We start from the raw sequence: 72,089 nt of genomic DNA, 5'->3' as shown, positions 1-72,089 counted from the left end.
AAAATATTTTACACAGTCATATAATTATAATTATTTTTTTAGATAAAATTAATATAAAAATAATTATTTTTATTAATATAAAGTTATAAGATTAAATACATATGTAAAATAATTTTACACTACAGTATATTAAAATGAAATTTATTTTTTAAATAAAAAACATATAAAAATATTAAATAATAAAAATTATTATTTTATTAAATAAATAAAAAATAAGAGAATCCACCATGTTTATTAACACTTCACTTCCGGCCATTTTTTTAAAAAAATGGAAAATATTCAGATAAATATAATTGTGGTGATTATTTTACAAAGACAAAAATACCGTCTTGACTCTTGTCTGCTTCAGTTGAGTCCCCCCCCCCCCCTCCCCCGCAAAATCTCTCTCTCTCTCTCACTCATGGCTGCTTCTTTCGCGCCATTCTTGATTTCAGGTAAACTTTTCCTTCCTAACACATTCTAATTTTTCAAACATCGTGTAATGATCTTCACTCATTTAGTCCATTAATTTTAGGGTTTTTCTTATGGTTTTACTGCTTTCTGTTTCTTGCGCTTATGTCCGATTGATTTCCATCACCAAGTTGAAAGCTTCTTTGGAGTGTAATAATTAAGATATTTTAAGAGGTTTTAGATTTAATTTGGGAATAGGTGGATCTCATGTTAAGTCACCTGAGTTGTGGTCGACAAAGAAAAATTCTTATGGTGTTGGAGTCCACCTTGGACCTAAGCTTGTAGTTCAAAGAAAATCAAACCTTGTGAGCAGGAGGAACCGCACTTCATCAATTTGTGCTGAATACCGGTATGTTCATCAATTTGACTTTATTAGGAATTCAACATCACTTTGTCTTTCAACTGTGTTTTACTTAATTTAATGGAATTTACGTAGTGGTTAATTATTTTTGGCTGTATGCATTCAATTCTATGGTAATGTGCTTATTTCTCATATAAATATCACTTGCTTGGGGCAATTTTATAGGTCTATTAAAATAATACTGATGGAATCCTTTTTATTTGTGATATGTGCACAAATTGTTTTTGTTTCTTTTCAACCTTCTCTTTGACATTAAATAATCATGTAATAATATTCAAGACCGGTTGTTCTGGTTGAACTTGTCAAAGAAAAAGATCAGAGATGAAAAATGGATATTGATGTTGAAAGTTTCTTTCCACAGTTAACTGTTCTTTCTTGTATGATTGAATTTCATGGTTTTCTATGCTATGAATTTAAAAACAATATGAGTGGCCTTTTCTGGAGCTGCATTCTCTGATGAATTAGAAAAAATAAAATAAAAATAAGGACCGGTAACTTGTGGTGATTGGGTGCATGGTATCTGAGAATATTTTGGAGGATCACGTGTAGATTTTCTTTTCATGTTCAGTTTCCCTTTTGCAGTGACAGTAGTGGAGGTGGAGGTGGGGACTTTCTTGCTGGCTTTATTCTAGGTGGTGCGATTTTTGGAACTCTGGCATATGTCTTTGCTCCCCAGGTGATTTCTTGCTTCTTTAATTTTAAAGTTTGGCTAGTTTAACTGAAAAGATGTATGATGAATGTGTTTGAGCTTGAGCTTGAGCTTGAGCTGAGCCTGAGCCTGAGCCTGATATAAGGAAGAGAAAAGGTAGAGATAGATTAATCATGCAGTAGATGACCACTTTTCATTTTCCTTTTCTTCCTTTTTGCAATGAGATGCAACCACATCAGGATGAACTAAGCAATGGACTGTTAATTATTAACTAGCCTGTTGTTTCTTTTCCTAGTGAAACATTGTGCCATGCTTTAAGGGATAAATTTACTTTTCTAAGGACTGAAAAATTAATGTATGAATTTTCTCTGCTATTTGTAATATCATGAATGATTTAGATGTGATGACTTTGAGTTCTAAAACTATGCTGCAAACTTTTCCTTCTTAGTCTTGTTTTATTGTCATGACTTAAAGTAGGTGACTTAAAGTAGGTATATGTGCACTACTTTGAATGGCTTTGAAACGTGTTTATTCCATGTCTATACTGAAGCTTTTCCATCGGGGAAAGAGATTATTCTGCATTATCTATTTTGTTGTATTGCTATTATCTCAATTATTACTGTTTTCTTGCACATATCATTGTTGGCATTTTGCAGTCTTAGTGTTAAGCCCAGATGTTGACTTCATTTTGTGTGATGCAGATCAGAAGATCTCTGCTAAATGAAGATGAATATGGGTTTCGGAAGGCCAAAAGACCAATATATTACGACGAAGGGTTAGAGGTAATTAGGGTTCCCCTGTCCTTTTGATTTAACTCTTCTGTGTCATTGGAATGTGCTGAGTTTGTTATGATTATGTTCCTGAAAGCAGAGGACCCGTATGACCTTGAACGAAAAGATAAGCCAACTAAACTCTGCTATTGACAATGTATCTTCGCGTTTGAGAGGTGGCAATAATGTGCCTGCTGCAAAGATAGAAAGTGATCCTGAAGTGGAGGCTAACATCTGAGGCGCTTCCAGTTTTATACTCTTGTCCCTGATGCTTTGTAGTAGTGGAAATATTACAACCTGAAAATCACATTCCTCGTTATCCGTGATAATTTTTCCTTTCTTTTTTGATGATGGTTCGAAGGGAAAAGACTAGGTGATGAACTCACCGTTAAGCTATCACAATCTTACTCTTGTTTTGAGGATGATTTGGTTATTGGGGAACACTTATGTAACTTGTTGCATATAGAACTCCAGTTACTACTTGCCACTAAACCTTGTTGGATATTGAAATGAATTTAAATCATCCTTTTCATCAAGACCCAAAAAAAAAAGAAAAACGTCAACAATTTACAGTATATATCGTTTGTATGGTTAGGTAAAATTTATTCAACAGTGTAGGTAGTGTAGCTACTAGGGAAAAAACATTGAAACTTGTAAGATGAGCAGCCATAGCTAGTTTCTCAAAGAATTGAGTATAAATCACCAATAATCATATCAGGAACATTCCCCCTACTTTAAATGACGGAATGGCATAAATTTGTTCACCGAAAATTACAAGTGACACAGCAGAGCATACTTGAAAAACGCTGGTATTTATTAGTTGAATGAATTCACTAACACCTCTTTAATTGGTATTTTATAAATCTTTTTCTGAGTGTCAAATCTATCCTTTGGATAATATCCATTGATTATAGCGCTCAGGTCCGAGAAATCATATACAAACGAAAGATAATGAACTCAATTTATTTCGAGCAGATTGAACTATTGAAGACCATATATTTCAACTTCCACCCAACAATCCATCAAAATTGTGTTTTGCAACTGTACGTGTGACCCATATTTAATGGATGTAATGTTACTTCGCCTACCAGTTTATGCCGTTCACAGTCACAGATACACTAATAAAGCATTTGAAAAATCTTTCCACTATAATATTTCACTTTTACTTATTTCTGCTGAAAATAAATCTTTTTTTTACTTGTGACATATATGTCAATTATTTAACTGAAAAGAATGAATGTTGACTGAGCTTGAGCTTGATAGAAGAGTGAGAAAGGTAAACAAATGAATAATGCAGTACATCCATGTTGTTTCATTGCCTATTGAAACGTTTTATACCATGATTTAACGACTAAAGAAGAAAAAGTTCTGAACTTTCTCTTTTATCTGTAATACCATGAATGGTGTGAATTCGTTCCAATAGATACATTCTCTTAATCATGGTAAAACACCGTTTACAAATTTACATGATACATTGTTTGCTTGATCTTGATTGAGTAAAATTGTATTAAATATTGTAGGTAGCTCCTGCAACAAAAAAGAAATTCCTAAATCAAAGCTAGTTTCTCTTCAAGATTTGTGCAGAAATCACCAATAATCATGGCAAGAACATTCCCCAGCCTTTATATGATGGAACCTATTGGCATCTCTCACAATTAATTCACGATCAGTTACCATGGAGACCCTTTTTGCAAATTCATGGCAATCTCTGCATGATCGAGTATTCTTGAAGACCATAATTGGGGTGTCACCTTTGATGCATATGAGACCATAAGCTATAGCTAGTCTCTCACTATGATCAAGTAACTGCTCTTTCCTTTCACTGAAGTCACAGAGTGCGTCCTCTTCATTAAGAAGACACTCCTCACCCTTTTTGACAGCAAAATCAAGCTGTTTTAATTTTGAGTATATCTCCTCTGTTTGAGGGTGGTGTCTATCACCTACCACAAAACGATGGACTTTATGCTTCACAATAATCCAGCTGCAACTTACTTCTTTTCTCAAGTTCCTTTCAGCCATCATCTTTCTAAATTTAGCTGCTTCATCCCACTTCCCAAGCAAAGCATTTAAGTTGAACATGATCACATAAGTAGCAGTGTCTAATGGATCCAGCTGAAGCACCCTTTCGGCTGCAATCATCGCAATCTCGAGATTCCTATGGCTCCAACAACCTCCTAATAAGCTTTTCCAACTCAACACATCAGGTTCAAATGGCAGACTCTTTATCATCTCAAGAGCCTCCTGCAGTAATCCAGCACGAGAGTATATATCAATCATGCAGTTGTAATGATCAATTGTTGGATCCACATTGTACTTGTCACTCATTGAATCCAAAAACTTCTTTCCCTGTCTAACTAGACCTGAATGACTACAAGATGTTAACAAACCAATGAATGTGATAGCATTTGGCCTTACACCCGACTCCTGCATCTCGTTGAAAAGCCTCAGAGCTTCAGAAGCTCTGCCATGATAAGCATGTGCACAAATTATAGCAGTCCATGCAATGTTGTCAGGTTTATCAATAGCCAAAAATGTTTGATGGGCATAGTCTATTTTGCCGCATTTTGAGTACATAGTGATCATAGCACTCTCTCCAGAGAGGCATGCAACTAGCCCCTTTTTTATTGCATCTGCATGAACTTGCGAACCGAAAATCAAATCTGAGACAGAAGAGCATGCTTGAAAGATGCTGGTATACATGAATGAATTCAATAACACTCCCTTACTTCTGAGTGTTCTAAAAATCTCAAGTGCCTTGTCAAACTTACCATTTTGGCAATATCCAGTAATTAGAGCACTCCATGAAAAATCATTTGGTTCACGTATGCTCTCAAAAGCTTGATATGCAGCTTCAAACCTGGCGCATTTAAAATAAAAATCCAGTAGTGGAGTTCCAACCGAGACCTCAGACTCCAATCCAAGTTTCACACTGTAGCTATGAATTTGCCTTCCCATGTTTAAGTCTCCTAAAGCAGCACACGCCTTAAGCACTATTGAAAAGACAAACTCATCCAGTTCTACATCTTCACTTATCATTTTTGCAAACAATAAAACAGCATCTTTGTTCCTTGCAGCTTGAGTATAGCCCAACATCAACCCAGTGCAAGCCACAGCATTTTTTCTAGCCATCTTATTGGTAGCGATTTCAGCACCATCCAACCAGCCACACTTGATGTACATGTTGGAGATAGAGGTCTCGATCAAATCATTGGCAATAACTCCAATCTTTATCAGCTGAGAATGAATCTGCTTGCCAAGACCTAACGATGAAGGATATGTGAAGGACCCTATAAGAGTACTGATGATCGATGTGGGTGGCATAATTCCGAAATCTAGCATACGCAAGAGCAATTTAATAGCTTCATCTATGCGCCCTTCCTCAACATAAGCAGACATGAGGGTGTGCCAAGAAGACATATCTCGATGAATCATTTCATCAAAGAATCTCTCTGCAGCTGCAAAACTCCTGCAATCACAATACATTTGAAGGATGCAATTGTCAATGAACTTATTGGTATTACCCGTTCTCTGAAGTCTATTGTGAAATAATTTTCCATCTGATGAAGCATTCAGTGTTCCACACATTTTAAAGAGGTATTCATATGACCGGGGATTTATCGAGATGCCTGCTGCATCCATGCTTCTGACAAAGTCATGTACTTCTTGAAGCATCCCTTGTTTGGCTAAAGAAATCAAATGCAAGTTTTCAACTTGGCCCTGTTGAACTTTAGGGGTCCTCAAGGATGAATTATTGCATTTCAAAGAGATCCACGAAGGGATTTGAACGAAACTAGCAGGTCTCGGATCCTTACTTTTAGCATTAGCTACCACTACTGTTGAAGAATTGGACATTAGCCCAGAGCACCAGCAAGTTATTGAAGACATGTACTCTATTTGCAATGGTATACCCCTTGATTGGAGCAATCTATCCTTGTACAACTTTTGTGAGATAGAACAAGAGAATCCAATCTGAAAATTAACAAGTTGGATCCCACCCAGCAACAGTTATATATGAGCAATCTGCCAAATCTGCTCTGAAAACAGAAATATAGAGACAGACAGAGTCAAGGGCTGATAAAAAGCATAGGAAGGTTCCAGATTAGATGAAGCATTACATGTTCTCAAGATAGAGAGACAATCAATCAATCAATTCCAGCTCTAAAGCATCACCAACCCTTAATTCTATTTATTAACAACTCATGAATCAAAGAAACTAAAACAAACTGCACCAAAGTCTTAGCAAGACAAAACCAATTCATGTATAAAAATTGTAATGCAGGTGATCAAGCCGGTTTCTTCACAATATTCATTGTATTTTAACAGCATTGCCAATTTCAAAAATACTTAATTTATCTTATGTAGTTGCCACAAACAATTACTGAATTATCATTGAGACATTTTATCAAGCACATGGTGTGCGTCATTTGTATATGAAGTGTGCATGAACAGGCAAAATGAACTGAACTATCAAAAATCAATTCACTAACAATTCATTGAGACGAGTGGAACAAAAATTGTAGCAAGACATAGGCAGTTCATAAATGAAAATCATAATAAAATTTCTTTAAAAAAATGAAAAAGTTGAATGTACCCAAAACCAACACAAGCTTTAATTATTGGCTGCCCATGTTTATAGGATTTGTATGCATCTGATTCGCTTTATTCATTTTTTTCCCCCTACCAAATCCAAATATATTTCCTGCTAAACTTCCTATTTAATTTAATTTAATGACAGTAGTAATATCCATACTTCAACTACCACTTTGATATGTTGACTTTTATTAACACTATATTCTTTCATATTTAACTTAGACACTTAGATTACCATTTATCTATTTATAATATACAAAAGTTATTACGTATGGCACTGTACCACACTAGAATATCATATTCTTGGTACGATCCGGTTTGCAGTTTTTTTATTAAAAAAATTAAGATACAGTTAATTTTATATAAAATTAATAAATAAAAAATATTAAATAATTTAATAAATTTAATTAAATTATTATCTAATAATTTTAATTATCAATTTCACGTTTGCTGCACCTAAATGTTTAATAAATAAAACAGGAAATGACAAAGATAACACTATAAATACTCTTTGGAGAGTTGGTAGCCAAGCCAAGCCGAAAGGGGTAGTTAGACAGTAGTTATTTCTTGATTAGTTTTTGCTGCTGGCCATGTCAATTCCTTTTACTTTTAGTCTTTTATGGCTTCTTTCATTAATTATCTAAAATTTGTAAAAACAAAAGATTAATTTTATTATTCTAAAATATGATAATCTGTCAAAATTCTTTTGTTTAGAGATTAGTTTATCCAAAATAAAATTATTAAAGATTAATTTAGAATATATTACTAAAATAGTATTTATTTAAAAACATTCGAAATAGTTGCATTCCGAAATTCCAAATAATAAGATAATATTTAAAGATTACACGAGGAAATACCCGAAGAAAAGTTGTATTCTATTTAAGGTTTATTTGATAAAGAATAAACTATTAAATCGAAAGTTTATATCGTTAATAAAAATAATTAGATATTAAATATATATTCTTAAAAAAAATTTTAAAGATTAAATTTTGATATAATTTTATATTTTTGAAAAATATTATTAAAAAAATAAAATCTTTTAATTCTTAAAATTTGATAATTTTATGTCGAATTAATTTTTAAAAAAATATTGTGAATGATCAAATTTTTTAAAAAGTAAAAAATTTAGAGAACAAATTTAGTTTTAAATTTTTTTATACATTTTTTAAATAGTTATTTAAATGTCTTTAAAAGAATTCGAATCAAATGAATAAATTTTTGTTAAATATAAAAACATTTTATCATTTATAAAAAAATAATATTTATTAATTATTTTTATCTCATTTTCAAATTATCAATGAATTTATTTGTCATTCGTATATTTAAATTTTTGTAAATAGTATAAACTTTCGGATACTATTTTGACAGTTTATTCTTTGATAAAAGTATACTTTTCAAAAGTTATATATATTTTTTAACTATTTAAAAATTATTTTTAAAGGTTATAACAATTATATTTGGTATAAAAAAATAAAAGTGACTTACAATAAACATGAGTTAGTACAATAATTATTTTGAGAAATTAATTTTATTGTTAATACAATAAACATGACTTTTATTGATTCTTTCGAGTTTTAAGATGTGTTTTTTCATTTAACAAGTACAAAATAAAATTCTTATACTTTTAAAAAGAACACATTTCTATTTAATAAATTTTGCCAAATTCATCCTAAATCATATTGTAATATTCACTTGCCAATTACTATTACTTGGAACCCACATTTATATATATATATCTTCGTTTCTTTATTTATTTATTTTTTTTTTTTTGTCAATCGTCACCTAATCTAACTTAATCAGTTTAATTTGCTTATTTGTAAACACAAAAATGAAAGTTGAAAATAAAGGAAATTATTATGGTACTTTATAAATCACATAATATGATAATTTTTATCAGATCTACTATACATTTAAGATTTATTATTATTTAAGTCCAACCAAATAGATCTAATATTAACAAAAATCATTTTCGTTAAAAGAGCGTGTAACACGCGCCAAAATCTCAAACAAAAGTTACCTCTCGCTTCGCACTTTAATATGAAAAATTGTTCACATCTCCTATTCAAAACAGCAACAAAAAAATTTAAAATTTGTCTCAAAATCTCTCAAAAATCTTTTAAATTTTCTGCGAAAACTACAAGATCCGATCCTGCACGTGTTTAAGATTATCAACAAAAAATATAGAAAAAGAACAACAAAGATTCTTTAAGTTACTAACAAAACTATTTGTTCATCATGTTCAGTTTTCTCCTTCGCATTTCTCGCATTTCTTAGTTTATTTGAGATTCATTTAGATGTAGAAATGAATTCAATGTATTTTTGTTGATGATGAAGTCTTTTTGACTAGTTTATATCTGAACTAATTTTGGTTCATTTGTGAATTAACGGAGGTTCACTTGATGCTACTGTTAAATATTGACTAAATTTGTTATTCCTTAATTTTCTCTGGTGCCATCATTAAATAATTTTGATTCATTTTTTATTTTATTTTAGGTTCATTTGGATGCAGAAATGAATTCAATGTGCTTTTGTTGATGATTGAGTTTTTTGACTACTTGTTCAAATCTGAACTAATTTTGGTTCATTTGTGAATTAATTGAGGTTCACTTGATGCTACTGTTAAGTATTGACCAAATTTTTTATGTCTTAATCTTCTCTGTTGTCATCATTAAATAATTTCGGTTCATTTCGAGGTTTATTTGGATCCAAAAAAGAATTCAATGTGTTTTTATTGATGAGTGAGTCTTTTTTACTATTTGTTCAAATCTAAACTAATTTCAGTTCATTTGTGAATTAACTGAGATTCACTTGATGCTGCTGTTAAGTATTGACCAAATTTGTTATTCCTTACAAGTAAGTATCATTAAACATAATTGATCCTCTACTTCTAAATTAATACATATTAATAAATTTCTTTCAATTGTAGGAACAAGTTGATGTTTTCAAGCATGAATATGGTCTAACCATTCTCTTGAACAAGATAAATAAATTGAGAGATAAAGTCATTGAGAAATCCGAAGGCATAAGAATCTGAAAGCTATCCGCTGCCCTCTCAAGTTCTTTCTGTAGATTATCATTTGGAGATATAGAAAGTAAATAGGTTCAATTTCCTAAATTGTAATGAATTTCTATTGACATTCTTGAACACTATTTTGTAAGAAATTGTAAAGAGACAAACACTTCTTTAACTCTTTATAAATGTTAATATATATATATATTTGAAAAAAAAATTTCTTAAATTTTTTTTGATTTATTTGTTGAAAATGTCTGAGTTGTATTGAGATCTCATTAATTTGAATCATTGAATGAATCTAGGTTCATACTGAATAAGATTGAATGTATTTATTAAATCTCAACAGTGACAAAAATTACAAATGATCCGAAATTTAGATACAAATGAATCGAAATTTATTCTAATAAACACCTAAACTGTTTACCACAACACAGCTGCAGAAACTAAATTAAAAAAAATCAAAAAGTGACTATTCAATAAAACATAATATAAATTAGAAATTAACCCTCATTTTTCATCAAGTGTCTTTAATGTAACATCTTACCACACCGAGTCTTATGCTTATGTTATAAAATAGAGGTGGCGAGGCATTACAACCTCTAAAAATAAAATTTAGTATATGTAGTAGTATGAAAAATGTTTATAACTAGGAGCCTTCGAAGAAAAGGGGTAAAACAAGATCGTTAAATTGAAAAGCACAACACTCTGATCGATAAGGTAACAAAACAGATAAAGGATAAGCTAACGCGAATATATATACAAGAGAGTGTCAAAAATACGGATATCAAAACTCAAGACTCGGTTTGCGAAGATAACCGGTCCGAACATAGAAGTATACATACATATATAAAGCAAGGAACCCAAAAGAAACCTAAAAGACAAGTTACAGAACCTATTCTCCAAAATGACCTCTAAGAGGAGTCAATACAGTATATATATATATATATATATATAATGGAGATAATAAGTATCTAAGTAAGTACATAAAACTAAAATAGAGTCCCGAGAGCTAAGGATCTTCGCTAAAACAGAAGTCTCCAGCATGCCTCAACGAGGAGCCTCACGTCCTGCATCTGAAAAACACAAAATCTGCATGGGTGAGAACCGGAGGTTCTCAGCATGATAACAGTGCCCAAATATCTAATATATAATGTCCTGGAAAAGCCGAAGGCAATCTTAGAACTCCCAAATTCATAATTAAAGCGTATAAGCATAACTAAACTTTGAGAAACGAAAATAGGCAACTAACTAAGGATCTTCAGTCTAACTAAAACTTTCATTTCCAAATCTTTCGAACCTCCCAACCGCCATCAGTCATTTGATATCGCAAACACAATTATATCAAACAAGGAAATGCACAAATAGGAAGCAGATACGGTAGTTAGACAATTAGCAAGTAAATATGCAGTCAATTAAGCATTCCAAACAAATCACATATAATGCATATGATGTATGCCTGTCCTAGTGGCTGATGAGTCTCATCTGTCGGTTATAAAGCCAACCCGACAAGTCCTGGTAGCTAACCATTGGACTACCCCTCTGTCGTGCATCCCTAACTCGAGTTATTCTCAATCATAAGCATCAATACATTTACACAACACCCACACTGGTGTTTATCCACGGGGCGAGCTCATCTAGAACTTTCATAGTGATCGGCCACGCTTACGACATAGGGTCAGCAGAGTATCGAGTCTCCACCTGGAGCACGTAGTGGCTAGCCACTGCTTTCACCCAGGGAAACTCGTATCTCAGATAGTGGAAGTGCAACATTCACATTTCATTCAATAAGCATATATGCAATCATACTCAGCCATAATTCAATAATAACTCAACTATTTGGCTCATAATACAATCCATAACCAGCCACAATTTATTAACAATTACAGCCCTTCGCAGGGGCGGAGCTAGACTAACTATTTAGGGGGCGATGTTTAATAATTTACTAAAAATATTTTATATTACTATTTCTATTGATAAAATAAAAAAATTAAATATATAATCTCAATCAAAGTAAGACAATAATATATAAAAGTTACCACTTACAGTTTTGTATCATGAAAATGCTATTCGACGTTTTTTTCTATTTTCAAAATCATCTATAATTGAATTTGTGTCGAAAATAGCTGCTAATTCTTTTTCTATATAGATGACCAAATTGTCTGCAAGAAATTCATCAGCCAGAAGCATAGTAATAATAGAAGCATCTTCATTCTCTTGATCTTTTCTTTTAAAAAATGTATCAATGATTTTGAACTTACTCATAATTCAAATGGCCAAATAAGTTCCTATAATTAAAAATATATTTAGCAAAAAGTGTACATTACAATCTAGATCTTTATAAAATATAAAAATTATATTTCAATTCAAAATAAGATATTAAAATTCAGAACAATAATACTAATATTCTAGTATAAATAATATAACCTTGTAATTAAATAGTTAACTAATAAAAAAAACTAAATATACAAACTAACATATAATAACAAAAACTTAATTAACAAATAATAATAAATTAAGTAAATAACTAAATATATAAAAAAATATAAAAAAAATTAGACAAGACTAACAGAAAAATAATAATAGAAAAGTCAATAGTTCAATAATTTTCTTAAAATAAAAAAGAATAAAAATATAACCTTTTTTGAGAAACAGGAGTGAAGAATCACTTGTTGAATTACTATCTTTTTTCTTAATCTGCAAAAAAAAAGAGTCAAAGAGGTAAAAGATAAAAAAATTAAAGAGATAAAAAAAGAATAGAAAAAGTCAAAAGTTGTTACCTGCAAAGTGAAAGTGAAAAGTGTAGGAACAAAAAGAGGCATTGGAAAAATATGCGAACAAAGAGGAAGGGGGGCTGGGCGGCTGGCAAAGAAAGAAAGGGGTGGGAATTGAGAATTGGGAAATGGGCTATTAGGAAGGGGGCTGGGCGGCTGGCAAATAAAAAAAGGGGTGGAAATTGGGAAATGGGCTATTGGGCTATTTTTTTGTATGAATTAAGAAGGAGGGGCTAGACTTTTTTTTTAAATGAATTAAAATTTGGGGGGGGGGGGGGCATTGACCCCCTTTAATAGTATGTATCTCCGCCCCTGGCCCTTCGGCTCATGGCATATACAGCACTTCCACCATCATCCTCTGCATCTCATACAATTATCTTTAATCATCACTCATCATTAATTCTCCTCTTACTTCATCCACAAGCTACCACATTTCCTAGCCTATTCTTATCACTAGGCATACTATAAGGACATAGGACATAAAGGGTGAGAATGGAAGTTTAGAAGTCTGAAATCCGGCTTTAAAAACTCAAAAATCAGTTTTTGGAGAAAACGGGATCATGCGTGCGCATCGCCCATGCGCACACATGGAAAGCGGAGAAAGTAGAGTGACACGTTAGTGTCGCCCATGCGCACGCTTAGGAAGCAGAGAGATAGGGTGACGCGTGCGCGTCAACCACGCGTATGCGTGGATGCGTTTTGTGCTCCTCGCACAAAACCGGCACGATACCATCACAACTCTCTAGATTTTTTACTATGCAACTGCATCAATACAGAGACGCGTACGCGTCGGCCAGGCGCACGCGTGGAGGAGTAAAATTGTGAGTGACGCGTGCGCGTCGGCCACTCGTGCGCGTGGGAGTACGATTCACCAAAAATTTTACTTAGTTTAAAAAGCTGCAGAATTATATTTTCAAACCCCAAACTTTCGACGTGCATAACTTTTTTGTTTCAAATCGTTTTCCATATGTTCTTTGAACAGCATAAACATCTCGAATCCAATTTTATTTCTAAACAAGTTTGACACAAATCAGGGATCCGGAGACCAAGTTATGCTCCATCAAAATAGACCAAAAAACTATAATTTCATACAAACCCACAAAATTCCATTTTCAAAACAAACAAATTTCAACCCCTTTCAAAACCAACCAAAATTTACCAAAAATCAACCTCGAGCCTTCTCAACTCATACGTTAACATTTTTATTAAATTCACAATCCACCAATCCACCATTTCTAACCAATCTCAATCAAATAATTCAATTTCAAACAAAATATCATATCATATATCTTTTCTCATGCCAAGTTCCAATAATATCAATTCCATCAACCATCAATACATACAATCAATATCATCCTCACCACTAACATGGTTTCACCCACAATTCAATCTCAACCAATCATTAAGCATATATCAAAACATGCATGTCTCTCATACATCATACCATCAAAACATCCAAAATCCACTAATCACATACATAACAACACAATTCATCTCAACCAATCAACAACATCAATAGTTTAAATCCTATCTTAGGGTCTCTAGCCTAAGTTTTCACACTACATTACATTTTAGATACAAGAAATCGAAACCATACCTTGACCGATTCCCCGCTCAACCTGGAATACCTCCAAATCACTTTTTCACAAGCTCTCAAGGCTTTAACACCTCCAAGAACAGATTTTTAGCACACAAAAGCCCTTTTCCAAGCCTTCCAAGACTTCATTCAAGCCCCAACATACATATATACACTACCTAAACCACAATACCACATTCAAACATATCCACTCAATACCCAAACATCATAAACCAATAAATTTTACTAGGATTGAGAATCTTACCACATCCAAGGATCAAGGAGACAAGATTAACCCTCTCCTTCAAGCTAGTTGGATCCTATAACATCAAAAGCTCACAAATCTCAATATTTTTCACCCAATATTTCGAATTCAAGGGCTGGAAGAACATAGATGAAATCGTGGCTTACCTCTAAAATAAAGCTATGGACTTTGTAGAGTTCGACGTGGTGAATGCGTGGCCGTAAACGGTGCAGCAATCGGAGTTCCGAATCAAAAGTTATGTCACTTTGAATCACAAGTGAGGGTTTGTGATTTTTGGAAGAAGGTTCTCCCTCCTTAGCTGCCCAGCAGCGTGTTTGAGGTTTAAGAGAGGAGAGAGAGTACTGTGTAAGGGTTTTAGGTTGAGCTTGGTTGGACCCACGGGTCCGGTTTGGACTCGGTTCGGTCCGTTTGGACCAATCTTGAGCCAAATTCTTTAAAATTAATGTCGAAATTCTTGTTTTAATTTTCTCTACCATATTAAACCATAAAAATTACATTTCTAATTTTCTAGAATAAATTTTAATTTATGGGTTAATTAGTTATTAATTAACTGGGTTTTACATTCTACCCACCTAAATGGGAATTTTGCCCACAAAATTCAAATTCAGTTACCTGAGAATTGGTACGGGTAGTTCGTTCGCATCTCTGACTCAAGCTCCTAAGTGTGCTCCTCAATGCCGGCCCGACTCCATGCTACTTTGACTAATGAAACCTCTTTTCCGCGCAACCGTTTAATACTCGTGTCATCAATTCTGACCGGAGTCACCGGCAGAGTCAAATCCTCCTTTAACTGGACCAATTCAGGTTCTAACACATGGCTAACATGAGGAGTATACTTTCGAAGCTAAGACACGTGAAATACGTCGTGCAGGTTCAAAAGGTGAGGCGGTAGAGCCATCCGATATGCCACCGGTCCAATCCTCTCCAGAATCTGAAACAGACCGATGTACCGAAAATTCAGCTTCTTTGTTTTAATCGCCCTACCTACTCCTGTTGTTGGGGTAACTTTAACGAAAACATGGTCTCCTTCCTCAAATTCCAAGGGCTTCCGCCTCTGATCGGCGTAACTCTTCTGACAACTTTGCGCAGTATGTATCCTATCTCGGATTTTTTTTATTTGTTCAGTAGTTTTAGCTATCATCTCAAGCCCTAACAAGCTTTTCTCCCCAACTTCATACCAGCACAGTAGAGATTGACATTTTCTCCCATACAGAGCCTCATACGGAGCCATTTCGATGCTCGCATGGTAGCTATTATTATATGCAAACTCCACTAGCGGCATATACCGATCCCAGCTCGCCGGCTGGTCCAAAACACAAGTCCTCAACATGTCCTCTAGGGTTTGGATCATCCTCTTAGATTGACCATCTGTTTGAGGATGGTAAGCCGTGCTCAGGCTTAATCGGGTTTCGAAAGCTTTTTGAAATGCACCCCAGAATCTTGAAGTGAAACGGGGATCTCTGGCAGAAATTATAGTAGTAGGCACACCATGAAGTCTCACAACCTCCTTTATGTACAAGCGTGCTAACTCCTCGATAGTATAGTTCATCCGAATGGGTAGAAAGTGAGCCAACTTCGTCATCTAGTCCACAATTACCCAGACAGCATCAAAACCGGTCCTAGTCCTCGGCAATCCTGACACAAAATCCATCGCAATACTCTCCTACTTTCATTGAGGAATCTCCAAGGGTTGCAACATTCCGGAAGGTCTCTGGTGTTCAATCTCTACCTTTTGACAAGTTAAGCACTTTGAGACATATTCCGCCACATCATTCTTCGTACCAGGCCACCAGAACATAGCCTTTAGATCGTTGTACATCTTAGTACTCCTCGGGTGAATAGAGAATCCGCTTTTGTGTGCTTCCTTTAGGATATCCTGCCGCAAAGGCCCAACATCCGGCACAATGATCCTACCCTTGAATCTCCATAACCCGTCTTGATCCCATGACGCTCTCCACTGCTTCCCTTGCTCAATAGCTGGCAACACCTTCGGTAACACATCATCGTTTGGATGAGCCTTCAGGAGCTCGGATTTAAAATCACTTGAGATTTGTAATCGACTCAAACATAGAGTTCCAAACACTTCTTGAACACCGATCTTCAGACTCTCGAATGCCTTGAGCAACTCCTCTTCTTGAAGCATCATCCAGGAAGCATACAATGACTTTCGACCTAACGCATCTGCCACAACATTCGCTTTTCCCGGATGGTAATTCAACTCAAAGTCGTAGTCCTTCAGTAACTCCATCCACCTCCTCTGTCGCATATTAAACTCTTTCTGATCAAAGAGGTATTTCAAGCTCTTATGATCAGAGAAAACTCGGAACCTAACCCCATAGAGGTAATGCCTCCACGCCTTTAGCGCAAACACAACCACAGCAAGTTCCAGGTCGTGCGTCGGGTAATTGACTTCGTGAGGTCTCAACTGCTGTGAGGCATACGCCACCACATTACGATGTTGCATCAGTACGCACCCTAGACCCTTTAGTGAGGCATCACAGTACACCTCAAATGGTTCATTCGGCTCAGGTAACACCAACACAGGCGTGGTGGTCAACTTTTGCTTCAACGCTTGAAAGCTCTCCTCACACTCAGAACTCCAAACAAATGGTGTGTCCTTGCGGGTTAACCTTGTCAATGGCAAAGCTATTTGCGAAAAGCCTTTAATGAATCTCTGGTAGTAGCCAGCTAAGCTCAGAAAACTCCTTATCTCAGTTACTGAGGCCGGTCGCTCCCACTCCATCACTCCTTCCACCTTAGCAGGATCTACGGCTATCCCCTATTTACTCACTACATGGCCAAGAAACTTCACTTCGTCCTTCCAGAATTCACATTTGGACAATTTTGCATAGAGTTTCCTTTCCTTTAGTATCTGCAACATGATCCTCAGGTGTTTCACATGTTCTTCTTCAGTCTTAGAATAAATTAGTATATCGTTAATAAAGACGACAACAAACTTATCCAAAAACGGGCGGAAGATTCTGTTCATATAATCCATAAACACTGCAAGAGCGTTTGTCAACCCAAAAGACATTACAGTGTACTCGTAATGACCATAACGAGTCCTGAAAGCGGTCTTAGGGATATTCTCATCTCTCACCCTTATCTGGTGATAACCGGATCGTAAATCAATCTTGGAGAAAACCTCGGCTCCTTGTAATTGATCCATGAGATCGTCAATCCGCGGCAGTGGGTACTTATTCTTTGTTGTGACCTTATTCAGTTGCCTGTAATCTACACCGAGACGCATACTCCCATCCTTCTTCTTTACCAGTAATACCGGTGCTCCCCACGGAGAAACACTCGGTCGAATGAAGCGTTTACTCATTAAATCCTCCAGCTGAGGCTTGAGCTTGGCCATTTCTAAAGGCGACATCCTATAAGGGGCAATCGAGATTGGTCCCGCCCCCGGTACCAACTCAATCGCAAATTCAACCTCTCGGTTAGGAGGGAATTCCTCAATATCATCTGGAAACACCTCAGGAAATTTGTGAACAACTGGAATTTGCTCTAAACTCTGTTCTTCACCCGACACGCTCGCAGCTAGCAACATAACGCCCTGACATTCCTGCCCTGAACAGTTTACTACCACGTAGTTTAAATAACAACCATTCACTACAACCGGTCCTTCCGACCCTTCAGGCATAAATACAACGATTTTGCAAAATAGTTCAACAAGACATGATTCTTAGACAACCAGTCCAACCCCAAGATAAGATCAAGACTGGTCATTGGCAAGCAAATCAAATTATGAACAAAATCACGTTGTTTAACCCTAAATAAAACTTGCGGACATCCTAACCTAGTCACCATAGCTTCATGGGTGGCATTATACACCTTAAGATCATAGCCCAAAACCACAATCTTCAATCCTAACCCCCTAGCTTTTTCAAATGCAATGAATGAATATGTTGCTCCCGAATCAAATAAAGCATTTAAAATTTGATCAGCCATTTCACATTTACCTCGGATAAATATATTGGACCCCTCGGCACCTACAGCTGATGTGGTGAACACCCAACCAGCCTGCTGTGCTCTCCCAGTACCTTGCTTCTGCTTCTTCGAACAATTTGAGGCTTTATGCCCCCCTTACCACAAGAATAGCACAAGCCCCATCCAGCCTTGCACAGGACTCCCGGATGGTAACTCCCAGACCTAGCACAAGCTTGCTCGTTCTGAGGCTGCTTCCCAAATCTTCTCCCCTGGAAGTTGTTGTTGTTGGGCCTTCTGAAATTATTCTGACCCTGAGTCTACCGTGGTGTGCAAAGCCTCCACGCTTGAATGTCTGACCCCTAGGAGCAAAGTTCCCCCCCTAATTCTGTTGAAAAGGTCCCCTATGACTTTCTTTCTCTGCAGCCGCCTTTTTCACACACTCTTCAGCAACCCTGCTCTTATTCACCAACTCTGAGAAAGTTCTGATCTCCATTGGTCCCACTGAACTTAAGATATCGCTCCGAAGCCTCCATCATACTTAATGCACTTCCATTCCTCGAAGTCTCCCGGAGCTCCTTGACACATGTGGGAAAACCTGAATAACTCCTCAAATTTGTCGGTATACTCAGATACGGACATAGCACCCTGCTTCAGCTGTAGTAACTCAAGTTCCTTGGCCGTCCTGGCAGAATTCAGAATGTACTTTTTATAAAATTCTACCTGGAAGGCATCCCAGGTGATAGGGTTATCACCCTGCTACAGGAGACACTGGACTCCCTGCCACCAATGTGATGCTTCCCCAGTGAGCAGATAGGTAGCAAATTTAACACACTGCTCTTCAGGTACCAACTGCGCTTACAGTGCTCGCTCCAATGCCTAAAACCAGGTATCGGCTTCAGTCGGATTGGTGGTTTCCTTGAACTTAGGTGGATTAACCTTTAAGAAGGTTGCCAGTGTCATCGGGCCCTGAGCTCCACTTCTGCCATTGCCATTATTGTTTATCTGTTACCCAAGAGCCTCCGCAGTGGCTGCATAGTAGCAGCGATGTTCTACAATGCCGCCATAAAGTTTACCGGGTTATTCAGGTTGGTTTCTGGTCCCCGAGTACTAGTACGACCTCTCCCACGGCCTCGACCGCGTCCATGAGGCGCCATCTGGTTCCTATACACACCAAACAATCGATATCAAGTTGATCAGTCTCAATACCGAAAGTCTAGTGGTTCAAAGTCCCAAATGTATGCTCATGAACGTTTATGCCAGTTATATCAGTTAGATATCCTAATAGCACATAAACACACATACAGAAAATGCACATAAGCATAGTCAGTCTGTCCCTCAGGCTCTATAAGAACGAACTGCTCTAATACCATAATGTAACACCCTACCACACCGAGTCTTATGCTTAAGTCATAAAATAGAGGTGGCGAGGCATTACAACCTCTAAAAATAAAATTTAGTATATATAGTAGTGTGAAAAATATTTATAACTAGCAGTCTTTGAAGAAAAGGGGTAACACAAACTCGTTAAATTAAAAAGCGCAACACTCCGATCGATAACGTAACGAAACAGATAAAGGATAAGCTAACGCGAGTATATATACAAGAGAGTGCCAAAAATACGGATATCAAAACTCAAGACTCAGTTTATGAAGATAATCGGTCCGAGCATAGAAGTATACATACATATATAAAGCAAGGAACCCAAAAGAAATCCAAAAGACAAGTTACAGAACCTGTTCTCCAAAATAACCTCTAAGAGGAGTCAATACAGTATGTATATATATATATATATATATATATATATATATATATATATATATATATATATATATATAATGGAGATAATAGGTATCTAAGTAAGTAAATAAAACCAAAATAGAGTTCCGAGAGCTAAGGATCTTCGCTAAAACAGAAGTCTCCAACATTCCTCAGCGAGGAGCCTCATGTCCTGCATCTGAAACCCACAAAATCTGCATCGGTGAGAACCGGAGGTTCTCAGCATGGTAATAGTGCCCAAATATCTAACATATAATGTCTTGGGAAAGCCGAAGGTAATCCTAGAACTCCCAAATTCATAATAAAAGTGTATAAGCATAACTAAACCATGAGAAACGAAAATAGGCAACTAACTAAGGCTCTTCAGTCTAACTAAAACTCCCATTTCCAAATCTTTCGAACCTCCCAACCGTCATCAGTTATTTGATATCGCAAACACAATTATATCAAACAAGGAAATGCACAAATAGGAAGCAGATACGGCAGTTAGATAATTAGCAAGTAAATATGCAATCAATTAGGTATTCCAAACAAATCATATATAATGCATATGATGTATGCCTGTCCTAGTGGCTGATGAGTCTCATCTATCGGTTATAAAGCCAACCCGACAAGTTCTGGTAGCTAATCATTGGACTGCCCCTCTGTCGTGCAACCCCAAATCAATACATGTACACAACACCCACACTGGTGTTTATCCACGGGGTGAGCTCATCCGGAACTTTTGCAGTGACCGGCCACACTTACGACATAGGGTCAGCAGAGTATCGAGTCTCCACCTGGAGCACGTGGTGGCTAGCCATTGCTTTCACCCAGGAAAACTCGTATCTCAGATAGTGGAAGTGCAACATTCACATTTCATTCAATAAGCATATATGCAATCATACTCAGCCATAATTCAATAATAACTCAGTCATTCGGCTCATAATACAATCCATAACCAGCCACAATTTATTAACAATTACAGCCCTTTAGCTCATGGCATATACAACACTTCCACCATCATCCTCCGCCTCTCATACAATTATCTTTAATCATCACTCATCATTAATTCTCCCCTTACTTCATCCACAAGCTACCACATTTCCTAGCCTTTTATTATCACTAGGCATACTATAAGGACATAGGACATAAAGGGTGAGAATGGAAGCTTAGAAGTCTAAAATCCGGCTTTAAAAACTCAAAAATAAGTTTTTGGAGAAAACGGGATCATGCGTGCGCGTCTGATGAGCGGATAATTTATACGCTTTTTGGCATTGTTTTTAGTATGTTTTTAGTAGAATCTAGTTACTTTTAGGGATGTTTTCATTAGTTTTTATGTTAAATTCACATTTCTGGACTTTACTATGAGTTTGTGTGTTTTTCTGTGATTTCAGATATTTTCTGGCTGAAATTGAGGGACTTGAGCAAAAATCAAATTCAGAGGTTGAAGAAGGACTGCTGATGCTGTTGGATTCTAACCTCCCTGCACTCAAAGTGGATTTTCTGGAGCTACAGAACTCAAAATGGCGCGCTTCCAATTGCGTTGGAAAGTAGACATCCAGGGCTTTTCAGAAATATATAATAGTCCATACTTTGGCCGAGTTTAGACGACGTAAAAAGGCGTTGAACGCCAGTTCTACGCTGCTATCTGGAGTTAAACGCCAGAAACACGTCACAAACCAGAGTTGAACACCAGAAACACGTTACAACCTGGCGTTCAACTCCAAAAAGAGCCTCTACACGTGTAACATTCAAGCTCAGCCCAAGCACACACCAAGTGGGCCCCGAAAGTGGATTTATGCATCAATTACTTACTTCTGTAAATCCTAGTAGCTAGTTTATTATAAATAGGACTTTTTACTATTGTATTAGACATCTTTGGACGCCTAGTTCTTAGATCACGAGGGCTGGCCTCTCGGCCATGCCTGGACCTTCATCACTTATGTATTTTCAACGGTAGAGTTTCTACACTCCATAGATTAAGGTGTGGAGCTCTGCTGTTCCTCATGAATTAATGCAAAGTACTACTGTTTTTCTATTCAATTCAACTTATTCTGCTTCTAAGATATTCATTCGCACTTCAACCTGAATGTGATGAACGTGACAATCATCATCATTCTCCCATGAACGCGTGCTGACAACCACTTCCGTTCCACCTTAGATTGAATGAGTATCTCTTGGATCTCCTAATCAGAATCTTCGTGGTATAAACTAGATTGATGACGGCATTCATGAGAGTCCGGAAAGTCTAAACCTTGTCTGTGGTATTCCGAGTAGGACTCTGAGATTGAATGACTGTGACGAACTTCAAACTCGCGAGTGCTGGGCGTAGTGACAGACGCAAAAGGAGGGTGAATCCTATTCCAGTATGATCGAGAACCTCAGATGATTAGCCGTGCTGTGACAGAGCATTTGGACCATTTTCACAAGAGGATGGGATGCAGCCATTGACAAGGGTGATGCCTCCAGACGATTAGCCATGTAGTGACAGCGCATCGGACCATTTTCCAGAGAGGATAAAAAGTAGCCATTGACAACGGTGATGTCCTTACATAAAGCCAGCCATGGAAAGGAGTAGGATTAATTGGATGAAGACAGCAGGAAAGCAGAGGTTCAGAGGAACGAAAGCATCTCTATGCGCTTATCTGAAATTCTCACCAATGATTTACATAAGTATTTCTATCTTTCTTTTATTATATATTTTCGAAAACTCCATAACTATTTTATATCCTCCTGACTGAGATCTACAAGGTGACCATAGCTTGCTTCATACCAACAATCTCCGTGGGATCGACCCTTACTCACGTAAGGTTTATTACTTGGACGACCCAGTGCACTTGCTGGTTAATTGTATCGAAGTTGTGAATGAAAAATAATTTATTAAGACGTGCGTACAGAGTTTTTGGCGCCGTTGCCTGAGATCACAATTTTGTGCACCAAGTTTTTGGCGCCGTTGCCGGGGATTGTTCGAGTTTGGACAACTGACGGTTCATCTTGTTGCTCAGATTAGGTAATTTTCTTTTTGTTTTACTTTCAAAAAAATATAAAAATGTTTCCAAAAATATATTTTTCTTCAGAATTTTTAAGAATGAATTCTAGAGTTTCATGAAAAATGTTGGAGCCTGACTGGCTGTAAAGCCATGCCTAATTCTTTTAGGATAGGGGCTTCCAACCATCAGCATAGAGGCACGTTAATTGGAATGTCAGCCGTGGCATGTCTGAGTTACATACTAAAGCTTGGCTGGCTATTAAGCCATGCCTAACCCTCAGATTGGAGCTTTAGACTAAAGAGCACAAGATTCCTGGAATTCATATTAAAAATTTTGGAATCCTTATTTTTCTTTTTCAAATAATTTTCGAAAAATACAAAAAAATTAGAAAATCATAAAATTCAAAAAAAAATTTATATTTTGTGTTTCTTGTTTGAGTCTTGAGTCAGATTTTAAGTTTGGTGTCAATTGCATGCTCATCTTGCATTTTTCGAAAAAATTCATGCATTCATAGTGTTCTTCATGATCTTCAAGTTGTTCTTGGTAAATCTTCTTATTTGATCTTTGCATTTTCATGTTTTGTGTCTTTTCTTGTTTTTCATGTGTTTTTTTGCATTCATAGTGTCTCAACATGAAAGATTTCTAAGTTTGGTGTCTTGCATGTTTTCTTTGCATATAAAATTTTCAAAAATAAGTTCTTGATGTTCATCATGATCTTCAAAGTGTTCTTGGTGTTCATCTTGACATTCATAGTGTTCTTGCATGCATTCATTGTTTTGATCCATAACTTTCATGCATTGAGTCATTTTTCATGTTTTTCTCTCTCTCATCATTAAAAATTCAAAAATCAAAAAATTATCTTCCCCTTATTCTTCTCATAAATTCGAAAATTTGAGTTGACTTTTTCAAAACTTTTTAAAAATTTAGTTGTATCTTATGAGTCAAATCAAATTTTCAATTTAAAAATCTTATCTTTTTCAAAATCTTTTTCAAAAATCAAATCTTTCTCATTTTTCTTAGTTATTTTCGAAAATTTTAAAAATATTTTTCAAAAATCTTTTTCTTATCTTTATTACATAATTTTCGAAAATAACATCATCAATTAATGTTTTGATTCAAAAATTTCAAGTTTGTTACTTACTTGTTAAGAAAGATTCAAACTTTAAGTTCTAGAATCATATTTTATGATTTCTTGTGAATCAAGTCATTAATTGTGATTTTAAAAATCAAATCTTTTTCAAAACTAATTCCAATCATATCTTTTCAAAAATATCTTTTTATCTTATCTTTTTTTAAAACACATCTTTTTCAAAAATTTGATTTTTAAAATATCTTTTCTAACTTCCTATCTTCTTATCTTCTCAAAATTGATTTTCAAATTTGTTTCAACTAATTAACCAACTTTTTGTTTGTTTCTTATCTTTTTCAAAACTACCTAACTAACTCTCTCTCTCTCTCTCTCTCTAATTTTCGAGAATATCTTCCCTCTTTTTCAAAAATTCTTTTTAATTAACTAATTATTTTAATTTTTGAAAATTACTAACCTTTTTCAAAAACAATTTTCGAAAATCACTAACTCTTTTTCAAAAATAATTTTCAAAAATTTTCTCTCTCTCTCATCTCCTTCTATTTATTTATTTATTTACTAACATCTCTTCCTCACTCACCAAAAATCCGAACTCTCTCTCTCTCTCTCTCTGAGTTCAGATTTTCTCTTCTTCTTTTCTTCTACTCACATAAGGGAACCTCTATACTTGGGTAAAAAGGATCCCTATTATTATTATTTTTCTGTTCCCTCTTTTTCATATGAGCAGGAGCAAGGACAAGAACATTCTTGTTGAAGCAGATCCAGAACCTGAAAGGACTCTGAAGAGGAAACTAAAAGAAGCTAAATTACAACAAGCCAGCAAGCACCTTTCAGAAATTTTCGAACAAGAAGAGGACATAGCAGCCGAAAATAATAATAATGTAAGGAGGATGCTGGGTGACTTTACTGCACCTAATTCCAATTTATATGGAGGAAGCATCTCCATCCCTACCATTGGAGCAAACAATTTTGAGCTGAAACCTCAGCTAGTTTCTCTGATGCAGCAAAACTGCAAGTTTCATGGACTTCCATCTGAAGATCCTTTTCAGTTCTTAACTGAATTCTTGCAGATCTGTGATACTGTTAAGACTAATGGAGTAGATCCTGAAGTCTACAGGCTCGTGCTTTTCCCTTTTGCTGTAAGAGACAGAGCTAGAATATGTTTGGACTCTCAACCTAAGGATAGCCTGAACTCTTGGGATAAGCTGGTCAAGGCTTTCTTAGCCAAGTTCTTTCCTCCTCAAAAGCTGAGTAAGCTTAGAGTGGATGTTCAAACCTTCAAACAGAAAAGAAGGTGAATCCCTCTATGAAGCTTGGGAGAGATACAAAGAACTGACCAAAAAGTGTCCTTCTGACATGCTTTCAGAATGGATCATCCTGATATATTCTATGATGGTCTATCTGAATTGGCTAAGATGTCATTGGATACTTCTGCAGGTGGATCCATTCACCTAAAGAAAACGCCTGCAGAAGCTTAAGAACTCATTGACATGGTTGCCAACAACCAGTTCATGTACACTTCTGAGAGGAATCCTGTGAGTAATGGGACGCCTCAGAAGAAGGGAGTTCTTGAAATTGATACTCTGAATGCCATATTGGCTCAGAATAAAATATTGACTCAGCAAGTCAATATGATTTCTCAGAGTCTGAATGAAATGCAAGCTGCATCCAACAGTACTCAGGAGGCATCTTCTGAAGAAGAAGCTTATAATCCTGAAAACCCTACAATAGCAGAGGTGAATTACATGGGTGAACCTTATGGAAACACCTATAACCCCTCATGGAGAAACCACCCAAATCTCTCATGGAAGGATCAACAAAGGCCTCAACAAGGCTTTAATAATGGTGGAAGATATAGGTTTAACAATAGTAAACCTTTTCCATCATCCACTCAGCAACAGACAGAGAACTCTGAACAAAATACATCTAATTTAGCAAACTTAGTCTCTGATCTATCTAAGGCCACTATAAGTTTCATGAATGAAACAAGGTCCTCCATTAGAAATTTGGAGGCACAAGTGGGCCAGCTGAGTAAAAGAGTTACTGAAATCCCTTCTAGTACTCTCCCAAGCAATACAGAAGAAAATCCAAAAGGAGAGTGCAAGGCCATTGAAATAACCATCATGGCCGAAACCACAAAAGAGGATGAGGACGTGAATCCCAAGGAGGAAGACCTCCTAGGACGTCCAGTGATCAATAAGGAGTTTTCCTCTGAGGAACCAAAGGAATCTGAGGCTCATCTAGAGACCATAGAGATTCCATTAAACCTCCTTATGCCATTCATGAGCTCTGATGAGTATTCCTCTTTTGAAGAGAATGAGGATGTTACTGAGGAGCAAGTTGCCAAGTACCTTGGTGCAATCATGAAGCTGAATGCCAAATTATTTGGTATTGAGACTTGGAAAGATGAACCTCCCTTGTTCACCAATGAACTGAGTGATCTGGATCAACTGACATTGCCTCAGAAGAAACAGGATCCTGGAAAGTTCGTAATACCTTGTACCATAGGCAACATCATCTTTGAAAAGGCTCTGTGTGACCTTGGTTCAGGGATAAACCTCATGCCCCTCTCTGTAATAGAGAAACTGGGAATCTTTGGGGTGCAAGCTACTAAAATCTCATTAGAGATGGCAGACAATTCAAGAAAACAGGCTTATGGACAAGTAGAGGACGTGTTAGTAAAGGTTGAAGGCCTTTACATCCCTGCTGATTTCATAGTTCTAGATATTGGGAAGGATGAGGATGAATTCATCATCCTTGGAAGGCCCTTCCTAGCCACAGCAAGAGCTGTGATTGATGTTGACAGAGGTGAACTAGTCCTTCAATTGAATGAGGACTCCTTTGTGTTTAACACTCGAGGTCATCCTTCTGTAAACATGGAGAGGAAGCATAAAAAGCTTCTCTCAAAACAGAGTCAACCAGAGTCTCCACAGTCAAGCTCTAAGTTTGGTGTTGGGAGGCCACAACCAAACTCTAAGTTTGGTGTTGGGAAGTCTCAACAATGCTCTGAACATCTGTGAGGCTCCATGAGAGCCCACTGTCAAGCTATTGACATTAAAGAAGCGCTTGTTGGGAGGCAACCTAATTTTTATTTATCTAATTTTATTTTTCCTATTCTTTCATGTTTTATTAGGTTCATGATCATGTGGAGTCACAAAATAAATATAAAAATTGAAAATGGAATAAAAAACAGCAGAAGAAAAATCACACCCTGGAGGAGGATCTCACTGGCGTTTAAACGCCAGTAAGAAGCATCTGGCTGGCGTTCAACACCAGAACAGAGCATGGTTCTGGCGCTGAACGCCCAAAATGGGCAGCATCTGGGCGTTTGAACGCCAGAATTGCACCCTGGAGAAGAGCTGGCGCTGAACGCCCAGAACAAGCATGCGGTTCTGGCGTTCAACGCCAGAAATGGGCAACAAATGGGTGTTCAACGCCCAGAACAAGCACCAATCTGGCACTGAACGCCCAGAGTTATGTGCAAGGGCATTTTGCATGCCTAATTTGGTGCAAGGTTGTAAATCCTTGAACACCTCAGGATCTGTGGACCCCACAGGATCACCTCAGAATCTGTGGACCCCACAGGATCCCCACCTACCTCCACTCACTTCTTCTCACCCCTCTTTCACACAATCCCATAAACACTCTTCCCCAAAACTCTTCACCAATCACCTCAATCTCTCTTCCCTATCACCACTTCACCACTCACATCCATCCACTCTTCCCCATAAACTCCATCTACCTTCAAAATTCAAAATCAATTTCCCACCCAAAACCCACCCTTATGGCCGAACCTTACCCCCCCTCCCTTCCCTATATATAACCCTCCATTCTTCCTCATTTTCACACAACACAACCCTCTCTTCTCTTCTTGGCCGAATACACCCCTTCCCCCTCTCCTCCATATTTTCTTCTTCTTCTTCATCTATTCTTTCTTCTCTTGCTCGAGGGGGAGCAATATTCTAAGTTTGGTGTAGTAAAAGCATAAGCTTTTTGTTTTTCCATTACCATTGATGGCACCCAAGACCGGAGAATCCTCTAGAAAAGGGAAAGGGAAGACAAAAGCTTCCACCTCCGAGTCATGGGAGATGGAAAGATTCATCTCCAAAGCTCATCAAGACCACTTCTATGATGTTGTGGCCAAGAAGAAGGTGATCCCCGAGGTCCCTTTCAAGCTCAAGAAGAATGAGTATCCGGAGATCCGACATGAAATCCAAAGAAGAGGTTGGGAAGTTCTAACAAATCCCATCCAACAAGTCGGCATCCTAATGGTTCAAGAGTTCTATGCCAATGCATGGATCACTAGGAACCATGATCAAAGTAAGAACCCAAACCCAAAGAATTATATTACAATGGTTGGGGGGAAATACTTAGATTTTAGTCCGGAAAATGTGAGGTTGGCGTTCAACTTGCCTATGATGCAAGGAGATGCATGCCCCTACACTAGAAGGGTCAATTTTAATCAAAGGTTGGACCAAGTCCTCATGGACATATGTGTGGAAGGAGCTCAATAGAAGATTGACTCCAAAGGCAAGCCGGTTCAATTAAGAAGACTAGACCTCAAGCCTATGGCTAGAGGATGGTTGGAGTTCATCCAACGCTCCATCATCCCCACTAGCAACCGATCTGAAGTTACTGTGGATCGGGCCATCATGATTCATAGCATCATGATTGGAGAGGAAGTAGAAGTTCATGAAGTCATCTCCCTTGAATTCTACAAAATAGCCGAAAAGCCCTCTCCTGGGGCAAGGCTAGCTTTCCCTCATCTTATTTGCCATCTATGTTACTCAGCTGGAGCTTTCATAGAAAGAGACATTCCCATTGAGGAAGAGAAGCCCATCACTAAGAAAAGGATGGAGCAATCAAGAGAGCCCATTCATGGATCTCAAGAGACGCATGAAGCTCATCACCATGAGATCCCGGAGATGCCTCAAATGCATTTTCCTCCACAAAACTATTGGGAGAAAATCAACACCTCCCTAGGAGAATTAAGTTCCAACATGGGACAATTAAGGGTGGAACATCAAGAGCACTCCATCATCCTTCATGAAATAAGAGAAGATCAAAAAGCAATGAGGGAGGAGCAACAAAGACAAGGAAGAGACATAGAAGAGCTCAAGGACATCTTTGGTTCCTCAAGAAGGAAACGCCACCATCACTAAGGTGGACTCATTCCTTGTTCTTACATTCTCTGTTTTTTGTTTTCTATGTTAAGTGCTTATCTAAGTTTGTGTCTTATTACATGATCATTAGTAATTAGTAACTATGTCTTAAAGTTATGAATGTCCTATAAATCCATCACCTCTCTTAAATGAAAAAATGTTTTAATTCAAAAGAACAAGAAGTACATGAGTTTCGGATTTATCCTTGAACTTAGTTTAATTATATTGATGTGGTGACAATACTTTTTGTTTTCTGAATGAATGCTTGAACAGTGCATATGTCTTTTGAAGTTGTTGTTTAAGAATGTTAAATATGTTGGCTCTTGAAAGAATGATGACAAGGAGACATGTTATTTGATAATCTGAAAAATCATAAAAATGATTCTTGAAGCAAGAAAAAGCAGCAAAGAACAAAGCTTGCAGAAAAAAAATAACGAAAAAAAAAAAGAAGAGAAAAAGCAAGCAGAAAAAGCCAAAAGCTCTTAAAACCAAGAGGCAAGAGCAAAAAGCCAGTAACCCTTAAAACCAAAAGGCAAGGGTAATAAAAAGGATACCAAGGCTTTGAGCATCAGTGGATAGGAGGGCCTAAAGGAATAAAATCCTGGCCTAAGCGGCTAAACCAAGCTGTCCCTAACCATGTGCTTGTGGCGTGAAGGTGTCAAGTGAAAACTTGAGATTGAGCGGTTAAAGTTAAGGTCCAAAGCAAAAGAAGAGTGTGCTTAAGAACCCTGGACACCTCTAATTGGGGACTTTAGCAAAGCTGAGTCACAATCTGAAAAGGTTCACCCAGTTATGTGTCTGTGGCATTTATGTATCCGGTGGTAATACGGAAAAACAAAGTGCTTAGGGCCACGGCCAAGACTCATAAAATAGCTGTGTTCAAGAATCATCATACTGAACTAGGAGAATCAATAACACTATCTGAACTCTGAGTTCCTATAGATGCCAATCATTCTGAACTTCAATGGATAAAGTGAGATGCCAAAACTATTCAAGAGGCAAAAAGCTACAAGTCCCGCTCATTTAATTGGAGCTATGTTTCATTGATAGTTTGGAATTTATAGTATATTCTCTTCTTTTTATCCTATTTGATTTTCAGTTGCTTGGGGACAAGCAACAATTTAAGTTTGGTGTTGTGATGAGCGGATAATTTATACGCTTTTTGGCATTATTTTTAGTATGTTTTTAGTAGAATCTAGTTACTTTTAGGGATGTTTTCATTAGTTTTTATGTTAAATTCACATTTCTGGACTTTACTATGATTTTGTGTATTTTTCTATGATTTCAGGTATTTTCTGGCTGAAATTGAGGGACTTGAGCAAAAATCAGATTCAGAGGTTGAAGAAGGACTGCTGATGCTGTTGGATTCTGACCTCCCTGCACTCAAAGTGGATTTTCTGGAGCTACAGAACTCAAAATGGCGCGCTTCCAATTGCGTTGGAAAGTAGACATCCCGGGCTTTCTAGCAATATGTAATAGTCCATACTTTGGCCGAGTTAGACAATGTAAAAGGGCATTGAACGCCAGTTCTACGCTGCTGTCTGGAGTTAAACGCCAGAAACACGTCACAAACCAGAGTTGAACGCCAGAAACACGTTACAACCTGGCGTTCAACTCCAGAAAGAGCCTCTGCACGTGTAACATTCAAGCTCAGCCCAAGCACACACCAAGTGGGCCCCGAAAGTGGATTTATGCATCAATTACTTACTTTTGTAAACCCTAGTAGCTAGTAAATAGGACTTTTTACTATTGTATTAGACATCTTTGGACGCCTAGTTCTTAGATCATGGGGGCTGGCCTCTCGGCCATGCCTGGACCTTCATCACTTATGTATTTTCAACAGTAGAGTTTCTATACTCCATAGATTAAGGTGTGGAGCTCTGCTGTTCCTCATGAATTAATGCAAAGTACTACTGTTTTTCTATTCAATTCAACTTATTCCGCTTCTAAGATATTCATTCGCACTTCAACCTGAATATGATGAACGTGACAATCATCATCATTCTCCCACGAACGCGTGCCTGACAACCACTTCCGTTCTACCTTAGATTAAATGAGTATCTCTTGGATCTCCTAATCAGAATCTTCGTGGTATAAGCTAGATTGATGGCGGCATTCATGAGAGTCCGGAAAGTCTAAACCTTATCTGTGGTATTCCGAGTAGGACTCTGGGATTGAATGACTGTGACAAACTTCAAACTCGCGAGTGCTGGGCGTAGTGACAGACGCAAAAGGAGGGTGAATCCTATTCCAGTATGATCGAGAACCTCAGATGATTAGCCGTGCTGTGACAGAGCATTTGGACCATTTTCACAAGAGGATGGGATGCAGCCATTGACAAGGGTGATGCCTCCAGACGATTAGCTATGCAGTGACAGCGCATCGGACCACTTTCCAGAGAGGATAAAAAGTAGCCATTGACAATGGTGATGTCCTTACATAAAGCCAGCCATGGAAAGGAGTAGGATTGATTGGATGAAGACATCAGGAAAGCAGAAGTTCAGAGGAATGAAAGCATCTCTATGCGCTTATCTGAAATTCTCACCAATGATTTACATAAGTATTTCTATCTTTCTTTTATTATATATTTTCGAAAACTCCATAACTATTTTATATCCGCCTGACTGAGATCTACAAGGTGACCATAGTTTGCTTCATACCAACAATCTCCGTGGGATCGACCCTTACTCACATAAGGTTTATTACTTGGACAACCCAGTGCACTTGCTGGTTAGTTGTATCGAAGTTGTGAATGAAAAACAATTTATTAAGACGTGCGTACAGAGTTTTTGGTGCCGTTGCCTGAGATCACAATTTCGTGCACCAGCGTCGGCCATGCGCACACGTGGAAAGCGGAGAAAGTAGAGTGACGCATGAGCGTCGCCTATGCGCACGCGCGGGAAGCAGAGAGGCAGAGTGATGCGTGCGCGTCAGCCACGCGTACGCGTGGATGCGTTTTGTGCTCCTTGCACAAAATCGGCACGGTACCATCATAACTCTCTAGATCAATACAGTGACGCGTACGCGTCGGCCAGGCGCACGCGTTGGGGAGCAAAATTGTGAGTGATGCGTGCGCGTGGGAGTACGATTCACCAAAAATTTTACTAAGTTTGAAGAGATTTACATTTTCAAACCCCAAACTTCCGACGGGAATAACTTTTTCGTTTCAAATCGTTTTCCAACCGTTCTTTGAACAGCATAAACCTCTTGGACCCAACTTCATTTCTAAATAAGTTTGACAAAAATCGGGAATCCGGAGTCCAAGTTATGCTCCGTCAAAGTAGACTAAAAAACTACAATTTCATACAAACCCACAAAATTCCATTTTCAAAATAAACCAATTTCAACCCCTTTCAAAACCAACCAAAACTTACCAAAAATCAACCTCAAGCCTCTTCAACTCATATGTTAACATTTTTATTAAATTCACAATGCACCAATCCACCATTTTTAACCAATCTCAATCAAATAATTCAATTTCAAACAAAATATCATATCATATATCTTTCCTTGTTCCAAGTTCCAACAATACCAATTCCATCAACCATCAATACATACAATCAATATCATCCTTACCACCAATATAGTTTCACCCACAATTCAATCTCAACCAATCACTAAGCATATATCAAAACATGCATGTCTCTCATACATCATACCATCAAAACATCCAAAATCCACTAATCATATACATAACAACACAATTCATCTCAACCAATCAACAACATCAATAGTTCAAATCCTATCTTAGGGTCTCTAGCCTAAGTTTTCATACCACATTACATTTTAGATACAGAAAACCGAAACCATACCTTGACCGATTCCCCGCTCAACCCGGAACACCTCCAAATCACTTTTTCACAAGCTCTCAAGGCTTCAACACCTCCAAGAACAGATTTTTAGCACACAAAAGCCCCCTTTTTCAAGCCTTTCAAGACTTCATTCAAGCCCCAACATACATATATACACTACCTAAACCATAATACCACATTCAAACATACCCACTCAATACCCAAACATCATAAACCAATAAATTCTACTAGAGTTGAGAATCTTACCACATTCAAGGGTCAAGGAGACAAGATTAAGCCTCTCTTTCAAGCTAGTTGGATCCTATAACATCAAAAGCTCACAAATCTAAACATTTTTCACGCAATATTTCGAATTCAAGGGCTGGAAGAACAGAGATGAAATCGTGGTTTACCTCTAAAACAAAGTAATGAGTTTTATAGAGTTCGGCGCGGTGAATGCGTGGCCATAAACGGTGCGGCAATCGGAGTTTCGTATCAAAAGTTATGTCACTTTGAATCACAAGTGAGGCTTTGTGATTTTTGGAAGAAGGTTCTCCCTCCTTAGCTGCCCAGCAGCGTGTTTGAGGTTTAAGAGAGGAGAGAGAGTACTGTTTAAGGGTTTTAGGCTGAGCTTGGTTGGGCCTACGAGTCCGGTTTGGACCTAGTTCGGTCCGTTCGGCCCAATCTTGTGCCAAATTCTTTAAAATTAGTGTCGAAATTCTCGTTTTAATTTTCTCTACCATATTAAACCATAAAAATCACATTTCTAATTTTCTAGAATAAATTTTAATTTATGGGTTAATTAGTTATTAATTAACTGGATTTTACATTGAAAGTCATCCCAATCTTTAAGACAACTTATTCATCAACAACACACCTAGATTGCAAATGAATCAAAATATGATTATAATAATACTATTGTGTAATAACAAATAAACTGAAAATTATATATTGTATAAATTCAGAAATTCCTACATTTTATCCAAATTCAAATTCATAAACAACACAAATTTTAGAAAAGAAGAATAAAATTATTCATAAACGAAGTAAGGAGGAATTTCACTAATTCAAATCGATGTAATTTAATTACCTTGTCTTTTCTTATTTTTTTTTGCAATTGCTTTATGAAGGTAAGGCAATTATCTTATCCAAACAAAAAATGTTATAAATAAAAGAAATATGATTATTCTATCCATGAAAAATTGAAACAAAAATAAATATAATTATATAATTCAAAATATTATCTTTTATTTTTTTTTTCAAAGTTAGGAGTAAAACTCGAACCCAAGACCTTTAAGTAAGGATGGAGAGTGTAACACTCTAATTACCGTAAGTCTTACCTCATGCCATAAAGTAAAGGATAATTAAAGGTCACGATAATTCTAAGGCTTATACAATAATATGTATAGAAAGAAATAGTAATTCTAGAAGACCGATGAAGAAATAAACTCAAAAATAGAGTTACAAAAGCGCGAAATGTTCACCCGACGCTAAAAGCGATAAGGAACAAGATATATGTAGATATATAAGTATAATAGTCATAAAGTACTAGCCACAGCCTGCGGAGTTTAAGCCGACTAGTTACATACAGACATAACAGAGTTTTGAGTTAAAACAGCTTATACAACTTGTCTCTCATAGTCAAGCCTCTAAGGCAACAAAGTAATAAAGGTACAAAAGATAGAGAGAACTATAACAAAATATCCAAAATGGCTCCAAAATATGATAAAGATCCTCCGCTCTGTCACCATCACGTAACTCACCGAGGTGGGTTACAACCTGCATCTGAAAAACAACAATAGAATATGGTATGAGAACCAGAGGTTCTCAGTATGGTAACGGTACCCAGTAATGTACGATATAAGATTTCGGAACGCCAGAGGCAATCCTAGAACTTCACATCAAGCATAAGATTCAGAATTAAAGCATAACTAAAATTTAAAACCATAACTAAACAAAGGTAATCTAACTTAGGAAATTCTAAAGTATCATTCCACTGCTGTCCCATAGCCTTCACCAGCTTAACCGCCATGCAATCCCATCGCCACCGCCTACCAAGCCTCCTCAATCCCAGTAGAAAGCACAAATAATTGCATACAAGTAATACACAAGAAATAATCAAGTATAGCAAGTTAATCAAGAAGAAATTAGGCATGTTATACAATTAGGCATAGTATGCAAGTAGACAAAGCAAGCAACCACATAGAAAATGCAAATGATGAATGTCTGTCCTATTGGCTGTGATATCACATTATCGGTTCAACTGCCAACCCGACATATCCCCATGGGAATGTTGCCTTTCGGTCACGATTAAAATGGGTACCCCCAGGGATATCGTGCCCGGCACACGGTCCAAGGATATAATGTCTGCGCACACTCTTGTGATTCTGAAAGGATGCGAGCGGGATACTTAGCCACATACCTCACATCTCAACATAAGCGGGACTAACCACCGCCCTTACGTCGCCACTGCAACCTCGATAAGCGGGATTAACCACCATCCTTGCCAGGCGCATAGCATCTCAATAATTCAGTATAACACAATATATATCAATATTCCATCAGTGATCACTTTCAACATTCAATAATTCACCATTTCTCTTCGATTCCCAGACTCGTCATAACCATCATCAGTCTGTAATTCCATAACTCATCACGTTAAGCATCGTTACAGTACTCCGCCATCTCACTCAACTAATCCATCCTCAGTACTCCAGAAATTTAAGTCTCCATCTTCTAAACTTTTTACCAGAAAATGTCTAGTTAGACTCACTTAGGGGATTCTCTATGTTTCAAGCCTAAAAACAAGTTAAGACACCTAAGATAAACGTTACAAAAATTTACAAGCTTGTCGGGAAGGTAAAATGGTTAAAAACAAGGTTTTCATTGAAAAATAGGGCAGCGTGCATACGCATAGGATTGTGCCTACGCACTCCCAGAAGAGTTTTCTCAAAGTGTGCGTACGCATAGAGGTATGCGTACGCACACAAAGCAAATTTTTCTATTTTGTGTGCACGCATGGATACGTGCGAATGCCCTCGACAGAAGGCACTTTCCAACGTGTGCGTATGCACGATGTTCTGCGTACGCACAACTTGCAAATTTTGCAAGGTGTGTGCGCACCAGAAGGTGCGTACGCACGTTTTCAAAATTTTACAGGGTGTGCGTGCGCACAAAGGTGTGCATATGCACAAGTCAAAATATGGCCCCTGCTCAGAGCAAGCACACAACGGTGTGCGTGCGCACACAAACCAGAACTCACAATTTCTGCAACATCACAGAAATCAGATTTTTGACACTAACTTCCAACGATTATATCTTTTTCTACAAAATTTCGATTTCTACGAAATCTATACCATTTTAAAACTCTTTAAATTATCTTTAATTTGATATAAAATTTATTCAATTTCAAAAACTGAAACTCAAGATATAATCCGCCACAGTTCATCAAAAATTCATTTTCACCAAAAATCTCTAAACCTCAATTTTACTAACTCTCAATCCAAAATCACTTATTCCACATTCAAAATAGACCTAATGTACTTAATTCATATTCATATACCTTTTCATCATTCCATAACCTAGAAACACATAAAATCATCCATTCCATACTCCAAATTATACTTCTAAACTCAAATATCAACAATTTACATCACAAAATATCATTTCACCATCCTCTATCAACATCAACAAACCTCATCATTCATTAACATTCACAAGCATCCAAACCTAGTATCACTACTCAATAGTATCATTATTCAACTTCAATCTCAATAATCAACAACAATATCACAATTCATTAAAATCATCACAAGCACCAATAATCAAAATCCAATATCAACAATTCAAACCTATCATATGGTCCACTAGCCTAAGTGTCCAGAAATATTACATATTACATAGAGGAAACCGAAACCATACCTTGACCGATTTCCAATATGCACAATATCCAAATTTGAGTCCAAACAAGCTTTCAACCAAAATCAAGCCACTAATTTCAATCCAAATGCTTCCAAATATCCAAGGCAACTCTAACAAGAACCAATGCTCAAACTAACATCATATATTTCATAAAATCAAAACCTAATGCTTACAATATACCAAACTACAAGGGTTCTTGAAAAACCTTACCTTATACATAGAAAATGAACCCAACAATTCCCCACTAATGATTAGCAACTAAACAATCAAAATACAAAATTTCACTCAAAACCAAAACTTAAATTTGAATTTCACAAGGAAAGAAAAAATGAGTAGGGATTTCGAGATTCTTACCACTTTGGTTAGATAAAACTAACGGGCTCGGCGAGAGCTTTGCGTAGCCGCAAATGGCACGCGAATCGGAGCTCCGTAACTCAAGTTATGGCCAATTAAAGTTGAATGTGAATAGTATTTTCTCTCTTCCCTCACCCTTCTCTTTTCAGCTGCTAGGTCTTTATATTGTGATGTTACGAGGCTGAAATGAGTTCATTAATAAACTTATATATGTTGGGTTTGGGCTCAACTTGGGCCCAGTCCAACTTGTTAGTGTTTTTTGCCTATTTGGCCCAATTTGGGGCCAAACCTTTAAAATTTGCTCATGGTTTTCAACTTTATTTATTTTTCTAAATTTTTCTACAGTTTTTACTACTCTCACACAGTACCGGACAAATTTAAGGCGGTACTGTCGACTAATTTACCGTTACGCATTTTTACTCAATTTTTTGCAAAAAATTACATTTTGCAACTCAGAAAAATCTCCATCTCCTTTTTATTTGGTATAATATTTAGAGTCATAGTTGTAAAACTATAAAGAACTATAACTTCTTTTAGTTTATCTTTTAATGTATGCATTTTTTATTTTGTATTCCTTAATTATTAGTAAAATAAATGAGTGATTTTAAACATAATAAATATATAACTAGCTATAAATATTATGTATATATAAAATTATAAATATTAAATTAAATAAAATAATTTTATATTATTATCTCTTTAATATTTTATTCACCTTTACCACTTTTATATTTAATAAGTGATCACTATTCGGATTTTGGAGCATAAACTATACGAAAACATAAAAGGAAATTTCATTTCATATATATATATATATATATATATATATATATATATCAAATAAAATATAGTTTTTTATTTATTTTAGTAATTTTTAATATAAAAAATACATAAAAACAACGCAAATATCAGGTGTTAAAATATAGAAATTATTTTTCATATAAAAAATTTGTTCGTATTTTGGCTGAATATTGAGAAATGGGATGTTTTGTCGGTCTATGAAGGTCACGGTCAACATGTAGAGAGCATGATACCACTGCTCGTCAGAAGCGTGTCAGCTCCCCAACAACACGCCGGGGGCGTGGTGACGCGGCGTGCATGCAGCTCCCTGACAACACGCAGGAGGCATGGTGGAGCAGGCTTTGCAGATTCTCAATGTGCTCAACAACACGGGGTGGGCGTGTTGGAAGCTGTCTGCATACAAGGGATAGCTCCTCCACCCCGGTAAACAACAAACATTGCTCATGACTCTATAAAAAGAGAGCCTCCCACCCCAGTATATACATTAGTTAGAGTGTATTAGTGAGAGAAGGGTTGCTGTTGGGTTTTGTTAGAGAAAAGAAGAGGAATTCAAAGAAACAAAGAAGAAGAATGAGAAAAAATAGGAAAAAAATATTACTTTGTATTTATGTTTAAAAATAGTTCGTAAATATACCGTTCGGGAGGAACATATTATAAATTATTTGGATCATTTAATTTATCTAAGTTGCTTAATTATATTTTTATTATGTATTTAAATATTTTTAATTTTTGTTATTTAACATGTTAGAATATAACTTTTTTGTTATTTTTGGATTAATTTTCTGTTATAAAAATACTATAATCGAATATATATTTTATAATTTTTGTTATGAATATACTAATGAATAAATAAATATTCAGAGTTTTTAAAAATAAATATGCATGTCGATCATGTATGTTCAAAATTTTAATATATAAATATTAAAATAATAAATATATAAATATTTAAAAAATATTGTTATTAAATATTAAAAAAAATATTTTGACGTTCGGAAAAAAAATCAGTCTTTTATATTTATTTAAAAAAAGTGTATATAATATTTGTTAGGGTCGACCCTATTCGCGGATAAGTCGACCGTATACGCCCACGCGAAGTATTTATCGTTACTTCGCAATTTCGAGCGGATCCATACTTATAGTTGGGGGTCAGCATGTCTCGCACATCTTTACAGAGCACTATACCGTGCATCACGATATGATACAAAGGAGATGGATGGCCCTTTTAATCTGTTGTTTGCTTGGGCATGGGAGCGAATACTGTGTATTGCGCCCGTAGCGAGACATACTCTTCCATCGGCTGAGATACCAGTTGCCATGAGGTAATAATTCTTAGTTTAGTCATCTGTTATATTCACTATGCATGTTTCATTTATGGTTACTTATGTAAATTTTTTCGATGTATCATGTTTCAGGTGGAGTCATTCGGAACGGACCACAGCGTGGTTATCGAAGACCGTAGCGAGATTTAGGCATGATATAGACTACATGGAGGAGGTAAATATTTATGGTTCTTGTGATTCCTAGTTCCAAACGTTAATGTTAGGGTTCTAATATACTAATAATATATGGTAGTTTGAGTGGCGGCCGTACGAATGATTGATCATACCCAACGAGTTACATGGACATCTTGAGGTGTGTGACACCGTTGCTCTGTTGTTGTCGTTCGAGTGTACGAATGGCACCTTGTGGACCGAGTGATGCGTCAGTTTGGGTATGCACAACCTCCCCCGCGAGAAGCAAGGGAAATTCCAGTGGACCAACATTGCATCGCTCTTCGCGGAGTGTAGCTTCATGACTGAGCAGTTTTACATGGCATGGATAGCGGAGTGGGACAACAGGCGAAACACTCGGTTGCAGGATCTGCACCCCTTCCGACCTGGGACTTTATACTGACGGTGGATTACCGAGATTGGTACGTGGGCTCGTACGGACATATGTTGAGGTTGTCGGAGTATGTTCCTCAGCATCCGCAGTAACCTGCACCACAGCCACCTGCACTACAGCCACCTGCACCTTAGGGTCCACCTCAGCAAGCAGTATTTGAGCCGTTTTCTTATTATATACCACAACCACCGGACCACAGTCATGGTAGCCATCAGAATCACCACAGTGAATTCAGCCACCACAGACATCGCAGTCAGCATAGTGGACACAGTCAGCAAAGTAGGCACAGTCGGCAGGGTCAGCACAGCCAACACTCAGCACAACCAGCACTCTCGGCAGAGCCAACACTCTCATCAGCCCATACTTACCATTCCTACCAGTCATGAATGGTTTGACTTTTTGTCACAGACTCCCGGAGATCAGCAACAACAAGATTGGGCCAACGTTGGTTTGGGTGGTTGGTCAGATTTTAGTGTTATGCCTTCACTGTCAGGGTCGGCTGATCCACATGGGCCATCAGTACATATGGACCATGGTATGTGGGGTCCTGCTTCCGACCACACGTCCGGGGTGCGTCGTGTGATAGTGGTTTCATCCAGCCGCAGCGAGCATTCGTGGTTGTTGACGAGTACAACCCCGGTGCATCTGCTCCGCAGAGGCAAGTGGGTCGGCCGCTCCGGCAGAGGCAGGTGGGTTGGCAGCTCTGGGTGTCGATGACTCAGTTCGAGAATACCCTTAGGAAGTTGATGTTGTACTCCTCCATCGTTCTTGAATACCCTATATTGACAACAAGTTTTTGCAAGTGAGGGACTTTGAATGCCCTTAGGAAGTTACTACTGATGTGCCTTATACAAAACATCCACCATGCTCTTGGAGGTTGCCAGTCACCTCCAGAACGATTTACTGCTGCCTGGATTGACTCATGTCGGTCTGAGATCATACCCACACCATCCTTTCTAACAACATGCATCCACAGATTCCTGAGAAAGAAGTGCCACGCATCAGCTGTCTCCCCTTCCACCAAGGAAAAAGCGATAGGAACAATGTTCTGATTCCCATCTTGTACAACAGCAACCAGAAGTGTACCTTTGTATTTTCTGTATAGGTGTATGCCGTCAACCTGAACTAGGGGCTTGCAATGTCTGAACGCTCTAATGCATGGATTGAAAGTCCAAAATACGCGATGAAGTATTTTTGCATCATGTGCCTCCTCATTCCCGTTGTATAGTGGTCGTGTTTCTATTTGGACAATTGAACCAGGCATCTTCTGAACCATGACCGAGAGCTACCATGGCAAAGTTAGGTAAGAATCCTCCCAACCACCGAAAACCTTGGCTATGGACTTCTGCTTTGCCAACCAAGCCTTTCGATAACTAATGGTATAGTTAAACCTTGACTGGACTTCCGCTATTATAGATTTCACCTTGATAGACGGGTCAGTCTCGACCAATGGCCTTATAGCCTCAGCAACTATATCCAGGTCCAACTTGGAATGATCCTATGAAATCGTTCCCATTGTGCATGTGTGCCTACCATTATATCTGCGTATCTCCCAATAACTTTTTTTCCGTATCAAGTTGGCTCGGATAAGCCAGTCGCACCCACGCCCATACATCTTGTATTTTCCATAGAATGTCTGTGGTTCAGACTCATACACATTGTAGTCAACTCCTCTAGAGATAGTGTAACTTCTAATTGCTACGACGACCGTCTTTCTAGAAATGTATTCCATTCCAATCCGGAACTCTCCGTCCTCAGGATCACCAACACCTACAAAAAGCAAAAATCATCGTTCATTAATCAATCCAAAGTATAAATTAACAAAAACGTATTATTCAGTTATCACGTACCTATGTTTGCATATTCGGAAAATTCGGGTGCATGCATGGCGTCGAGATCCAAGTCACACATGAACGGTGGAACATTCATCGGTTGACTGCTCGAGGGATGAATCACTACATTCTCCGCTACTGCCTCAACTCCCACATCACCATCCTCGTCTTCGTCGCCGGCTTCATAAGTGGCTTCGAAGTCCTCTTCGCTGTCACTATTCATTCCTTCGTATACTGCAGCTCTATCATCCTCTACATCTAAATCATTTTGAATCCCTTCTGTCTCTACATTTTCAAACTCAACATACAGCTCAATCTGTGGCTGTCGCATCTGATTCTACCAGTGAATTTGGAACATATTCTGCATACTCGCTTCGTCACTGATCGGCATGATATCAAACTGTATTAGACCACCAAAAACTACAACAGGATTTCGGTACAGAATTCTGCTCACTCTCGTTAACATACCATTCTCCATGCTTTGACAGAGACCATTATGAAGCTCCATTAACGTCATGGTGCATGGAACCACAAACGAAAATAGATTCTGGCACACAAACCTCACTCTCTCATGAGTATTCCGTATTATCTCACCGTTGCAATATACTACCAAATTTGCGGTACCCTCCATTACACTACCAACACTCAAATACCACTCAAAGCACACTCTTATTCGAAATAAAAATGGTACCAAGCTTTGCCTTATATAGAGGTGAGCATTCAACACGCGCCCCACGTGCTGCCAGCTTCAACCAACCAGGTGTCGCCACGTGTCAGAACCCCCCCCCCCCCGCGTGGTGACTCAGCATGCCCCCCACGTGCTACCAGTTTCGGCCAACCAGCTCTCGCCACGTGTGCTCCACGCCCTTGCGTGATGAATGTAACACGTCCCTTGCGTGGTGCACCTCTCATCTGACACGTCCACCAAAGTATAAATACACTCCCTTCACCCATTTCTAACCAAAACATCGTCCTTTACTTCATAACAAAATTCTTGAGCCGTTAAAATACAGAAAAGTTTTCAAATAGTATAATAACATCGGGGTAAAAAACCTAAACAAGCCAAAGGGATATCAAATTTACACAAATAAGCCAAAGTAAAATCTGATTCATCAATCAACCAAAGGACATTTCTATATAGTTCGAACCAAATAGGTTCGAACTCACTTTCCAAGTAATTCGAACCAAATAGGTTCGAATTACACATGTAGAACAAAGCAACATAATTCGAACCAAATTGGTTCGAACCCTAACTTGATAATTCGAACCAGTTTGGTTCGAATTACACAGACCATATTTCGTACTAGCCTGGTTCGAATTAGTGAGGAGGAGAGCTGTATATATATGGTGTGAAGGTGAGTTGCTATCATTAGAGTGGGGTTACATGGCTAGTGAGGAGAGTTTCGCTGTGTTGGTTCACCACAGAGGATCCATTAAGAAGAAAACTCGTTCCGGTGTGAAGTTCACTGATAAGGATCCTCTCTGTATTATCGTCACGCCTACGACGAGGTATGAGGACCTTGTTAGCTCTGTACTGCTGAAACTCGGTCTGGAAGGTGTGAAACGGGTTAAGAAGTTTTTTTATCGATTTCCAATCACGGTGCTCCAGAACACCGTAAAGTACGATTGTTTCACGATCGCGAGTGATGAGGACTTGCAGGTCATGTTTCATTGTTGCCGGCAGTTTCCAGAGGTTCGGACACCAGAACTGTTGGCAAAGTTGGTTGACGCGGTGTCCAGCTCGGGGGGTTCGAACCGGAATACTACCACTTTAGCCACGGTATCCGGTTCTAGCTCCATACCTGCCGTTGCATCTTCCTCCGTCCCTGCGTACGAGCCACCCGTCCAACCTGTCGCCTCCCCTTCGTTCGCTGTTGATCTCATCGGCAGTGTAGGCGACGAAGTCGGTGAAAGCGGGTATCTGCCGACATCTTTACAGTGTGCTACACCAGCTGGGGTTGGAGATGGATTCTTGGATGATCCAGAGGACGATGATGTCGAGTCGGATCTGATTGCCGATGACAGTGGCGATGATGTTGGAGCAAGTGTGCCTACTGGGCCAGGCGGTGGTTCTAGCTCTGGCACGCAGCAGTACCCTCCACATTTTTACTCTTTGGACTTGGATGCCATGAGGCAGGAGGGGGTTGCTGGGCAGCCGGCTAGATTTGGCGCTAGAGATGCTGAAGGGTCTGCAGGTCTGACAGAGTTTCAGGTTGGTCAGCAATTTCCGGATAAAGAAGAGGCCCTGTTAAGTGTCAAGACTTACAGCATCCGGCGAGGGGTACAGTACAAGGTCGTAGAGTCTGACTATCGCCGGTATGTGGGCAAGTGTTATGAGTTCGGCAATGGGTGCACATGGTTGATTCGGCTCAGTCTCCGACAGCGCAAGGGAATTTGGGAGGTCAAACGTTACAACAGACCGCATACTTGTCTCGCCACCTCCATTTCCAGCGACCACAGGAGTTTGGATTACCATGTCATATCGGCATCCATTATGCCAATGGTGAGGGCTGATGCATTCGTCAGCATCAAAGTGCTCATAAATGCCACCGCCACACACTTTGGGTTTAGGCCGACTTACAGGAGGGTCTGGTTGGCGAAGCAGAAGGCTGTTGCCCTCATCTATGGTGACTGGGATGAGTCGTACAACGAGCTCCCAAGGTGGGTGTTAGGAGTGCAGTTGACGATGCCTGGTACTATTGTAGTTAGGGGTGGAAACAGACCAGGCCAGGCCAGGCTTTGCTTTTAACAGGCCTGGCTTGTTATACAGTTGATTGGCCTGAGCCTGGCCTGCAGCCTGTTATAGGCTCTTTATAAAGTACTAGGCCTGGCCTGTTATTCAGCCTGGCCTGGCCTGAAGCCTGTTAAAAGGTCTGCTAATTTTTTTTTTACAAAAATAAAAATATTATTTAAAAAAATTATTTTTTAATAAAAATAGTTATATGTAATATGTCAGATATTTAATATTTGTAAAAAATTTTAAAATTTTAACATATTTAAAATATACAAAAATATTTATAATAAAATATAATAAATTTAAAATATCTCATAATTTTATTAATAATAAATAATTATTTATATATTTAATTATTATATTTTAACAGGCCCAGGCAGGTCTGACAGGCCTATAAGGCTAATTAGTGAGCCTGAGCCTGGCCTATTAATGTATTAAGGCTTTTAAAAGAGCCTGGGCCTGTACCTATTTTATAACAGGCCAGGCCAGGCCAGGCCAAACACAGGCCAGGCTGCAGGCCCCTGGCAGGCCGCCTGGCCTTTTTCCACCCCTAATTGCAGTGCTAAGGACGAGCCCTGTTCGTGTCGGTGGACAGTTGGACGAGTCTCGAGCTTATTTTCACAGACTATTCTGGACCTTCCCACCATGTATCGAGGCATTCCGTCATTGCAAGCCCCTAGTTAGTATTGACGGCACCCATCTGTATGGCAAGTATGGGGGAACGTTGCTTGTCGCGATTGCACAGGACGGGAACTCCAACATACTCCCTGTTGCATTCGCATTAGTCGAGGGTGAGAATGCTGAGTCGTGGTCCTTCTTTCTCTCCCACCTGCGTGAGCATGTGACACCGCAGCCGGGTCTGCTGGTTATCTCGGACAGGCATAATGGCATCAAGGCCGCCCTTGAGGCTCCTGACGGAGGCTGGTTACCTCCGTCTTCATACCGGGCATTCTGCATTCGACATGTTGCGGCAAATTTCGCCCTCACCTTCAAGGGCAAAGACGCCAGGAGGCTACTTGTGAATGCGGCGTACGCTAAGACCGAGGTCGAGTTCCAGTACTGGTTTGATATTCTTAGGACCGAAGACCCGGCGATGTGTGACTGGGCTAACCGGATTGAGTATTCCTTGTGGACACAACATTGTGATGAGGGGCGTAGATTCGAACACATGACGACGAATATATCTGAGTGTGTGAACTCGATGCTCAAGGGTGTCAGAAACCTCCCTATGTGCTCGCTAGTCAAGGCAACATGCGGAAGGTTGGCCGAATTATTTGTTCGCAAAGGGAGGGAGGCTGAGGCGCAGATGGGTACCGGACAACAATTTAGTCAGCACTTGGTAAAGTGTATAGAGGTCAACTTGAAGACGGCTAGGTGCTTCACGGTAACTGTGTACGACAAGGATAACTCCGAGTTCACCGTCGCAGAGACAACTCCGACTGGTTCTTTCTCATTGGGTACCTACAGAGTCTCGCTTGCATCTCACACACGTGACTGCGGATACTTCCAGGCACTTCATTTCCCGTGTCCCCACGCACTGGCATGCTGTTCCTACTCACGGCTTACATGGGAGCCTTACGTCTACCAGGTGTATCGTCTTAGTTCGGTCTTCAGTGTGTATCAGATGGGTTTCACACCTCCCATTCCGGAGGGTTTCTGGCCACCATATGACAGGCCGACTGTCATCCCTGACCCCAATAAGAGGCGTGCGAGAGAGGGTCGTCCCAGGTCCACTCGGATACGGACCAATATGGACGAGGCAGATCTGAACCGGCCAAAGAGATGTGGGCTTTGTCGACAGCCCGGCCACACACGTCGGAGTTGCCCACAGCTCGGAGGAGCAGAGCACACACGGGGACATGATTAGGTGTATTGGTGGCTTTGGTACTTTTGTTATTTCAATTTCGCGTTTAGATTCCACTATTATCGGTTTTCTTACTTGTAGTTGGTGACTGATAGAATTTGTTAACGTTAGTGTGATGTACTTTGAATGGGATTTTAGTTAATGAATATTTTCTGTCACCGCAGTTTTAAACGAAATGTATGTCTAATGCACACCAGCAAAAATAACTTTACGATTTTTATTAAGACATGATGCGGAAACTATGTTCGTAACTTAAATTGCTTGCTGGAACGAATTCTGAGTAATTCGAACCAGGCTGGTTCGAATTACTTTGTAAATATTTATTCAGTGTAAATCGAACCTATTAGGTTTGAATTATCAAGTTAGGGTTCGAACCAATTTGGTTCGAATTATGTTGCTTTGTTCTACATGTGTAATTCGAACCTATTTGGTTCGAATTGCTTGGAAAGTGAGTTCGAACCTATTTGGTTCGAACTATATAAAAATGTCCTTTGATTGATTGATGAATCAGATTTTGTTTTGGCTTATCTGTGTAAAATTGATCTCCCTTTGATTTGTTTAGATTTTTTACCCATAACATCGTGCACGTTAATTTTTATTATAAAATATATAATTAAAATTGATGGCTAAAATTACTGAAACATCAATATTTTTATAACAGTTAATATTTCTAAAATATGAAAATTGGTAAGGAGTATTTTTTGGCTCCCGTGTTCTGAAAGGGACAACAACTCATGAAACAAAATAAAGTAAGGATTGCAACTACATTGGAGTCACTTGAAACAGTTGTTGCCGTAATATAATTCAGAACTAACCTGCCACACCCATCATATTCATCATATCCATAGATAAGATTTCAGAGGCAATGGTTTTCAGGAAAGCATGCATCACCACCAATATAAAATGCTATGTTTCCATGTATGAATAGTTTAGTCAATGCATTTGCCAATGTAAAATGTTCCCTTACCAGTCACCATGGAACTAATAATAAGTCACAATCTTATATATTAAATTATATGTTATGGGAATACTCTTTGGAAGAATCCACACCCACCATTAATAATAGGACTTCAACCCCCCAACAGGGGATAGCAACTCTTTTAGACATTTACATTGTAATATGAATCATCAATTCCATCACCCACATTTGACCAACTCATACAATCAACTCTTTGCTTTGAAATTTGAATAGTTCACACAAGAACATTCTCTTCTATTAATTTTACAAAGGATTATATTCGAAATATTTAGTAAACAAAAAATAAAAAAATAATTAAAATTTATTTTATTTAATATTACGAGAATTATATATTTAATAGTCTCCTCAAAATTGTATAAATGTAAGTAATCACTGAATGATTTGTTAAGTATATTAATTAAAAATAAGAATAAAATAACTTTTATTTCATAATGGATCAAGCTTGAGTTAAACTAATTAATTACTGCATTTGGGCTAATTAACCTTTCCAGCACATAACGATGCAATGGTTGTTGGAAGATAAAAATATACCATTACTAAATGCAGCTAATTAACCTAGATTCAGCTCATACATTATTGGAATTTTAAAACAAATGAAAAAGATATCATGGTAGAAGCAGACATTTTTGTAAATTCCGAAAGAAAATATTCCTAGAAATTATTGTAGCAGACAGAGGCTTCTACTAGTTATCTGATATTTATATATTTATATTTATATTTATATTTGCAATGGAAATCAGAAGCTCCACTTGCCCTACCATCAATCCAACACATGGCCATCTATTTTTCTATTTATTTATTTAATTATTTATAACTAAATGCTGACTAATGTTTTGATTCCTCCACATGTCTACATCTCAACCTTCCAAGTGTCAATATGAACAACAGACACTGTACCCAATCTTAACCTGCCATGTCCTAACTCGTTTCTTTTTTTCTTTTTCTTTTTTTCTCCTCTCTGCCATAAGAACATAATTATCCATAATTAAAAAGCATAATTATATCCGAATTTCATAATGAGATTACCAAAACACTAAAAATTCACTTAAAAACTGCAAAAACTTTATAATAATAATAATAATAATAATAATAATAATAATAATAATAATGTGGCCATACACCAGGTCAATTCTTTGTTCCTTGTGAAAAACGTCTCTCTTTCCCTTTTGGTTTGGGTTCGGAGTAAGGTTTGGTTGTGGACTTTGAAGAAAGAAAAGATAATAAAAAATATTTGTGTAATTCAATTTTATTATATACTTTTAAAATTCATTATTCTATTATTATAAAATAAATAAATATATTTTAAATAAAATTTATACTGTATTTCATAATAATTAAAAAGAGTTTTAAATGAACACAAAAAATGAATTCATATGTATATATATATATATATATATATATATATATATATATATATATATATATATTAATTTCTATATTTCTTAATTAAATCATTAAATTTATAATATATAAGATAAATAGATAATTAAACTTGTGTATCATAATATATTAAGAAAATAACAAGATACAAAATATATATTGTTATACACAATAATGGATTAGTCACATATATGATTTTATTACACTTGTAATCTTTTATTTTGTTTTGTTATTTTATTATATCTTCCTTTTCTTGCTTAATGATCCATCAGCCACCCACCACTACAAAACTGAATTGCCCCACTTGCTAGTTGCTACTACTAAAATTCCTACCTTTTCTTCTTTTCTTTTCTTTCTCTCTTTGTTTCTCTCCAAAACATAGCATCATATTCACATAAAGTTGTTCTTTCTCTTCTCCTTCCAAACCACTACTTCTTCCTTCCTTCCTTTTCATCACTCGTCATTCATATCATACCCCAAAACCAAAAGGATCAATATTTCAGTAACCATGCCAACAAAAATCATGGTTTGTACTAACAACCAATGCAACCTTTCTCACAAGAAGAAGGAAAAAAAAAATCCCCTTTTCTATTTTTCTTTCTCTGTTGTTTTGCTAAGTTTTTTTTTTTCTTTTTTGCAGGGGGATGAAGAAGGTGGTGATTGTTTTGGAGAGAATAATAATAATAAGAGTAATGAAGAGAATAACAAGTGGCCACCATGGCTGAAACCGCTTCTGAAAACAAGCTTCTTTGTTCAATGCAAAGTCCATGGTGATTCCCACAAAAGTGAATGCAACATGTATTGCTTGGATTGTATGAATGGAGCACTTTGTTCTGCTTGTTTGGCTTCTCACAAAGACCACAGAGCCATTCAGGTAACACAATTTTGAATTTAATTACAACAATTGATGTTGGGTATGATCCAATTCTGTGGGGGGGATGCTTGTAATTGTTGATTGCATAGATTCTCTTGCATTGTTTTCATCGTGTCACACGCGTCACTGAATGCCCAAGAAGTCAACTTTGGATGGCAAATTAAAAATAATTCTGATGTTTGAAATTTCAATGTTTGAAAGATAAGGAGGTCTTCATACCATGATGTGATAAGGGTGTCTGAGATTCAGAAATTCATGGAGATAACAGGAGTTCAGACATACATAATAAACAGTGCAAAGATTGTGTTCCTGAATGAGAGGCCTCAACCAAGGCCCGGCAAAGGTGTCACCAACACTTGCCAGGTCTGTGATCGCAGCCTCCTTGATTCCTTCACCTTCTGCTCTCTTGGTTGTAAGGTATATCTATCTATCTATCTATCTTTCACACATGTCAAAAGTTGCTTACTAGCTCCTACATTATTCACTTTTATGTTCCTCTATAAACTAGGATAAAACATTTCAAGTATTCCAGAAATACAGGAATTTCAGTACTGCTAAATATTGAGACTAATCACTATAATCACTTAAACACAGATATTTTTCAAATACTTGAAAATTTTCTTAAACTATGTACAACATTATAATTGTATTTGTATTACTTAGGTTAGACTAAGGGTTGGGAATTCGAATTTAAATGAGATTCTGATTCGTGATACTACTTGGGTTAATCTATCAGTTTGGGAATTTGAATTTCATCTTGTGCATTTAACATCTCATTGACTAGTGGCAAAGTCTTAAATAGAGTTTCAATTCACGACGAATTAGTCTTTTACTCTGTTAGATTGAAGGATACTATCAGAAAACAAAAAAAGTTACACGTTGTTTTGTTTCCCTTAGAGAAAGTAGGGAGCATGACATGATTGATATGAACTTAGAACTTGTTCCTAATTTGAATCCATCTTCGCAGATAGCTGGAACCTCCAAGAAGTACCAGAAGAAGAAAAAGTTAGATGATGATGATGATTCTGATGGTGAAGAGTCAATGAATGGCAGTGGCAGAAACAGAATCCAGAGCTTCACACCGTCAACACCACCACCAACGGCGGTTACTTACAGGACTGCTAAGAGGAGAAAGGGTATCCCCCATAGAGCTCCAATGGGGGGAGGACTAATAATAGAATACTAATGTTAATGATACAGCAGGTAATGATATTGTCACTTTTATTTTTTGCATGAACTTTAAGAAGAGAGTGACATTATCAAAATAGAAGTGACAATATATTGCCACTTCCTAAAGTTAAAGTGGCAATGGCGAATGAGGCATATGCTTGATATATATTCTTTACTAAGTTACCATACCTGAGCCCTGTCCATGGAGGCCGGTATTGGTTGTATAGGTGGAAAATCCATAGAGAAAGAGAGAATAAAGTAAAAATGTATGATGAAAAATCAAATAATAGTTATAGAATATCCTTGGTGGTGTTAGTATAAGAAGAAATTAATTAAGAGTGGTATGGTATCAGATGCTAAAATGTATTTAAAGAAAAAGTTGTAATTTTTAGACAATAGAAGTGTTGATCAACATAAATAAAAATATATATTCCATATGGTTTGGTATATATGCAATGTCCTATTGTGTATCTCCTTTGAAAAACATGAAAGTGCGATGTTGGCTTGGCTTCACCATGATGAGTGGTTTATTTCAATGGCACAATGTAATTATAATCAAATGCTTATCTTAACTCTTCTTTTTAGCTTTTTAGCGTTTGACTTCTTGTGGTTTATTAATTGCTACTAATAAATTAATGGCTACTTGGTGTAATTGTGTAAATATGCAATGTACGAAGGCCCAAGACATATGATGTTCGCACAATTAATGTGCTTAATTTTTTAACTACCATCTTTTTTGTTTTGATTTTTTTATTTTTTGATTTTTTTATGGTATTATTAGTCCGACAGACCAAGAGTTAATTCGCTGCAGTTAAACAAGTTGTTGGACATACAAGGCAAAATCCGAATTCTCGATACTTATTTAAGTGGATTAGTAAGTTAATTATTAGACTTGGTTTATTTGAGTTAATTTTGTGGATATATATATATAAAGGTCTACTCATTGGCTTCAGTAGTCAATTTCTTTTTTAAAAAATCAACTTTGAATCACCTATGGTAATTGGTAAGGTCAATAAATAATTTACTTATTAATTGTATCGGTATTTTATATAAATAATCAATATGATAATTAATTTTTAATGAATATGTAATGTGATTTTTTGTTAGTTGTGGAAACCCCTTTGCCGGTAATACCGGTAACTTTCCTTGTGAGTTTCTAATGCTGTCGCCACCCAATCACCTTTCAACACGTGTTCCATACTACCCCAATTATTTCCCACTTATCTGCGTTTTCGTCAACATTTTTCAATGAACCAAAAACACTCCTCGTGCCTACTTTACTAAAAAAACCCAAACTACCACCATGATCTTATCACTTACTACTATTATTGGCATTTTAAAATTGTATCATATTTTAATATAAATTTGGTTTAAATCTTCCACATCCGTACAAGAAACCTTAAATTTTCTAGAATTTGGAAATAAAATTTATATATGCAGATAATATAATAATATATAATATGATGTATAATATATAATATAATAATAATATTGTATACATTTTGCTGTCGTTATCTAAAAGGACATAATAATAAATTAGTCATGGTGGTGGGGTGAGGGAGACGCTGAAGAAATAATATTTTTTAATTTTATTTGTAGGAGGATAGATTAAAAACTTTATAAAGGAAGAAGAAAAAGAAAAAATTGCGAAGACAAAACCAAAACCTTTGGAGTTTTGCAAATTTGCAATTATGCTCATGAAATGAAAGAAAAGAGTTAACATTCGACGAATAAAAAATTTAAAATATTCAAATACATTGTTGTGGTTATTGCTTCTTTAATTTGGTGTCCTACAGTATTGTAACTTGTAATTATGCATGCACTTTATGTGAGAACAATCAAATATTCAAATGGTATTAAGTCTTGTCTAAAATTAAAAGTCTATAATTTTTATAAGCGTAAGATAATTTTTATTTCTTGAGCTAGTTTCAGAGATAAATTAGGCCTGCTTAATTTCTTATAAATAACTTATTAGAGTCAAGTTTAATTATTTTTTATTTTAATATTTTGGGTGGATACATTTGCACACGAGTCTTGACATTGATTTAATTTTATTAAATTACTCAATTACTACAAGAAAATTAGCAACATACACAACTTAAACGTGCTAAATGATGTGTGTAAACTATGCTATCTAACACCTACAAGCCTACCTAAACACTAATGATGGAAGGATGAACAGGAGCTATGTAACAACATACAATTCAATCAATGATTATATTCAGCTTATCAAACAGAACGGTAATTATTCAGTACCAAGTAAACTGCGAGGTTCAAAATCTTGTCTTATCCACCAATCATGATGAAGGTACTGATCTTATTAAATAAATTAAAATTTATATGAAGGGAAAGTCACCTTTATCTACTAAATTTCTTCTGTTTTCGTGAGGTTAAGAGATAGTAATCATCTATATTTTGGAATCAACTCTAGCCGGAGCAAGTGGTTTGTTTGTCCAGAATCCTTGGGTGATTTGTTTTGATTTGTTTTGGATTATCAGGAAGAAATTATAAATCTTGTAACATAACTCATTTTCTATTAGTAATTAAAAAGCAACCATGAATCTCGTGATTTAGATGAATATAAGATATGATGTATTTACTTAACCAATTACTCGATAGACATTGTGTCCCTAACAATTATAAAAATACAAATTGGCCCTCATTCACCTTTATATTTGTTCTGTCCAGTTCCTATAACTGGTTGGTAGCAGGTCACACGCTGACATATCAGGTAATTGTTGAAATAAATTAATTTTAAAATTTCAGATCATCCATATTTAATCATAAAAAATATAATATAATGCGAAAACGTACCTTTACTCATAAGAATTAGAAATTGATGGAAGAATTTGGATCTTGTAGTTCTTTCGATCTTCCTCAATCAAAGCCTTCTGTATTCCTAGGCGGCTGAACTGTAACTCTTTTGATTGGGAAAGAGCAACAAAGGCAGCTTTGGTATATTGGGGACCGAAACCCTGAAGGCCTATTTATATTTGAGCATGGCACCCATTAAACCCTAAACCCCAAATAAAAATAGTATCTAAAGTCCAAAAGATAATATATCTAAAATCCAAAAGATAATTATCTAAGGAACAAAATATAATATATGGTTTTATTCTCATTTAATTCCAAATCAAAAGTAATAATGACTTATTCAATTACCATTTATAACAATAAATGAGATCATCATTATATAAGTCATTTAATTTGAAATAGTATAATTTATTATTATAATTAATATATGTATTGCCCACAAATAAGTTAGGAAATTAAATAATTTCCTAACAATCTCCCACTTGGGCTATACATATATTCTTTCTTGACATAATCACATCTTATAAACTTTATGCACACATCTGAATGCTATTTCTCTCATTACTTTAACAATCTGGTCCGTCTCATACATTAGATATGGAACTACCGCAACTTTTATCACATTAAATGCCGTGACTAAACCACGCCAATCACCATCCTAATATACTTAATGACATAGATCAAATTTGGATGAGTAATATGGAAATTACATGCCAAGTGATCTCATGCATGTCTATTTCCAGCTGGTCCAACTTTATTGAGATCAAACACAATAAATATTACAAAATGAACATTTCACATAATACGAAATAAACCATCAACTTAATTCTGTAGAAAAATAATTCAATTATCTGTCATAGGACATATAGTATAAAATAAACTCCCACTAAACCAAGGCATCACAAACATTGACACCCATTCGAGCAGTGTGCTCATGAAAGACTTTAGGGATCAATCCCTTGGTTAATGGGTCTACTAGTATATATTCTATTCTTATATGTTCTATGGAAATTTGTTTTTCTTTAATTTTCTCCTTGACAACTAAGAACTTGATGTCTATATGCTTCAATTTTGTCAAGCTCTTATTGTTGTTGGAGTATAAAACTACTGACTTGTTATCACAGAATATCTTTAATGGCTTTTCAATGTCATCTACTATATGAAGCTCAGTGACAAAATTTCGCAACCATATGCCATGTTTGGATGCCTCAAAGCAAGCAACATATTCTCCCTCTATTATTGAGGAAGATACAAGAGTCTGTTTGTTAGACTTCCATGCAATAGCTCCTCCAGCCAAAATGAAGATACAGCCTGAAGTAGAGCGTCTACTGTCTTGGCATCCCGCAAAATCGGAATTAGAATACCCAATGATCTCCAAATTTTCTGATCTCCGATAAGTAAGCATGTAATCCTTTGTTCTCTTCAGATAACGCATTACGCGTTTAACAGCTATCCAATGATCCATGCCCGGATTGCTCAAGTATCTACCCAATACTTTCACTATAAACGATATATCGGGACGTGTGCAGACTTGAGTATACATTAAGCTCCCTAGTGCTGATGCATAAGGTTTATCATGCATTGCTGTCCTCTCAAGATCATTTTTAGGGCATTGCTTGAGACTGAACTTGTCTCCTTTAGCTACGGGTGTGTCCATCGGTCTACAACATTCCATGCCATATCTACTTAAATCTTTTCGATATAGTTCTTTTGTGATAATCTAAGAATATCTTGAGAATGATCTCTTAGTATCTCGATTCCTAATACAAAAGAGGCATCACCAAGATCTTTCATTTCGAATTTATTCGATAGAAATTTCTTAGTTTCATGCAACAAGCCTATATCATTACTGGCAAGTAGAATGTCATCAACATATAAGACCAAAAAGGATGTATTTACTCCCACTGAACTTGCGGTATACACACTCATCTATAATATTTACCTCAAAATCATGAGGTAATGACTTGATGAACTTGTGATACCATTGACGGGAAGCTTGTTTGAGACCATAGATGGATTTTTTTAACTTACAAACCATAGATTTTGAATCACCTGATGCAAAATTTTCTGGTTGTACCATATACATCGTTTTATCAATGTCACCATTGAGAAACGCTGTCTTTACATCCATCTGATATAGCTCCAAGTCAAAATGAGCTACTAGTTCCATTATGGTTCTAAAAGAGTCTTTCGATGATACTGGAGAGAAAGTCTCTTTGTAGTCTATGCCTTCCTTTTGAGTGAAGCCTTTAGCGACTAGACGAGCTTTATATCTCTCGACATTACCCTTAGAATCTCTTTTGGTTTTAAATATCCATTTACAACCAATTGGTTTCACACCTTCAGGTAATTCTACGAGATCCCAAACGTCATTATCTTTCATAGACTTCATCTCTTCTTTCGTGGCATCGATCCACTTTTCAGAGTTAGAACTTTGCATGACTTGAAGAAAATTGATTGGGTCATTTTCTGTCAAACCAATGCCATCCTCATGTTCTTGGAGATAGACTACATATTCATCCGAAATTGCACTTCTCCTTTCTCTTTATGGATCTCCTTAATGGCACTTCTTGAGATTGTTGAGCTTGCGGTATGGGTTGGAGTTGAGGAGGATTCTCATTATTTTCCTGTACTGTAGCAGTATCTTGAGCAACAACAATATTCTCATTGTTCTCTTGTACTGTAACTGGATCTACAGTAGGATTCTCATTGTGCTCTTGTACTGTAACTGTATCTTGAACAGTAATAGGCACAAGGACCTGATCATTGTCAGTTACAGAATCTTCATCAAAAGCAACATTTCTAATATTTTCTTCCCCCCAAACTCAACATCCTCAAGAAATCTCGCATTTTCCGTCTCAAAAATAGACCTTGATGCAGGATTGTAAAACTTGTACCCCCGTGAACGCTCAGCGTAACCAACAAAGTAGCAACTAATTGTCCTTGAGTCCAATTTTCTTTCATGCGGCCTATAAGATCGCGCCTCAGCTGGACATCCCCAAATATGTAAATACTTTATACTGGGCCTTTTCCCAGTCCAAATTTCATATGGGGTTTTGTTAACTGCTTTGCTTGGCACCCTATTAAGGATGTACACTGCGGTCTTTAAGGCTTCTCCCCAGAGTGATTCAGGCAAGGAAGAATGACTAATCATACTTCTCACCATGTCTTTAAGAGTTCGGTTCCTTCGCTCTGCAACACCATTCATGCTAGGTTTGCCTGGCATGGTGTATTGCGGAACAATACCACACTCCTCTAGGAAAAGAGTAAAAGGCCCGGGACGTTGCTCACCTGAACCGTCATATCTTCCGTAGTATTTACCACCACGATCAGATTTGACAGCTTTAATTTTCTTTCCAAGTTGAAGTTCAACTTCAGCTTTGAAAGACTTGAAAACATCCAAGGCTTGGGACTTTTCATGAATTAAATATAGATACCCGTAACGAGAGTAATCATCTATGAACGTAATAAAGTACCGTTGTCCATTCTAAGAGACAGTAGGGAATGGGCCACATATATCGGTATGTATCAGTTCTAAAACATCTTTAGCTCTATCGGCACCTAATTTTCTTTCGTTTGTCTTTTTTCCCTTTATGCACTCAATGCAAACTTCAAAGTCCGCCAAATTTAGGGGTCCAAGAATTCCATCCGACACGAGCCTCTGAATTCTCTATTTAGAGATATGACCTAGGCGTTTGTGCCATAATGATGCCGAATTCTCATTTAGTTTTTGTTTTGTACCCGTTTGCAGTATTTCATTATTATAGGAATTTAAGTCTAGCCTATATAGATTATCCACCAAATGACCAGAGCAAATATTATTCGAATTATAGAAGAGACTGACTTTATTGTCTCCGAACGAACAAAAATAACCTGATTTGTCCAAACGAGAAACAGAAACCAAATTCCGTCTAAATGATGGTACATAAAATGTCTCTAATAAATCCAAGTAAAATCTACTCGTGGAACATAATCTAAAGGTTCCTATAGCTTCGACTGCAACTATATTGCCATCTGCCACATAGATGTATCTTTCAGCATCACTTGGCGATCGGCTCCACAGGCAACCCTGCATAGTAACACTTACATGAGTAGTAGCAGCAGAATCTACCCACCAAGTATCAACAGGTGCATAACTTAAACTAGCCTCAGAACAAACAAAAGTAAGAATTATACCCTTCTTTACATGCCAGGTGGGATATTTGGTACAATCCTTCTTCATGTGTCCCACCTTCTTACAGAAAAAACAGGTTGAAACTTGATCCTGTTTCTTAGCCTTTTTCTGCTGAGAAGGCACATCCGCAGTGGTATTACGCTTTCTTTTATACTGAGAAGATGAAGCCATGTGAGTACTTTCAGTTTTATCTTGCTGTAGCCTCTCTTCTTCCTGCACACAGTGAGATATAAGCTCATTTAAGGACCAAGTGTCCTTCAGAGTGTTATAACTCATTTTGAATTGCCCAAAGTGTGCAGGAAGGGAAATCAAAATGAAATGCACGAGTAAATCTTGAGACAACTCTAACTTTAGTGCTTTCAATTTTGAAGCAAGATGAGATATTTCCATAATGTACTCCCTTATGTTCCCTTTACCTTTATACCTCATGGAGACAAGTTTGCTCAAAAGGCTACTTGTCTTCGCCTTTTCATTCTTAGTAAAGAATTTTTCAACATCCTTTAGGAACTGTTTGACCTCTTTATCCTCAGTAATTGAGCCCTGAAACGCCTCAGGAATTGAGCGTTTCATGATCATAATGCTCATTCGATTGGATCTCTCTCACTTCTCTATTTTAACCTCATTGAAGTTTTCTGAAGTGGAAGTGGGTTTCTCCTCTCGAAGAGCTATATCTAGATTCATACAACCGAGAAGAATCTCCACGGTATCCTTCCAAACTTTAAAGTTTGAACCATTCAACATAGGAATACTGCTAATTTGTGCAGAAATATTGGTAGTTAAAGCCAGAGTTTCTGGTTTAGAATAAATAAACATGCAGTAAACATTAGTCAAATAATGGGAAAAAATCCATATTGAGATATCTAGAACAACATTAATTTTCAATCTTTGGATAGAAAAATTAACTGTAAGTGATACTCTCATTGCAGTAATCAAATATTGTCAAAATTTCTGTCACACATTAAGCCTTTCTTTGGACCGACTCAATGCGCACATGGAAACTTAAACTTCGCAACCTATTTATTACCGCATATATTTTCTATTAATTGGCCAAACAATGCAATAACCTTCCTTTGGGCCGATTATTGACCGCATAATTAATAGAAAATAAACAAAAGTGTGCAATGCTTATTATTTGGCCAAACAATAAACTTCCTTTGGGCCGATTATTGTTCGCATAAATAATAAGTATTACTTTATTCTTAATCAGTTACCCAAATATTTATTTACCATCAATATGTGTATGTAATTCGGCCAAATACAGACATTCTTTTGGGCTGACCAATATTCGCATGAATTACATATCACCATATTCCTAATGTTTTGAATAAATCAATTTTCACAAAAGAGGCTACTTTGGCAGCATAATATTCGATTAATTTATTTCAAAACCAAATTTTTATAAAATAGATGGGTATAATAATCCTTATATTCCAAAAAGATAATCTATTAATTTGTATTAAATTAATAGCACATATAGAATTAGATCCGAAAAGATTAAAGTGTAACAATACTTTATCAATATTTTAAAATAAATCAAGTTACTGCTTATTATATAAAAAAAAAATTCTGCCAAACTAAATAAAAAAAAAAGACCGTCTCATATAAAATATATATATGTGTCTATGACGAAATAGTATATGTATACCAAAAGGCAGCTGAAACAACGACACATTATATATATATGGAACAATGCTTAAAGGCATATATACAAACGGACACGTATATGATATATTATATATAGAGTAAATAGCCAAATTGGTCCCCGAAAGATAGCCTATTCTTCAAACGAGTCCCCGTAAGAAAAAGATAATAAAATTTGTCCCCGAAAAATTTAAAATTGGTAACGTTAGTCCTTCCGTTAGTTGGATGATGACGTGTCACGTTAAGTGCCACGTGGCATATGATGACGTGGAGGGCTAATGCCACGTGTCAGGTCAGTGACACGTGGCATGCCACGTGGCACTTGACATGTAAAAAAGTTATTTATAATCAAAATAGTCCTTGAAAGTTCAGACGTAAGTCATTTTCATCCCTAAAATTTTAAAAATTAATCAAATTAGTCCTTATATAATTTTTTTTTATTTTTTCTTGATAATATTAAATTTAAAATATTTTTTGATATTACTAATTTTAATAGAAATGTAATTGACAATAAAAAAATTAGTAATTGTATCTTTTCTTCTTAAAAATTTGTTCAATAAAATTATCTCTCTCCTCTAATTCTTGTCAAAATCTCTCTTATTCTTTTCTATTCTAAAACCTTTTTCTTACATTATTACATTTTGCTGGAATATATATATATATATATACTCAAAATTAAAATGTATGTATTTGTTACCCTAAATAAAGTTATATGCTCAAAATAAAAATTTATGTATGTTAACCTAAACAAATTTAATAAAAATTTATACATCTTTTTTGCATTACGTTATTACTTTCATTTAGATTAACATACATAAATTTTGATTTTGAGCATATAACTTTGTTTAGGTTATATATATTCCAACAAAATGTAATAATGTAAGAAAAAAGTTTTATAATAGAAAAGAATTGAGAGATTTTGACAATAATTAAATGAGAGATATAATTTTATTGAACAAATTTTTAAGAAGAAAAGATACAATTACTAATTTTTTTATTGTCAATTACATTTCTATTAAAATTAGTAGTATCAAAAAATATTTTAAATTTAATATTATCAAGAAAAAATAAAAAAATTTATATAAGGACTAATTTGATTAATTTTTAAAATTTTAGGGATGAAAATGACTTACGTCTGAACTTTCAAGAACTATTTTGATTATAAATAACTTTTTTACATGTCAAGTGCCACGTGGCATGCCACGTGTCACTGATCTGACATGTCAACTAATCATATTGTGACACGTGGTATTAGCCCTCCACGTCATCATATGCCACGTGGCACTTAACGTGACACGTCATCATCCAACTGACGGAAGGACTAACTTTACCAATTTTAAATTTTTCGGGGACAAATTTTATTATCTTTTTCTTACGGGGACTCGTTTGAAGAATGGGCTATCTTTCGGGGACTAATTTGGCTATTTACTCTACATATATATGTATATTCCTTTACTCAATATCATAATGTAACAGGAACGTGCATATAGATATTAATCCATCAAAAGAAAAATAAAACTGAATATTTTCGATGACTAAATTATGGATGGCTCTGATACTATTTGTTGGAATAAATTAATTTCAAAATTTTAGATCATTCGTATTGAATCATCAAAAATATAATATAATGTAGAAGCATACCTTTACTCATAAGAGTCAAAAATTGATGGAAGAATTTAGATCTTGTGGTTCTTTCGATCTTTCTCAACCAAAGCCTTCTGTATTCCTAGGCGGCTGAACTGTAACTCTTTTAATTGGGAAAGAGCAACAAAGGTGGTTTTGGTATATTAGGGATCGAAATCCTGAATGCCTATTTATATTTGAGTATGGCACCCATTAAACCCTAAAACCCAAATAAAAATAGTATCTAAAGTCCAAAAGATAATATATCTAAAATCCAAAAGATAATTATCTAAGGAACAAAAGATAATATCTGGTTTTATTCTCATTTAATTCCAAATCAAAAGTAATAATGACTTATTCAATTACCATTTATAACAATAAATGAGATCATCATTATATAAGTCATTTAATTTGAAATAGCATAATTTATTATTATAATTAATATATGTATTGCCTACAAATAAGTTAGGAAATTAAATAATTTCCTAACAGTAATGTGTCTACATGGCTGTCTCCTTTGTAATAGGGACAAATCACTCCGAACCCCTTAATTTCTCAATCGTCCAGCGTGATCCCTCCACCACTTCTTCCGCTCCCTCTCTGTTGCCGCCTCCTCCCTCTCCCTCCACCTAAATCCCTCGCTAAGCTCAAGATCTGCAAGAAGTTCAAATCCGTTGCCGACCACGCCAACTCCCTCCACCACCACCGTAATCCCTCCGCCTTCCCTTTCACGTGGTCATGGCGCGACGTCTCCATCAAGGTCCAGAACATATGCCACTAGTTCCTCAGATTTTCGAATTCTGATAATGATATTATTGATGACGATGATGATTGTGATGAGGATGAGGAGGAGTGTGAGTACATTGTTGATGATTTTGATGATAATTTTAAGGAGGAGGTAAAACAAAATAGGGGAGTTGGGTTTAGCGTTTTGGAACTGAGGGAGGCGGTGGCGAAAAGGGAGGAGAGGAGGAGGGAGAGGGAGGAGGTGGCGGCAGAGAAGGAGCGGGAAAAGCGGATGAGGGATCAGGTTAGACGGTTGAGAAATTAAGAGGCCCAGGGGGCCATTTGTCCTTATTATGAAAGAGACAGCCACGTAAAGACATTCCTGACACGTCAGCGTGTGATCTGCTGCCAATCAGTTGCAAGGACCGGATTAAATATATACCTGTAGGTGAGAACCGATTTGTATTTTTATAATTGTTAAGGGACACAATGTCCATCAAATAAATAGCCATGGATTGGAAAGGATTTTTACTCTTAAAATTATTTTAGTTTTTTTTAGTTTAAATAATCTTAAAATATTTAAGATTTTTTTCTTACGGTATCTATCAACTTAATAGGTAAAAAAAATAGTGAATCAAAATTCTATTTACGATTGTTATACAAAGAATATGATTTAAACTCTTAACACTTATTTAAGTGATAAGTGAGTTGAGTGTTCGACCAATTTAAGTTAATTAAAATTTAAGGCTTTGTTAGTGTCATTAAAAACTTATTTTCAGTGATACCTCAAATTAATTCTTAAGAAATTTTTGGTCAAACATTTTAATTTTCAATAAATTTTAATTTCTAAATTAATTTTTAAATTTTTATTTTATTAGACAAATTAATTATTTCATCATATTGTTTATCTTTATAAAAAGACTAATTTAAAAAATTTTAAAATTTCAAAACCTGTTATATTTTTTATTAAATAATGACATCAACTGATTTGTTTAAACTTTTAATCAAAATTTAACTTGAGGATTGTTGTGTTTCAAAAATAAAAAATATTAAGGATTAAATTGACAATTAAAATTTGTTGATGAATAAATTGTTTGACTAAAAATTTGTTAAAGACTGACCCAGTTTGGATAAACAACATAATTAAGTTACTTTTGAAAAAATAGCTTAAATAATAAATGCTTATATTAAAAGTAGTTTATAAATAAGTTATTTTGTGTTTGGTTTTTTAGTTCTAAAAGTACTTATTTTAAGAAAAAAGTGATAAAAAATTTTTTATTATGAGAGAAATCATTTTTTTTAACTTCTCCTTAAACACCAAAATAGTTTTTTAAAAAGTTATAATTTTATTTTAAAAATTATATCAGACATTAATACTATACTTTTTCATAAATTAAAAGTAAAAAAAAGTCACTTATAAACCTATCCAAATGGGCTCTAAGTTTGGCAACAATTAATTTTGATATGGAATTAATATTGGTATATCTCAAATACATGGAATAAGAAGGTGTTTTGTCATTGTATGAAAAATCTGTTTCTCGCATAATGTGAGAAGTCGACATCATATCTCATAAAGTATGAGAAGATGCATTATATCAGTCATGCCTTATCACACAAACGTGTTCGAACTCATTCTCTTATCTAATCTCATCTCTTTCTTTCATTTCCAAATATAAAAATTTCACATTTCATTTGATTATATTCATTAGCTGTTTTTATTTCTCATTTTTTATCTAAATCTGAATCCTCCTCTTTTTTTTTTTAACTCTTTTATTTTCATAGCTCATAAATGAAAAACTCCAATATTATCACTTTAATTATTATAGAGTGGTTGAGTAAAATCTAAAATAGAAGAAAAAGAAAAATTTAAGAGAAAGAGTTGAGATGAGAAAGAGGTTTAGAGCATTTGAAAAGTGATTTGGATTTTTTTGAATTTTTTGAAAAAGATTTAGAATGTTTGAAAGGTTTTTGAGGTCCTTAACCCTCCTTCTTAATTCTTCATCTCTTTCTAAAAGGTTACAAAAGATTTGCATGTATTACTAAATTATTTGATAACTTTTTTTTTTCAAAACAATTATGTACAAGATTTATGAATTTTTCTTTTTATACATTTTTATATTTGAGTTTTTTTTTTTATTTTATGTTATTGGTAGCAGCTGAATAGTTAGACCCTTCCATTCTTATTTGTTGATAAGGTTTTTTCAAACAAATTTTTGAGTAAAATGTAAAAAATTTTAGTCTATGATCCTGTTATAAACTTTTTTTGTTTAATAAATATATTTAAAATTTTGAGTTTTTTGTTGTTGTTTATTTGTTTAGGAGAAAATTATCAAGCCATTTTGATGAAAAATCAAAGGAGAGGCGGAGAGATTGATGGATTGGTTAACAATGTTATGGTTTTAAGATTGTGTTTTAAATTTAGTACCACATGAGACATTCTAATAAAAATAAAAGTTTTGAATTGATTTATGACTGTTGCTAATCTTCTTAAAAATATGACCTTTAATTTACTAATTAAAAAGAAAAGCATTAAATTAAATTATTGCTAATGAAAAAGAAAATCATTGAATTATTTCATAATAGTTGCATGAAACGAATTAAATAAAAGAAGTATCAAATACAATAATATATATATATATATATACCCCAAAATATTTTTAATTTTTTTTAATCTGCAACTCTCTCTTAATAACATTAAGTCTTTTCAAATATTAGCAAGAATTACTTGCAAAATATTTTTCAATCAAGAAGAAGAATGATGTTATGCTGTTCCAAGTGTTTCAAGAATATTGGTGTGGACTGTATTTTTGATGATCTAACGTCTAATCTTAGAGAATTTTTATTGAAGTCATTCCACCTACGGATATGGTGGTAATAAATCCTTAAGAATAGTGCCTAACACGATTCGTGGAAAACTCGTTCTAATATTTTTTAAATTTATTTGCCTACAAAATTTTATTTATATTTAAAGTAGCTAAAATATTATTTTGGAAGTTTAATTTCCAACAAACTTAAGGATTTATTATTACAAATATTCTATTATGGATTATAATATTTTAGCTGCTACAAAAAATTATTCCCATGCTTCAAAGATTGATCGTTTTGATGGAAATAGTTTTAAACGATGACAAAATAAGATTATGGAAATACTAAATTTTTCTGGAAACAATTCCATCTTATTTGATTCTAAGTCGGATGAAAGATACCGAAAATTATGATCAAGCTTTGAAAGATTGAAAAATGAAAGATAAATTATGTAAACATACAATTTTAAGAGCATTAAATAATAATTTATATGATATTTATTATCATTATGTTTATACTAAAATTATTTGGAAAGCATTGGTACAAAAATATATTTACGAAGAAAAAGGTAGTAAAAAGTTTTTTAGTTCATAATTTCAATGCATTTCAAATGGTAGAAGATAAAAGTATTTCTTCTCAACTTAATGAGTTTACTAAACTTGTAGATGAACTTGCTAAGAAAGGAGATATTTTATCCGAAAGGTTCATATCTCAAACTCTTGTTGATAAATTCGGATTCATAAAAAAATTATAAATTGAGTTTTATGCAAAAAAGAGAAAAATCATGAATTTGCAAGAGACCATAGTCCATATTAAAATTGAGGATAAAAATAGAACTATGGCTAATGAGCAATATAATAAAGAAGTGTATGCTAAAACTAATATTGCTAACATTGTACACAAAAATTATTTGAATCATGAAAACAAATTTCATAATAAGGTGATTAAGCCTCATTTTAAGAAACAAGAATTTAACTTCCAAAAGAAGAAAGGTGCTTGTTTTATTTGTGGCAAAATTTGACACTTTGTATCAACTTGTAGAATGAAAAAGAATAACAATTAAGGAGCCAGAAACAATAGTAGAAGCAGAGGAAGAAAGGCAGTCACAAACAAAGCAAATCACAAAGATGATGAAGTTATAGTGGCAATGATTTTCGAATGCTATCTAGTGAAGGACTCCAAGAGTTCGGTTGTGGACTCTGATGCCACAAAGCACATTTGTGCTAAAAAGAAACTATTTTTCAAGTTTACTCCTATAAATAATGGGAATGAAGTTGTTTACCTAGAAAATTCTATAAAGGTTCCCATTTTAGGTAAAGGTAAGGTGTCAATAAAAATGACATCTAAAAAAATTTTTGTGTTGTCTGATGTACTATATGTTCCGGCCATTAATCATTGTCTTGTGTCAGTCCACCTTCTCAACAATGCCAATGTCAAGGTAATCTTTGATAATAATATTGTCATGTTGTCTAAGAATGATGTCTATGTGAAAAAAAGATTATCAAAATGATGGTCTGTTTATTTTAAACGTTATTGATAATAATAAAAGAGGAAATTTAGCTTATATTTATTTAGTTAATTCTCTTGATGTTTGGTATATTAGACTTGGACATGTTAATGTATCGTATATTTTGAAATTAAAAGAATTAAGTTTAATCAATAAATTAGATAATTCTTATTTAGATATATGTGATGTATGTGTGGTGCACGAAATTGTGATGTCACATTCATAATTTGTCACAACTTCGATACAACTAACCAGCAAGTGCACTGGGTCGTCCAAGTAATACCTTACGTGAGTAAGGGTCGAATCCCACGGAGATTGTTGGTATGAAGCAAGCTATGGTCACCTTGTAAATCTCAGTCAGGCAGATATAAATTGATAATGATGTTTTCGAATAATAAATAATAGAATAGGGATAAAGGTACTTATGTAAATCATAGGTAGGAATTTCAGATAAGCGAATGGAGATGCTTTTCGTTCCTCTGAACCTCTGCTTTCCTGCTATCTTCATCCAATCAGTCTTACTCCTTTCCATGGCTGGCTTTATGTGATACATCACCACTGTCAATGGCTACTTTCGGTCATCTCTCGGGAAAATGATCCAATGCCCTGTCACGGCACGGCTAATCGTCTGGAGGCATCACCCTTGCCAATGGCTTCATCTTATCCTCTCAGTGAATAATATGCTCACGCACCCTGTCACGGCACGGCTATTCATCTGTCGGTTCTCGATCATGCTGGAATAGGATTTACTATCCTTTTGCGTCTGTCACTAACGCCCTGCAATCGCGAGTTAGGAGCTCGTCACAGTCATTCAATCATTGAATCCTACTCGGAATACCACAGACAAGGTTTAGACTTTCCAGATTCTCTTGAATGCCGCCATCATTCTAGCTTACGCCACGAAGATTCTGGTTAGGAGATCTAAGAGATACTCATTCTAGCTTATTTCATGGAGAACAGAAGTGTTTGTCAGGCACGCGTTCATAAGGGAGAAGGATGATGAGCGTCACACATAATCATCACCTTCATCACGTTCTTGGGTGCGAATGGATATCTTAGAAGCGAAATAAGATGAATTGAATAGAAAACAGAAGTACTTTGCATTAATCTTTGAGGAACAGCAGAGCTCCACACCTTAATCTATGGAGTGCAGAAACTCTACCGTTGAAAATACATAAGTGAAAGGTCCAGGCATGGCCGAGATGGCCAGCCCCCTAAAACGTGATCAAAGGATCATAAGGTAATCCAAAGATGCCTAATACAATAGTAAAGGGTCCTATTTATAATAAACTAGTTACTAGGGTTTACATGAGTAAGTAATTGATGCATAAATCCACTTCCGGGGCCCACTTGGTGTGTGTTTGGGCTGAGCTTAAGTGTGGCACGTGTAGAGGTCCTCTTTGGAGTTGAACGCCAGTTTTAGTGCCAGTTTGGGCGTTCAACTCTGGTTTTGGCTCCTTTTCTGGCGCTGGACGCCAGATTTGGGTAGAAAGCTGGCGTTGAACGCCAGTTTACGTCATCTATTCTTGGCCAAAGTATGGACTATTATACATTGCTGGAAAGCCCTGGATGTCTACTTTCCAACGCAATTGAAAGCGCGCTATTTCGAGTTCTGTAGCTCCAGAAAATCCACTTTGAGTGCAGGGAGGTCAGAATCCAACAGCATCAGCAGTCCTTCTTCAACCTCTGAATCTGATTTCTGCTCAAGTCCCTCAATTTCAGCCAGAAAATACCTGAAATCACAGAAAAACACACAAACTCATAGTAAAGTCCAGAAATGTGAATTTAACATAAAATCTATTAAAAACATCCCTAAAAGTAACTAGATTCTACTAAAAACATACTAAAAATAATGCCAAAAAGCGTATAAATTATCCGCTCATCACAACACCAAACTTAAATTGTTGCTTGTCCCCAAGCAACTGAAAATCAAAATAGGATAAAAAGAATAGAATATACTATAAATTCCAAACTATCAATGAAACATAGCTTCAATCAAATGAGCGGGACTTATAGCTTTTTGCCTCTTGAATAGTTTTGGCATCCCACTTTATCCATTGAGGTTCAGAATGATTGGCATCTATAGGAACTCAGAGTTCAGATAGTGTTATTGATTCTCCTAGTTCAGTATGATGATTCTTGAACACAGCTATTTTATGAGTCTTGGCCGTGGCCCTAAGCACTTTGTTTTCCAGTATTACCACCGGATACATAAATGCCACAGACACATAATTGGGTGAACCTTTTCAGATTGTGACTCAGCTTTGCTAAAGTCCCCAATTAGAGGTGTCCAGGGTTCTTAAGCACACTCTTTTTTTTTTTTTGCTTTTGGACCTTGACTTTAACCGCTCAGTCTCAAGTTTTCACTTGACACCTACACGCCACAAGCACATGGTTAGGGACAGCTTGGTTTAGCCGCTTAGACCAGGATTTTATTCCTTTAGGCCCTCCTATCCATTGATGCTCAAAGCCTTGGATCCTTTTTATTTGCCCTTGCCTTTTGGTTTTAAGGGTTATTGGCTTTTTGCTCTTGCCTCTTGGTTTTAAGAGCTTTTGGCTTTTTCTGCTTGCTTTTTCTTTTTCTTTCTATAGATATATTTTTTTTTGCCTATTTTTTTTTTCTGCAAGTTTTGTTCTTTGCTGCTTTTTCTTGCTTCAAGAATCATTTTTATGATTTTTTAGATTATCAAATAACATGTCTCCTAGTCATCATTCTTTCAAGAGCCAACATATTTAACATTCTTAAACAACAACTTCAAAAGACATATGCACTGTTCAATCATACATTCAGAAAACAAGAAGCATTGTCACCACATCAATATAATTAAACTAAGTTCAAGGATAAATTCGAAACTCATGTACTTCTTGTTCTTTTAAATTAAAACAGTTTTTATTTAAGAGAGGTGATGGATTCATAGGACATTCATATCTTTAAGACATAGTTACTAACTACTAATGATCATGTAATGAAGACACAAACATATATAAGCACATAACATATAAAAACGAAAAACAGAAGAAATAAGAGCAAGGAATGAATCCACCTTAGTGATGATGGCGTTTCAATGATGTTCTTGAGCTCTTCTATGTCTTTTCCTTGCCTTTGTGGCTTAATTCCTAGTGATTTTTGGTATTTCTATCCTCAGTTGCTTCCCATAATTACGTGGAGGGAAGTGCATCTCCTGAGGTATCTCAGGGATCTCTTGATTTGCAGCCACATGTTCTACCACTGAGCTATAGATCCTTTACATAATTGTTTTACCACACCAAACTTAGAATGTTGCTTGCCCTCGAGCAAAAGAAGAAGGAATAGATGAAGAAGAAGATGTGGAAATAAAAACTAGGATTATGAGGAGGTAAATTGGGGATCCTGTGGGGTCCACAGATCCTAAGATGATCCTGTGGTGTCCACAGATCCTGAGGTGTCAAGGATTTATATCCCTGCACCCATTAGGCATGTAAAATGCCTTTGCACACAACTCTGGGCGTTCAGCGCCAGGTTGGTGGCCATTTTGGGCGTTCAACGCCCATTTGTCTGCCATTTCTGGCGTTGAACGCCAGAACCATATCTGTTCTGGCGTTCAGCGCCCATAAGATGCCTATTTTGGGCGTTCAGCACCAGAACCATGCTCTGTTCTGGCGCTGAACGCCAGACAGATGCTCCTCCAGGGTGTGATTTTTCTTCTGCTGTTTTTGATTCCGTTTTCAATTTTTATATTTATTTTGTGACTCCACATGATCATGAACCTAAGAAAACATGAAAAACAAGAATGATAGGGTTAGATAAATAAACATTGGGTTACCTCCCAACAAGCGCTTCTTTAATGTCAATAGCTTGACAGTGGGCTCTCATGGAGCCTCACAGATGTTCAGAGCATTGTTGAGATTCTCCAACACCAAACTTAGAGTTCAGATATGGGAGTTCAACACCAAACTTAGAGTTTGGTTGTGGCCTCCCAACACCAAACTTTAGAGTTTGACTGTGGGGGCTCTGGTTGACTCTGCTTTGAGAGAAGCTTTTTCTGCTTCCTCTCCATGGTTGCAGAAGGAGATCCTTGAGTTTTAAACACAAGGGAGTCCTCATTCCATTGAAGGACTATTTCACCTCTGTCAACATCAATCACAGCTCTTGTTGTGGCCAGGAAAGGTCGTCCTAGGATGATGGATTCATCCTCTTCCTTTCCAGTATCCAGGACTATGAAATCAGTAGGTATGTAAAGGTCCTCAACCTTTACTAATACATCTTCTACTTGTCCATAAGCCTGTTTTCTTGAGCTGTCTGCCATCTCCAGTGAGATTTTAGCAGCTTGCACCCCATAGATTCCCAGTTTCTCTATTATAGAGAGGGGCATGAGGTTTATTCCTGAACCAAGGTCACACAGAGCCTTAAAGATCATGGTGCCTATGGTACAGGGTATTATGAACTTTCCAGGATCCTGTCTCTTCTGAGGCAATGTCAGTTGATCCAGATCACTTAGTTCATTGATGAACAAGGGAGGTTCAACTTCCCAAGCATCAATGCCAAATAATTTGGCATTCAGCTTCATGATTGCACCAAGAAACTTGGCAGTTTGCTCTTCAGTGACATCCTCATTCTCTTCAGAAGAGGAATACTCATCAGAGCTCATGAAGGGTATAAGGAGGTTCAATGGAATCTCTATGGTCTCTAGATGAGCCTCAGAGTCCTTTGGTTCCTCAGAGGGAAGCTCCTTATTGATCACTGGATGTCCCAGGAGGTCTTCCTCCTTGGGATTCACGTCCTCTCCTCTCCTCACAGGTTCGGCCATGGTGCTTATGTCAATGGCCTTGCACTCTCCTTTTGGGTTCTCTTCTGTATTGCTTGGGAGAGTACTAGGAGGGATTTCAGTGATCCTTTTACTCAGCTTATCCCATGAGTTCAGGCTATTCTTAGGTTGAGAATCCAACCAGAGTCTAGCTCTGTCTCTTACAGCAAAAAGGGAAAAGCATGAGCCTGTAGACTTTAGGATCTACTCCATTAGTCTTTACAGTATCACATATCTGCAAGAATTCAGTTAAGAACTGAAAAGGGTCTTCAGATGGAAGTCCATGAAACTTGCAGTTCTGCTGCATCAGAGAAACTAATTGAGGTTTCAGCTCAAAGTTGTTTGCTCCAATGGCAGGAATGGAGATGCTTCTTCCATGTAAATTGGAATTAGGTGCAGTAAAGTCACCAAGCATTCTCCTTGCATTATTATTATTTTCAGCTGCCATTTTCTTTTCTTGTTTGATAATTTCTGACAGGTGCTTGCTGGTTTGTTGTAATTCAGCTTCTCTTAGTTTCCTCTTTAGAGTCCTTTCAGGTTCTGGATCTGCTTCAACAAGAATGTTCTTGTCCTTGCTCCTGCTCATATGACAAAGAAGAGGGCGCAGAAAAATAATAATAATAGAGATCCTCTTTTTTTTTTTTTTTGAGTGAGGGAGAGATGTTAGTGGATGAATAAACAAATAGAATAAGGTGAGAGAGGAGAAATTTCGAAAATAATTTTTTTGAAAAAGAGTTAGTGATTTTTGAAAATAGTTTTTGAAAAAGGTTAGTAATTTTTCGAAAAAAATAAAAAAATAAAAATAAAAATAATTAGTTAAAAAGAAATTTTTTTGAAAAGGAGGGAAGATATTTTCGAAAATTAGAGAGAGAGAGTTAGTTAGGTAGTTTTGAAAAAGTTAAGAAACAAACAAAAAGTTAGTTAGTTGAAACAAATTTTGAAAAGATAAGAAGTTAGAAAGTTAGAAAGTTAGAAAAGATATTTTGAAAAAGATAAGATGAGAAGATATTTTTGAAAAGATATGATAGAAATTAGTTTTGAAAAAGATTTGATTTT

At 36.3% G+C, this 72,089-nt stretch overlaps 5 protein-coding genes, 1 non-coding gene and 1 pseudogene across 7 annotated transcripts; 2 read left to right on the top strand and 5 right to left on the bottom strand.

The window, feature by feature from the left end:
• The first annotated feature begins 276 nt into the window (after positions 1–276).
• LOC107643204 (uncharacterized) lies at positions 277–2,722 on the top strand. 2 transcript variants are annotated; one of them, XM_016346790.3, is made up of 5 exons: positions 277–434; positions 649–799; positions 1,394–1,487; positions 2,162–2,242; positions 2,331–2,722. In XM_016346790.3, the coding sequence occupies exons 1-5, from the start codon at positions 401–403 to the stop codon at positions 2,466–2,468; spliced, it is 498 nt and encodes a 165-aa protein (XP_016202276.1). In that variant the 5' UTR covers positions 277–400; the 3' UTR covers positions 2,469–2,722. The 2 variants fall into 2 exon arrangements, with proteins under 2 accessions (XP_016202276.1, XP_016202274.1); XM_016346788.3 differs by having other exon boundaries at positions 345–434; positions 2,328–2,722.
• A 764-nt stretch (positions 2,723–3,486) lies between these two features.
• On the bottom strand, positions 3,487–7,046 carry RARE1 (Pentatricopeptide repeat (PPR) superfamily protein). Its single transcript, XM_016346787.3, has 2 exons — positions 6,822–7,046; positions 3,487–6,264 (listed from the first exon to the last, which is right to left on the bottom strand). Exon 2 carries the CDS (start codon positions 6,113–6,115, stop codon positions 3,818–3,820), a length of 2,298 nt encoding a protein of 765 aa, XP_016202273.1. The 5' UTR covers positions 6,116–6,264; positions 6,822–7,046; the 3' UTR covers positions 3,487–3,817.
• An 18,420-nt stretch (positions 7,047–25,466) lies between these two features.
• On the bottom strand, positions 25,467–25,575 carry LOC148563520 (small nucleolar RNA R71). Its single transcript, XR_015884564.1, has one exon. It is a non-coding gene; the product is annotated as a small nucleolar RNA R71 (small nucleolar RNA).
• Positions 25,576–40,844: 15,269 nt separating this feature from the next.
• Positions 40,845–41,402, bottom strand: LOC148563519 (uncharacterized). The gene has a single exon (XM_088486839.1). The coding sequence runs from the start codon at positions 41,400–41,402 to the stop codon at positions 40,845–40,847; it is 558 nt and encodes a 185-aa protein (XP_088342965.1).
• Positions 41,403–41,624: 222 nt separating this feature from the next.
• On the bottom strand, positions 41,625–42,181 carry LOC148563518 (uncharacterized). Its single transcript, XM_088486838.1, has 2 exons — positions 41,977–42,181; positions 41,625–41,896 (listed from the first exon to the last, which is right to left on the bottom strand). The coding sequence occupies exons 1-2, from the start codon at positions 42,179–42,181 to the stop codon at positions 41,625–41,627; spliced, it is 477 nt and encodes a 158-aa protein (XP_088342964.1).
• Positions 42,182–49,185: 7,004 nt separating this feature from the next.
• Positions 49,186–51,408, top strand: LOC107643202 (protein RGF1 INDUCIBLE TRANSCRIPTION FACTOR 1). The gene is made up of 4 exons (XM_016346786.3): positions 49,186–49,441; positions 49,556–49,789; positions 49,991–50,206; positions 50,757–51,408. Exons 1-4 carry the CDS (start codon positions 49,424–49,426, stop codon positions 50,973–50,975), a joined length of 687 nt encoding a protein of 228 aa, XP_016202272.1. The 5' UTR covers positions 49,186–49,423; the 3' UTR covers positions 50,976–51,408.
• Positions 51,409–57,550: 6,142 nt separating this feature from the next.
• On the bottom strand, positions 57,551–58,760 carry LOC148563517 (uncharacterized; annotated as a pseudogene).
• Positions 58,761–72,089: the final 13,329 nt, after the last annotated feature.

Source organism: Arachis ipaensis, chromosome B5, assembly GCF_059453495.1.
Source record: "Arachis ipaensis isolate K30076 ecotype BB chromosome B5, ASM5945349v1, whole genome shotgun sequence".
NCBI lineage: Eukaryota > Viridiplantae > Streptophyta > Magnoliopsida > Fabales > Fabaceae > Arachis > Arachis ipaensis.
This window is presented reverse-complemented; position numbering and strand designations above follow the sequence as displayed.

Coding starts and splice junctions, on each gene's coding strand:
- LOC107643204 (XM_016346788.3), top strand. CDS start 401: ATGGCTGCTTCTTTCGCGCCATTCTTGATTTCAG. Junction 435..648: donor CGCGCCATTCTTGATTTCAG/GTAAACTTTTCC, acceptor ATTTGGGAATAG/GTGGATCTCATGTTAAGTCA. Junction 800..1,393: donor TCAATTTGTGCTGAATACCG/GTATGTTCATCA, acceptor TCCCTTTTGCAG/TGACAGTAGTGGAGGTGGAG.
- RARE1 (XM_016346787.3), bottom strand. CDS start 6,115: ATGTCTTCAATAACTTGCTGGTGCTCTGGGCTAATGTCCAATTCTTCA.
- LOC148563519 (XM_088486839.1), bottom strand. CDS start 41,402: ATGGTTCAGAAGATGCCTGGTTCAATTGTCCAAATAGAAACACGACCA.
- LOC107643202 (XM_016346786.3), top strand. Junction 49,790..49,990: donor AAGACCACAGAGCCATTCAG/GTAACACAATTT, acceptor AATGTTTGAAAG/ATAAGGAGGTCTTCATACCA. Junction 50,207..50,756: donor TCTGCTCTCTTGGTTGTAAG/GTATATCTATCT, acceptor CCATCTTCGCAG/ATAGCTGGAACCTCCAAGAA.
- LOC148563518 (XM_088486838.1), bottom strand. CDS start 42,181: ATGAATAGTGACAGCGAAGAGGACTTCGAAGCCACTTATGAAGCCGGC. Junction 41,897..41,976: donor TTCCGAATATGCAAACATAG/GTACGTGATAAC, acceptor TGCTTTTTGTAG/GTGTTGGTGATCCTGAGGAC.